Source organism: Tinamus guttatus, unplaced genomic scaffold (assembly GCF_059628265.1).
Source record: "Tinamus guttatus ecotype Peru unplaced genomic scaffold, ASM5962826v1 Tinamus_guttatus_pri_ptg000027l, whole genome shotgun sequence".
NCBI lineage: Eukaryota > Metazoa > Chordata > Aves > Tinamiformes > Tinamidae > Tinamus > Tinamus guttatus.
The window spans coordinates 2,296,757-2,368,845 of NW_028288561.1; the positions used below are offsets into that span (position 1 = coordinate 2,296,757).

A 72,089-nucleotide genomic window follows, 5' to 3' on the forward strand; every position below is an offset into this window, starting at 1 on the left:
TCTATCGTTATGGCTCCAGCTTGAATAGAGGTCTTGAATGATTACTGCTTTGTTTGCTTGGCTGTACTAATTTAATTTAATTTGATTGCTTATAAGCTTTGGTTTGCTGAATAACTGGGTGTTGGTGTTCATTATTTCTTATTACGAAAGAGTCTTAAAATGAAAACAAAAGAGTGAAGGACATGAGACTGTGGCATTAATTTATGAATGCTGCATGTGACTGACTTTGGGCATGAATGTTTACTGTATGAATATATTTACTATATATAGATATATATGTATGCAGGACTTTCATATAGTAAGTGGTTGTTAGGATATAAGCAGGGAGCAGCAAAAATCCAGATAAAACCACTTCTGGTAAACAGGGCATGGGGTTAAGAAACAACACATGAGCTATGAGCTGTGAAATACTCCTTCCAGACTCTGGCCAAAATTATACAGGTGTTTCAGTGTGACAGGGAGCAAACAGATCAAAAGGGCTGTAATCAGTTAAAAACTCCCTGTGTTCTAAGGTGATGGCCAGTTTATTAGGGATTTATTTATGAGGAGCTAATTGACACAGACACTGTCTTGTAGGGCTAAAGGATAATAGGTCTCAAGCATCCAGAACTATGTAAAACTTAGGAAAGAAAGAGAGAGCACTTACTTACATTAAATCTTTTTTCTTATGTTTTGTTATATCCTTATTTTTAATAGCAAGTTTTACTGCTCTATGAAACTGTCTAGTTACTGTATTGCTTACTGATTCCAGTTTCCACAAGAAAACCTTAGGAGATCAGAAAACCAGGCTGCCTGCACAGCCACAGCCTAGTCCTGGGAAAGTCTTAGAAGTTATTGTAGAGAAGTCAGGACTTGCTGTGTACGGCCAATCTCTAACCATCCTGGCTTATACAGGATACGCACAGACCTGGGCAAATCCACATCTTATGCTTTGCCATGTGTACACAAATGTCAAGGAAAAGAAGGTGATCAGGAGTAGTCAGCATGGATTCACCAAGGGGAAGTCGTGTTTGACCAACCTGATAGCCTTCTATGATGTTGATGACTGGCTGGATGGACGATGGGAGAGCCGTGGATGTTGTCTACCTTGACTTCAGCAAGGCTTTTGACACCGTCTCCCATAACATCCTCATGGGGAAGCTCAGGAAGTGTGGGTTAGATGAGTGAACAGTGAGGTGGATTGAGAACTGGCTGGATGGCAGAGCTCAGAGGGTTCTAATAAATGGGACCGAGTCTAGCTGGAGGCCTGTGGCTAGTGATACGCAAAGATCAGTACTGGACCCAGTGCTGTTCAACTTATTCATCAATGACTTGGATAAGGGCACAGAGTGCACCCTGAGCAAGTTTGCAGACAATACCAAACTGGGTAGAGTGGCCGACACTCCAAAGGGCTGTGCTGACATTCAGAGGGACCTGGACAGGTTGGAGAGCTGGGCAGAGAGGAACCTTGTGAGGTTCAACAAGGACAAATGCAAGGTCCTGCACCTGGGGAGGAATAACCCCAGACACCAGTACGGATTAGGGTTTGATCTGCTGGAAAGCAGCTCCATGGAGAGGGATTTGGGGTCCTGGTTGACAACAAGTTAACCATGAGTCAGGAATGTGCCCTCGTGGCCAAGAAGGCAAATGGGATCCTGGCCTCCATCAGGAGGAGCGCTGCCAGCAGGTCAAGGGAGGGGATCCCCCCGCTCTGCTCAGCTCTGGTGTGGCCGCACGTGGAGTTCTGGGTGCAGTTCTGGGCTCCCCAATACAAGAAGAACTTGGAGCTTCTAGAGAGGGTCCAGCATAGATGATTGAGGGACTGGAGCATCTATCGTATAAGGATATGCTAGAAGACTTATATGGGATATGAGGATATCCTAAAGACTTAGCAAGCTGGGCCTGTTTAGCCTAGAGAAGAGAAAACTGAGAGGAAATCTGATCAATATGTATAAGTACCTGAAGGGAGAATGTAGGAAGGATGGGGGCAAACTCTTCTCCGTGGTGGCCAGTGGCAGGACATGGGTACAAATTGAAACACAGGAAGTTCCACCTCCATGTGAGGAAGAACTGCTTTGCTGTGAGGGTGCCAGAGCCCTGGCACAGGCTGCCCAGAGGGGCAGTGGAGTCTCCTTCTCTGGAGACCTTCAAACCGGCCTGGATGCCACCCTGTGCCCCGTGCTCTGGGTGTTCCTGCTTGAGCAGGGGGGTTGCGCTAGATAATCTCTAGAAGTCCCTTCCAACCTCTACCATTCTGTGATTCTGTGACATGAACACACACAGAGATCCTAAATTATATCCAGGAAATTCATTTCATGTTGAAAGGCAAGAGAGATGCTCTTGTACCTCTCATTAGCGATAGCCTATCAAAAATCCATTAGCATGAAGACCTTTTTTATAAAAGTCCAAAAACACACTGGCACTGTGTTTACTCCCACTATTGTTGATGGCCAATATGAATAAGGTTCTTTAGACATTGCCTTTTTATTTAATTTTGTCAATTGGCAATAATTTTGCTGTTTCAATAACTGATCTTATTCACCTTCTAAGAACTCTTGTCATTTGAATTACATACACTGCACAGATATTGTTGCAATTAGCTATTACGAAATATCATGAGAGAAGTGTACAAAGGTTTGGAATCCAAAATTGTAACTGTATGTAATCATGTTGTAATTTCCTTAAGCACATACCAGTGAGTTCTGTTTATCTGAGCATGCTGCTTATTGATCTGTGTGTACAGATGCAGTAATTGCACATGTAAATTTGGAGCAATATGATGTGAGCATATAATCTAAATTCTATATCCCTGTGCCCAACATTTCTAATTGATTGGTTAATTACCATCCAGCCAGTCAGAGACACTAGGTTCATGGACTTGGATTGAATTAAAACCGTTTGAATTCAGGGCATACCTTTTCATTTAGAAAAAAATGTTACTGAGGGTACTTTTTCAAAGATGTTCAGTTTATAGATCATTTCCCTTCCACAGCCACCTATCTCCAAGGTAAAATTCAACTGGAAATGAGAGTTCTTTCTCATGGTATGCCTATCACCTCTTTTTAAAACAGGAGTTGACAATGTACCTGATTAAAATTGTTGAAATGCATTGAGCTTAAGTTGGACACGCTTTGAATTATTGTAATGACCAGTTCCCACAGCAGCTCACCCGTCTAGAGCAACTTTCTAGAACTTCTGCAGTTCTGCTTAGTACTTGGGCCATCTAAGATGATCAGCCTTTTGGATCTTAATATCAAGACAGTTCTGTGTGACTGTGGCTGCTAAGTGAGCAGAGACATGAAAGCAACAACTTCTACATGTCTGGGTATAAAATGACATATTATTTTCACCCCTGTGGTAGGTCTTCGAGGCATGACAGATGTCCCCAACCATGCCTGCCTTCAGGATGTACCCAAACTTGAGTGTTCATCAGTGCAGATATGGCCTTGTTTGCAGGTAGGTCTTGTGGGGCCACTGGAGCCCCCGCTGCCGCAGTGGGTCACGCCGTGCCCAAGAGTTCCACCTCCTTGGTGGGAATGTGGAGACTTGTGTACATGGGAGACTGTGTGGGAAGCACTGGCTTGAGTGAGTCAGGGCCTGAGCTTGAGGAAGTCCGCATGTTCGAATGTTGGTCCAAACTGTAAGGATCATTTTTTCCCTAGTATATTTAGCATATAAAAGCTATATCCAAATAGTGTGGCAAAATTTAAATAAGCCTAGGAAAATAATTATTAAAATAAATGAAAGGGATTTATAGATGGGGGAGAAAGAAAGGAAATGTCTTTTTTTTGTTTCCAGACGCTGTCTTGACACGGTACCAAACAGAGTGACTTGGGATCATCAGATATTTCTTCTTTTTTGGTTCTCCAGCAACTAGAATCTATTTTGATTTCTTGGTGTCCTTTCTACTTATGCTGTATTACTCATAACTGCAGCGCAGTGGTAGCTGCCAATACAAATTTAGTCTTTTCTGTTTATTCTGTGCTGTCCTGTCAAAGCAGATAAGTCTGCTTTGCATTAGAGCTCAAAAATTTAATTGTGGGAAAATGATGAGTCACTCCAGCTAAGGTAAACCAATGTCTGTGTCAGAGGACTTTCTTTTGATGTACAAAGCAATGAAATGACATTAGGGCCATGAGCCAAAATCACCAACTCTCACACAGAGGTGTCATTTACACTTCTTTGAGACAACAAGGCTTTTTAAACTAGAGGTAAGATTGATTTGGGGTCAAGCTGGAAAGAAGAGAACAAAACAAGCAAATGGGATCTTGCAAACTTTGTGAGCTTTCATGAGCAATTCAACCCATCTCCTTGGGAACAGCTGATGAAATTCACTCAGGAGACTGCTCAGGATACGTTTATTTTCCTCCTTTATCCTTCTGAGGGAGGGAGGTTGTCAAAGAAATAGGGCAAGTGCCCTTCTCTAGCCACAGGAATGCTACCAAGTCTAGAGGAGGGAACCACAGTTGTGAGGTTTGTGGGAATTGCATGGGAACCATCTTGAAAGGCTTTTTATCCTTGTCATTTCCCTGCCATACCCTTAAAATGCCGCCCTAATTCCCTTGGACCTCCTACATGATAGAGGTATCTGAGTGAAGGTGAGACCACTGGGGCAAAGCCTGTGCACAGGCCTCCTCTTCCCAGCCTCACCATCAAGCAGTCATTTTCTCAGCTCTGCCACATATAGCTGCTTAATTTTTATATAAAGTTTTCATAGGCATTTCATTTTGTTTTTCAAAAAGGACTCATGTATTAACCTCAGTCTCATGACAACTAAATGGGATTTACATGCAGAAAGTCATGTATATACATACAAATAAGAATCCCAGGATAAAAATTGGAGTATTTATAGAGTGTTTGAATTAGGTAAATAATGGCAAATCAAAAAGATATAGTTCCCATCATCTTTTCCTCTGTATTTTGTACTTAAATACTATCATGATTCCTCCCTGGGTTATCGGCTCCCTTTTTATGAAATTTATCTATAGATTGTTTAAATAATTCGAAAACTGTTGGTCATATAATGATTATATTTATTTTTACAGCATGTCAGTGTTCACATTTGTAAAGTGGAATGAAAATCCCAACCACTACCGGCCTTTTGGTGGTCTCCATAACTCAGAAACATTTGGGACCCTCTCTCTTCCATGGTTGAACGTCATGTTTGTCTTTTCTTCACGGACAGCTGGAACTGTGGCTGTTAATATGAAGTTGGTCCTGAATGCTGGTACCGAACATGAAGATCTCAAGCTGGTTTGTGTTGCTCTCTCTCCATTCCAGTGGGTAAAGCAGGTCTATTCAAGGACTAAGACTAAAGTAAGTAACTATATCAGTTGTGACTATGTTTACAGGAGCCCAGACTGATTGCCACATTTGGGTATTTTGACCATATATGGTAGAATGACCATATTTGGGGAAGTCTGTATTTGTGTGTCCCCTGCCCAATTGCCATATTTGGTCATTTTACCATATGTGGTTTTAAAAATGCCCATATATGTTCAAAATGCCCAAATATGGCAATGGTGTGGGATGCCCAAATATGAGTATTTTTGCCATATACGGTCAAAATAGCCAAATATGACAATAGAGCAAGGGTGTCCAAATGTGGGTATTTGACCATATATGTGCATTTTTGCCATATAAGTCATTTCAGCTGTTTGGCTTAACTTTTACTGTGTTTTAATTTTGCCCTGCTGTGACTGAAATGCACTGAAGTAATGTGGGAAGAAATTGAAGAAATTCAAGGCAGCAATTCCCGTGTGGAGTTTATGTACCAGATATTTCTCCCAACTAGTTTTAACTGCATACAAAATTGCATGAATGAATAGGCCAGCAATACAACAGGCACCCTAATGAGATATTTGAAATCTTGGAAATGTGAATCTGAGCTGACCTGCACCGTGTTAGCACTGGAGTAATGCCTCTGACTTTGACGGAGTCGTTCATAATTTACAGCTATGTAAGATCAAATATATAGCCCAGAGTACAGAAATGTTAACATGGAGAGTCTCTGTCAGAGGAGGATGCTTATTCTAATGGTACTTCCTGTCAGTCAACTCATAGACTAGATGTCACTTATGAGGACAGTGGGTCACCCTTGTTCCTCTCTTCTGAATATGATTAAAAATATAAAAACGAGAGTTAGAATGGAAACATGAACTATTAGGAAAATAAATAAGGGGATAGAAAAAAAAAAAGAAATTTGGAAGGAGAATGAAAGACAAGCTCTCTAAACAGCCCCAAACCAATTACCTCCGGTTTTGGAGAGGGCGAGGTGGTTGTCGCTGCAGCTTGAAATGCACCACGTTAATCAGCCACATTACAGTCATTCCCTATATCAGTCTCCCAAGGTTTAGGCAAGACTTCTTCAGCAAGTGCCAAGCTTCAGCAAGTGCCAAGCTGCTGCCAACCTGAAGGAATGAGAAATCCAGGATTCCTCAGCAAGCCAAAGCCGCTGCTGAGGGCAGTTTCCCTCCAGGAGTTACCTACGGCTAAATCAGACCGAGCAAGGAAGAACAGAATAATCATCTGATAAAGTCATATCAGACATGACTACATAAATGGAGGATTCAGCCCACCTCTTTCAATGACCAAGCTGGAAAAAAAAAGGGAATAAAAGAAGCAAAGTGCTGGACGGATTATTTCCCTTCTGTGATGGTCTTGTGATGTACCTGGCCCTTTACATTTCTTATACCAGAGGTTCAAATCAAGGCTAGTATCGTTTCTGTGCTGCTACTTGCATAAAAACAGAAGATAGTCTTTTCTTGAACACAAAAGAAGACTCAAGTGTAGAGCTCATAAGGCACAGGGCTTTTTGGTACCTAATTGCAGGCTGAGTGCATGCTGGAGCCTCCAGTCACATTGGCTTCAAGAGATGCAAATTCTCTTCTTTGAGATGGCCTTCTATGGCAAAAAGACCCCATATCTTCAGGTGGCTGCTAATATGCCAGGTTCCAGGTTTCCCAAAGGAGATGCCCCTGTGTAAGGGCTGCCTCTGCAGAGACGCGCTGACACTGCTGCGTTCGCTGCTGCGGCTGGTGAGCACCGATGTCATTAAGCACCACCAAAACACAGTCCTGTGCATCTCACGCTGAATTTTTTTCTCTTATTGAAGGGATTTGTAAGTTATAGGACACTTCAGGAAAGGTAAGCTGGAAATGACAGCCTGTTTTAAAGCCCAGTGAAACCTAAGTATGACAAATATAACAGAAGTGCTAATGCTGTTTGGCAATTTCCTGGAAGGTCTGTGGAGTGGAAATTCAGTTCATTAACTGATGCTGATACCTCCAGAAGTCATTTCAAATTGTTTTCCTGAAATAAGACTTGAACCCAGATGGCAGAGGTGAACCCACTTCACTAGCCTCCAACAAGAGATGTTATAGGTTCAGAAACAATATTTATATTCCCAAATCTCTCCCTCTCTTTCTCTCTCTCTTTTAAGCTTATTAAAATTAAAAGCATGACCTGCCACATCACATTACATCAAAACATGATGTAACTTCTTAATTTTAAAAAAAAGTTTTAATTTATGATGTTGCATTATGCCACAAAAAGCTTTTGTTTTCCCCAGAGTAACTATAAATTTTTTACAGCGACTGTTTATCCAGTATCTTTGGCAGACTGAAACAGTGAGCGTTGGCAAAAAGCAGATATTTAACAGCTACTGACGAACAGCTTATGAATCACCAGGCTTGAATCCTGGCACACGTCTCCCTGTAGGTACCTTACTGAAATCACCCATCTTCCCCTCACCTCCTTCTAACTGCAGTAACGTTGAGTAACTGACTGATTCTGAACCACTAAACTTGATCTACTTTATCCTTTCAAACCTTTATATTTTTGGAGGAAAGCACTCTTGCTATAAAAATGCCACTGAAATAACATTACAGGAGCACAGTATCCAATATGGTTTTCCCATTGATTCCGAATAACCCAGGAAAATACTTTTCATTATAACAACACTTGGCATTTATGTTTTTTTATTTCATGTTCAGATATAAAATGGCTTTGCGAAGTAGCTTTACCTATGCTGCTCGACAGATGGGGAAACTGAGGCATGAGCAGTAGGAGATGTCATCTTTAGAGCCATAGGTGCAGGTCTGCTGTGCTGGTTCATGTATGTTCTGGAGGAGGAATTCATAAAGTTTGGCTTGTTGTTTTACATGTTCTTACCACGCAAGCTGGACTATCCCGGGACATGAAAGGGCTGTATGTTCAAGGACCTGGATCTCTTATCATTTGCTTGCTTGTATGGTCTTTTCTTTTGGGCCTGGTCTGCTGGAAGCAGAGGAAGCTCAGTGAAACTTGAGAACAAGGACTAGTTGTCCGAACATGGGTTTTCAAGCCCTTGGATTCTAAAACACTTGCTTTATAGGGTGGACTGTGTATCATAAATCTATAGCACAGGAGTATGGTCATATTGGCTTAACTGTCTTACTAAGACTGGACTTATTTCTCACACAACTGATAAAAGTCATAATGCTGTCAGTCGCTGGTATACTAGCAGTACTCAACTTTTACTGCTTCCCAGTTCCATGATCCATAGTGCACATATGGAGTATAAAGCCTTCTTAAAATCATAGCCCCTTAACTAAAAGCTTTTTCTGAGAGACAGTGTGGTTTGAATTATACTGAGGACCACAAATAGCAATTGCTCTTGGGCCACTGCCTTTGAAATAGATCTATTTTAGGTGGATATTCCTCTTTTGAAGGGGTACTTCCACCCCTATTTATGAGCTGCACTGCTTGTACCAAATAACCTAGCAGAGGAGAGAAAACTCCATGACTACTTACAATGTAAATCCCATGCAATGATTTTCATCACATGTAATGTGTTGGGTGTAAGGGGGACAGCTCTTTTCTCTATTACACCATTGGCCTTTTGAGTGCCCTAGTGAAAGCCAAACCACAAGGTCATGACCCTCTTATTTCATGAAAATCCTGCAAGTATCTCTTTTATTTCAATGTTGAGTGAAAGAATGTTCTAATTTAAAATATATATATATATATAAATGGATCAGGAAATCCTTATATCGATTCTGGTATCAAGCACTTCTTACCTTAATGCTATTTCTCCAAGTGACAGATTGGTAAAGATAATCTGGATTGTTTTGGGATCAGATTTTCACTTTGGATCAGTATGTAGCTGTGCAAACGACTGCACCTGCAAAACTGTTAGGGCAGAGTCTGAAATGAGCTGTGGGCTGCGTAAAATCTGTTTGTCAAACTACACCTTAAGTAGAGTTACCACACTACAGCCCAAGAGAGGACACTTGACCAGGAGGAGCGTGAGAGAGGAGAGAAGAAGTCTCAGGTGAAAATGCTGGATGAGGCTGACTAGAAATTCTAGGCTGTCTTGCAAATGTGGAAGGAATTATCTTGAAGGAGTCTCCTGTTGATTTGACATAGGAGGTTTCAAGTTTTATGGCATCTTACATTATTGTTTAAATTTGCTTCAGGCAAGAAACATACTTTTTAAGGTCAGGAATACAGATTTGTTAGATGCCAAGACACCTGAAAAGCAAGAATACAGATTGTAGGATGAATATTTTACAGAGTAATTATTTAAATATATTCAAGTATGAACATCTTTAGATCCTAAATTTAGTATTCCTCAAAAATATAATCTTACAATAAAATCTAGCCCACTCATATACTGCTCATACAACTCCAGTTTTCTGTTTGAACTAGCGTTTTTAAAAGTTGTGTCTTGGTTGTTTATTTAAAGTGCCCCACTGATATTTTTGCCCCGGACTTTAATTTCTGGTATAACACTTGCACATGTGTTGATGATGATACACGTCGGAAGTTCTCAGAACATGGTAGTGTCCTGCTGCTGGGGTGGGAACCGCTCAGATGTGACGTGCAGCGCAAGTCCTTGTTTTCCATGCAGGTCTGTTGCCCAAGTCGTGGGTTAAGCGCTGACATGCAGCTGGTGGTGACAGTCCTGGCGCTGCAAGGTCTTTGCCAGGACTGCTCAGCTCAAGAGCAATCCATGCGTTGTGTTCCTGTGCTCGGTGACACTGAAATGTGGTGGCTCTGGCTTGAGAGAGAGGACAGTTATAGGTAGAGGATTCGGGTAGGTTAATGAGAGGCCTGGAGATGCTAGGAGGAAGTTTGTCTCAATATGCAGTAAAGGTGGGGAAAGACGGCATGGATCCCTGTCTTCATCTCTGCTTGTGTCTTAGAAATCAGTAAAGAATAAGGAAGGTGTAGCAGCTGTTAGTGCTAGCTCCTTAGCAAACTAAATTTGGGGAGCTTCGTTGCTATAACAGATAAGAGGTCCACTGACTCCCAAGATTTACTGGATTATAAATCAGATTTTCAGCTAGTTTCTCCAAGTGTGCATACCATGATGAACTCAAAATTTAAGGTTCAGCTATTTTGTCTATGCACTGTAAAAACTGTAGTTCAGAATTTTATGTCTGATTATACCTCTTCTGAGCTTTGCATCTATTTGTACCAAGATAGCTTTTTTCTTACTCTATTTTCTGTTCTACTATCGCAACAGAATTAAGTGTAACCAGGACAAGAACCAGATTTCTTTTATATGCATCATATACACATCTTTTTAGTGTGGTCATTTAGATATAAGAGTAGGTGCAGTAGAAACCTTTAGCCTGTCACACGACTGTTTTCTTGGCAAAGATTTATGCAGTGCTTTCCAGACCTTCCCATGTTTAAAATACAACACCATGAAATCCTAGGAATAGAGAGAGTGAAGAATGGAAGAGCCTGAGGAACCTGGCTGCAGATATTCCTATCTTTCAACCCACCCAGGTGAGCTTTGGTCCAGAAGCTTGCGGTGCATCAGGATGGTGCTAAGCCCACAAACGATTGTATGTGCAGCTAGTTTGGATATATTGACATGGAGCTACTACTGTATTAATATCATCAAAGGATTGAAAATATTCTACTACTTTTACCTCTTACCCTACTGGATGAGGGTGTTTGTACTGGGAATTAGGGAACTTGCTCCTCATTGAGAGTAAAGCCAGGAGAACCTGGCCCCAAAGTTTACTGTGTTCTGCCTTCCTTCTGGAGTCCCCAAAACCAGATCTGTGGGCAAGGCAAAGAGGAAAGCACTGTGAACTCAGAGCAACAGCAGTTTTGTAGAACTCATTAGGCATTGTTTTCCTAAATGATATATTACATTCATAAAAGGGTGTTAAGGGGAATTTATCCCATTTTCCCATTTTGCACCCACAAATTTTGAGATTCAATCAACTGCCTGCTGTGCGGGTGCAGGCAACAAGCTAATTCCTGCAATTTTCCTCACAAAATTAAAGGCTGTTAAAAAAAAAAAGAGAGAGTAAAGCACATCCCATTAAGTTTTCTTCAGCTTAGTTTGTCAGGGATTTGTCTGAAGCAGAGGATGGTCTTGATACACCAGCCTCTTAATAAAACAGCAAGCTGTTACCCAGCTCCAGATGCCCACCTGCCTCTTTAATAAGGAGATAAAATATGAATTTTTCACTCGCCCAGTCAGAAGGTACAGCCAGAGCCAGGTTCTGCACTGAACAAAGGTCCCAAAGATGATGAGCATGATGCAAGGGGAGCACCAAAGCCTTCATGCCCCTCAGAGCTGCCTCATGTCTTTCTCGCCAGTAAACCTAATTTGTGGGGAAAAAAAACAGGCTCCACAGCAAGCATTAGACTTGTAATCTTATATTTTCTATTGTTAAATGTAATGCTATAGCCACAAAATGATCACATCTGCTGTATTTAGACCTTGGTCTAGTTTCTGTATCACCAGCACTCTGGAAGCAGTGGAGAGAGAAAAAATTCTAATTCCATCCCTCCCAGCTTTTAATCAAAGTTTTCCATTTGGACCCTTGTCCTATTTTCTCATCTGTTCCTTTTCACCGTGCATCCAGTCTCCTCCACTAACCCCAACCATCTTCTGTAACGAGAAAGGTCCTTTCTCATTGCTTTCTCCAAGCACGCTGCTAGCCACATGCTATCTGTACCTTTACATCAAGATTAAAAGCAAACTAAGTAATTGAGAATACAAATGTGCAATGAAATATCAGCCTGGGTGATGCTATGAGAAGGAAGAGTGTACAGTGTGCTTTATGTGCTTTTAGCTGTTCTACCCTACATTGCAACATGTGCACCCACTCTTGTAACCTTTACTGCTGTGCAAAGATGATCTGTCATTTCTACAAAAATATATATATTTATATTGAGGCAGCTTTGAAATCTTACTGCCCTCTAGAGATACTCTACTAGAAACACTCAAACTGACAGAGTCAGCAAAAAAATCATTGTAATCCTAATCTTAATTCCACCACCTGTGAATAGTGTCAATGAGAAGATCCGTAGAAACAGAAATGCACTTAAAAGAACCTTTTTCTTTAGCCTCTCAATATCATTTAGATTTGTGGTCAGACTAACGCACACTTAGCCCATTCACTGTACTGAACAGTTTAACATAAAATGAGTTTCTGTTATGGAAGGGTTTAGGCAAAAAAAGAAACTGAAGCAATTTTTTTGTATCACAATTACAAGTGCAAGAGATGCCAGCATGAGAATGCTTAAATTATTTAAATTATATGTGTAACTATATGATATTACTCGGTTGTTCTCATACTTCTATATCATATTAAACATGCAGATGTGATGAAGCTACCTGTGACTGGGCACGTAAGGCTTGAACTTGCTGCAAGGCTGCGCAGACCTCGGGCTCATCCCCTGCAAAAGGCTGAATTTCTGCACATGTCACATTGGTAAAAGTCCACTTTTAGCAATATAACTGACTGGTTGATAACTGAGAGATTGCATTTATATTTTGACTGGCTGCATTTATAATTACTGCAATTCCAGCAATATTATTTGAAAGCTGTATTTGTGTAGTTCGGTAAAATCAAAGTCTCTGAAGATATGACAAAGGATATGTATTTTATGAAGTCATGAGGTATTATTTCATGTGGTTGGGCCAACACCAACAAAACAGCGATTGCAGTGCTAGCAGCGAACCATAGCACAGTGCAGCTAAGGATATATTCAGCAAACTGAGATCCCGTTTTTACACTGACAAAAAAAAGAGAGAAAAAACATAAAGTATGTGTCTGCATGTGTATATTTTTTTTCCAAAGGAGCTGAATCCCACTATTCTGCAGAACCATATTCATTTAATAGGCTGTCAGCGCAAGTTCCTGTACGTGGCCCTGCCTTTCCATGCCTAATGGGGTTTGCCCTGTGCCAGACAAAGCCTATTAAACATGGCAGGGAAGCAGGTGACAGTGGGGGACGGTGGCAGCGGCGGTGACTGCCCTCTAACGGCGCCGGTGCCGGGAGCCAGCGGGTCCGGGAGCCACCAGCCACCATCGCGGCAGCAGGGTCTGTATCCACAACAAAAAGTGCAAGTTTCACATTATACACTTGGTTTTCCAGAGCGGGATGACAGGATAGAGGTGGCAAATGCGATCTGAAAGCAGCACCGCTGGGACGAGGACGTGAGGGTGACGAAGCCACCAAACCGGAGGACTTGGGAACACAAACGCACTCAGCGTGTGAGTAGCGAGTGCGGTGCCTTGTGCCGGAGCTGTCAGCAGAAAGCTGTAAATAGTGAATCGTAGCAGTGTCTCTCGCTTCCATGGGGGAAATTCAGACAGTTTACAGCTTCCGACAGGGTTAAAACTCAAAACTCCGCTTGTTGAGTCAGAATTTTATAACTGTTTATGTATCTGATTTGTGTGTGTGCAAATATCATAACACACAGGTATATGATGAGTTATGCATTTAATTTGCAAGTCTACTGAATAATTGCAGAAGCAACTGTATATACAGAAGAAAATCAACCCCCTAAGCCTGAGAGTGCGATCCAAGTTAAAATCGTCAAAGGCACACAAAAAATAGTAATTATCATTATTGTTGTTTTGTTAGAATAGCACTAAAGGATTCAGCATGCCTCTCTGCAGTCAGACTCTCTTATAGTCTAAATAAATAAGGGTAGGAAAGGAAATTAAGGTTTCAGTAGTGAATTACTCTGCCCAGTCTCTAAGCAGCTCAGTAACAGTCTTTGTAATTGAATCCAGATCTTTTGAATCCCAGGCTCTTCCTTCCTTCACCAGACCATTTGTCCTTTCATGTTTTGTGTGTCTTGTAATATTTTGCTCACCATTCTGTTTCAAATCTCCACTTGAGTCAGAGTGCAGCAACAGCAGAAATTTAACTTGCATCTAGAAAAAAATATTCTGACTTTTCTGAAACCTGAAAAAGATTCTGCTCAATTTGAGCAGAAAAGTTGAACAAAGTTTCAGATAGCATTTTACTGTAGCCAAACAAATTTTACTCCGTACTTTTATTTATTGTTATTTTTACTAATTCTTTCTCCTCGTCTTTTCCAGCGAGCAATCCAGAGCTCTGCTTTGAGCTAACACACAATTTTACTAATATTTTTATTTATTTATCCTGAATGTTTACTCTAAAGGAAGGTTGGTTGTTCTCTGAATCCTGAACATCAATCCTTTTTATTATCAATGCTTAAAAATGGTGTCTGAAGATGCCACAGATGGGGAAATGTTTTTGCCAGTGCATTGATGATCTAAAGAAGATCTTCCTTATTGATACATAAATCAAATAAATACTAGTCCAGAAAGCAAAACCACCCTTTCCAAAGAGTTTCTTGATTTTATAAATCAAGCAGAAAAGCTCAGATTTAAGACAGGGTTCTCCAGGGCAGCACTCCCCTGCCCCTGTGTGTGTCTTAGTGGTGGTAGCCACGGGACTGGTCCAGCTCTCCCGTTATCCCCCTCTTAGTCTGCACATTGGGCAGGAACGGGCCTGGATTTCTGCTTGGCCTGACAAAAAAAATTAGAAACCAATGTTTGCCTCTTGCTACAGTGTGACCATCCAAATAACTATAGGGGCAGAGAAGGAGAAGACTTGACGTTTGCTATCCTGAAAGAATTCGCTTCAAACATCCCTGTTTTTAACTAATTCTACTCACTCTGTTCTGTTGATGGGGAACCTGAAGATAGAAGAATTTTAACAGCAACCAACATCATGGGGGCACTTGAGCTTGCATCTCTATTACTGGTGAAAGTTTTGACTACTTGTGGTTGAGAGGTTTTATTTTTCTTTTGACTAGAAAATCTACTTGAAACTCAAGAAATCTTCCTGCCAAACATTTATTCAGAGTTGATATATTTCCACACCTATTCATCTAAATAATCAGCAATTTTCAAGGATAACATGTTCAGGTAAAAATTTCCAGAAAGCTCTATTAATTGACCTAACGCTAACAACTTTCTAGTATTAGCCGCATACCTGGTTAACAGGGGAAAAAGCAGCTGGATAACTTACTGGCAAATCAGGTAACATTTCTGTGGCTTTTCTCACTGATGTTAAAACAGCAGCCTACTCTTCTGATGGTTTCCCATTTCAACAGAATTTTTGCTGAATCTCATCTTTGGCACATTTCAAAAAAGTGTTAGTATGTGTCAGATATGGACTGAATTGGGCACTTTGGGGTAGAATGCAGCAGTGGTTGGTTTTTTTTCATGCCCCCATCAGTTACATTATTTAAAACAACTTAAAACTTCAGGTCCTGCAGAAAAAATTAATGTGCTGATATAATCCAATCCTTTTTTTTTTTCCTATATCTTTGTCTCACCTCATTATTGTAATTCTGTCCTCTAGCTCTTTTTTCCTCTGGTTGAGCTTTCAGACACCTTCCTCATCAACATTAGACACAGCGGGGAAACGGGTGGCACCAAAGTGAGCACAAGGCTGCACTGCAATTGGAGGGGCTCCACAATCATCTTCCTGAGTGACGGCGCAACCCAGGCAGCAAATACAGCTCACTCACTCCGGGGAAAAAACATTTGATTTTGGATATAAATGTATTTATATTTATGTGCATATGTTTGTATGTGTCAAATATTAATTTCTTTTATTCTAATTTTCCTCTCATTTGCATCTGTCCTGGCGCCTCGTCATTGCTCACACAAGGGGTTTCTGCCCAGGCCTCCTGAGGATGACGAGAGCAGACGTGGGAGCTCGCACGGTCCTGGCCCAGGAGCCAGGGCTACGAGCCCACATCAGTGCTGCCAGAGCCCACGCATGGCCCAAACCACTTCCAATTATTAGTCCCTATAATTTGTAATCCTTGTAATCCCTTCCTTTTGATCTGCATGTGACATCCTTCATGTCCTTACCAGGGAACGACCACCTTGCCTCCCTCAGTGCTGTGCTGGAGGCCACCAGGTTAATTCATGGATATTCCTGGCCTGGATAAAGAAGAGGGTAGGAGGAAAAGCAGGTCATGCAATGGCAAAGGTTGAGAAGCTCTGCTTTAAATACTTTATGGGAAATTGTAAAACTTCTAAACAATTTAATAGATTGTCTTCCCCTTTCAGTGGCATCAGTAAAACTGAATTATCATCCTCACTTTTAACTGATGCCCAGACCCAATACTCATCCATCAGGGATCATTTAGTGATAAAGCAATCAATCCTGCCATGGTGCAGAGGGGACAAACTCTGCAAGATACCATCACCAAATATCCTTTCCACCCCAAAGCATTCTGTGAGTCTTTGTCAATGAAAGTGCATTTGTCTAATCTTATCTAGACCGTATATGTGGAATACAAAGGAAGAAAGTAAAATATGCATTTGATGTACATGTGCAGATGCCTGACATACAATCAGCTCAAGGAGGAAGACCACCTTTTTTCTGGGAATGGAGTGTAACTCTTGGCACCCAACAGCTACACCACTACAACAAGCACCAGTTTAATAGGAATGAAAGTAAACGTGAAGCTGTGTCCTTGAATAAAGCCATGACACAGGAATGATTTCAGAAGAAAATGAAGGAAGATGTTAAAATATTTTGTTTCTGTCAGGAAATAGAGATATGGAAATATCTATGTTTTTAAACATAGATAATATTTATACACGTACAGAGAAGATTACAGGTCTTTTACAGGATTACAGGTATTTTTAATAGATGGTTTGATTTTTTATTGAGGTGTATATAATATGTACAAGTATCATTTGGAGAATTCGTTAAAAAGTAAAGTAAAATATTGTCTGTTTCCACTACTAAAGGGGTAAATTTTCAACAGAAGCAATTAAACATTTGAATGAAATATGTAAAAATTTATTTTCTAATCGGAGAGAAATGTTTAATTTCCTCCCCAAAAATGTATTTTTTTTAATTCTATGTAATTTTTAATGCCATTTCTCATCCAGATGTGAGCATTACTAAGGCAGAATTCCTTGAGTGTTTAATGAATGATAACATGGATACTGGAATAAAAAAGAAACCTTTACCTATTGCTGAGTAGGAGTTAGGATTTTCATCAACAAACAGATTCAGGGTAAATTAAGGGGATCTGTATAGGAGACTTCTTCAAAGGCTTTGTAGTTGCTCAACTCCAATTAAAAGCCAATTGAATTGGACACTTAATTCCCATTTGTATCTATGAAAATCTCTCTTCTATAATGTACTGCATTACAATTCTAGGCTGAAAAGCAGGTGCATAGAAATGTATAAAGAATGCAAAATGCATGTACATATTTTGAGGAATAAAGGAAATAATAGATACTGTATTTCATGGTTAGTACTTACAAATGCTTGACAAAGAATATCACCACAGAAGAACACAAATAACTAGATAATGGCAAATTAAGATTTTAATATTTCTAGTTATGTACATGACCTATCCCCAAGTAGTTATAAGATTTTTAAGTCTAGAAAATGTGTTTTATATTGTGTGCCAAGGCACTTGGACTACCTAGCTCTAAGCAGCTCATGACAGATAGCCAGTGCAGCACAGACACGCTGGTGACACATAATGGCATTTTTTTTCAAGGGAATTAACAGGGGCAGGAACCGTAGTGGGGCTCAGAAGTGATGACAATAGAAAATTCTTCAGGGAAGACGGTCTGACTCTGCAAAAAAATTACTGACATATGTAGGACAGTGGAAAGAGCCCAAGAGCAAATACAAATCCTATCTGAAGATCATGCGGTGAAATGTATCAGAAGGAATTACAGGAGATGCAAATGTAAAGGTAAAATGTAACGTGGAACTGTATACCTCCCGCTGCAGAGGAAAAATGACATATCCTATCAGTCTAGTGTGAAAGAAGCCAAGACTGTCAAAATTACAGGAGACATGGGAAGGGTCAAAACCTGACATTCATTCTCAAATACTTCTAAATTTATAAATGAGTCAGGTTCAAGTGACAAGACGAAAACCCACCCCAGAAAATTAGATTTTGAGCTGGATTTGCATGTGGAAGGGCTTGATTTCCTGCTTCGGACAGGAACGTGCTTAAAAACCCCCAGCAGCAGCCGCTGCCTGGAAGTTCCTGGCATTTGAGGCTGAAATATTGTGAGAAATGTCCTCGTGGTTCCAATTTCTGCGACCAGTTTTAGCAGAGCGAGCAGATTGCAGCAACTCTAATGCGAACGCCAACCTTGTGAGTCAGTTAAAAGCAGCTGCTCACACCTGGACTTGTCTCCCCATCCTCTCCCGGTTGCTTCTTCAGTGGCTTTGAGTGGTTTTATTGAACCTGCAGATAAACTGCCTGTAGCAAACCCACCCAGGCTCTGCAAACAGAGCAGTAATTAGAAGGAAAATGAATTGCCCTCTCCAAGGGTGACCCCGTTGAGCACCATTTGGTCAGCAGCAGTTTGGGATGCGAGCAGCATGAACAAGAAGGGAGACCTGCTGAAAAATCACCCGCAAGCCTGAGGTCTGGGCTGAGCAGCGGTAGCGTTAGGCAATAAGCTATCAGCATGCTGTTGAATTATTTTATAGAGAACGCTAACCAGTGTTTCTCTGTAGAACAAATACATGCAGCATTTCTTAATTTTGCTGATCAGCTGCCAGCTGGGGCAGGTTTCTACCCAAACTTTGCGCCTGGATCTGTTTGTTGGCTAAGAAACTCCGGCCAGAACCTCTCGCTATTGTAGGCAACGCAGTGCTGGCTGGTGGGATCCAGCTCTGACACAGGGCCTACACCTCTACTCATCTTCCATGGCCTCAGGATAGACGTCTAAATTAGCACCGAGATGGGAGTTGAGCTCTTTTAATGAAAATCAGTCAAAAAGAAATGAAATCTACTTAAGTAACAAGTGACATTTAGACCATATTGAATCACACGTGAATTGCTTGGGCCTGAGCGTTCCCAGCCGGAGCGCTGAACACAAATGGACTGTCCAGGAAATCCATCTCTGCAGGTGCTCTTCAGACCGGCTCCTTTCTCACTTCAGCTTGTCCTTCTCTGGAATGTTTATCCTTCACCAGGCTTTTGGCTAGGGCAGGTTGCTTCATCTCAGTTCTAGGTGGTCCAGGATCCACAGGAAAAATGAGCAGGATTCCCTGTCTCTTGATCCAAGCGAAAACTTTAACCCTGTCCCGTTTCCTTTTTATGGTGTCAGGAAAGCTGGAGAAATAGAAGTGTGCTCGCTGGCATGTGACATAATGTACACATATTCTCTGCATAGATATTACAACTGTAAGCAAAAATGGTGAAAAACTCAAATAGCCTATGTGTGGCAAAGAAAGGTGAGATAAGGAAAACTATTTCTTTGGAAATTCAGCCAGCAACCAAAATACAGCTCTGTAGCTTGTGGAGCTCCGGACTTCCCTCCATTGTGCAGCCCTATGACCTCACTTTATCCCAAAAGACCTAGGAAGAAGGACCATGAAGAGAAGATTCCACGTGCATCATGACACTACATTTCCATAGGCGTTTGATTTCTAGTTAAGTAATAAGTAAGAGCCAGTTTGTTCAGTGTTTCATTGATCCCACCCCATGGTGATATCGCGGCTGAGCTCTCCTGAGAATCTGGCTCCGATGGGTGTGTGTTGAGTAGTCGGAAAATCTAGCTCATTCCGATCTGGCAGGCTGATTTTGAAATATCTGGAAATCCACTTGCAACATTTGTAATAACTATCCATTTGCATATACAAAAGCTGACTTTTGGCATGAATACAGTTTTCTCTTACTTTGCCTTTAAAAATCTGATCCAGATTGTCTAGACAAGTCAAAACTCTCATTTATGCTCAAAATTTTATGATTTATTATTTTGTTCTCCTTTCTGATTAATTTGGAAACGTCTCTCAATAAAGAACAAGTGATACTTTTTTAGGCTACTCATAATCCCACTGCTCTGACTGTACATATCATTAAAGTTTGCTCTAAAGCCCAAACTCATAAATCTCATCCTGCCTATTGGCATGCACTTTTAGACATCCACAGTTCATTGGAACAAACATTTATGCATTTGCTTTCCTACACTTTTTTTTTTCAATAGTAGCATTGTAAATGTTTAAGCAGGAGAGCACTGTAGAACTAAAAGAAATTTAAATGTGCCATGTATTTGCTAAGCTAAGATACCATGGCAAGACACTGAGACACCTTTAAAAGGGTCTGACTCCCTCTCTTTCTCTCTCTCTTTCTTACTCAAAATACAGCTTTTACAAATATGACATCTTAAAATTAAAATGTTTGTTCTGAAAGTAATAGCCAAGATCATGGAATATTTATGTGATCATTAATATTTGAATTTTGAATAATGCATACTTATATATTTTCACAAAAGAATGCAATGCGTGATTTATACCAAAGTCATATTATTTTCCCGGTAACGAGTACAGAAGCAGCTTTATTTGCATTACTCACTTGCAGGTATGTAATATCAGATTACACTGTTAATTCTCTTTGTTTCCTGGAAATATCGATGTCAGGTATTTTTCCATTGCATACATAGGCGGTCCATATTCACAACAGTCGATTTTAAGTGCAGAAAAAGTTCTGTGCACTTACCTGCTAATTTTGAAGCATTGCCTTTGCTTCTTTTGTAACTCATGCCATTTCATGTATTGCTAATTGCATCTGGTTCTTACCAAAAGTTTTGTCTCTAGGAAAGCTGAACCACATCCTACTACTTTATCAGTAATGGCATGCCTGTGTGCAAGGACACACAGCTGCATATCAAATAGCACTTCCATGCTCTGCCATTTGCCATCACTCTTCGGGATGCTGATGAATGTGCTGACAGACAAAGGCTAATTGGCAGACTGTACGGAGTCAGGTTTTGATGACACAGTAGAAATAATAGGAGACAGAGCAGGTAACAAAGAAAGTTTAGAGAGAATAATAATAGGAATATAGACAGAGAGCAGTTCATAGCAAGAGCGCCTGCAGTCTGAAATGCAGCAGGAGGGCACTGCTGAAGCCGAGAAGCACATAAAAAGAAAGAGGGAAAAGGAAGGGAGAGGTAACCTCATACTCAGCGCTGCTGCAGCAGAGACACTGAAAACATACTGGGATGCAAGGGTTTAGGCTACGTGAAATTAGATTTGGGATTTCCCTGCACTTTCAAAATGGAGTAGTTCACTGAAAGGTTTACTTAAGATTCATGCACCTAGTAAGCACACGTAAACCCATCCTCATAAGAGCCTGGACTTGCTAAATATTTTCTGTTTCAAAATGTGGCCTCCATATGCAGCAGTTTCACCTGACTTTCTCTTTGAGATTTGGGTAGAGATGCAGTCACTATGCACACAAACATTCCCTAAAACGATCAGTTGGACAATCACGGGGAGGTATCATTGCAGTACATGGTTATGAGCACAAATGTATCTGTGTTTTGTTGTAAGGTCACTTGCAGATGGGCAATTCTGATCATGGGCATGGAGTTAATTTGAATACAGCCATATTTTAAGCTAATTCACACTGAAACATCTTACTGTGGATTTATAAAGCAACCAGCTCTGAGAGAGCTGAAGGGACCTTAAGCACTACTGCAAAACCTGACACCTGAAGAGGGGCTTTTATGTGATACCACCTGAGAAAGACATTGCAAAGTAAAACAAATCCACTAAATTGTCCACAGGCAGTTCTTCTTTAATTGAAAGTGATTGGTAAAGGATTTCCTATAGTTAAGTCTGTAATTAAAAGAAGATTGACATCCTCTGGTGCATTCTTCCATTAGAAATCTCCTGTGTATATCCTGTAAAACTTGGATTTTGAGCTTTAGAAAGAGTTGGAAATATTAGGCTAACAGATTTTTTTTTTTAATCCAGTATTCATAATAAAATTGCACAAGTGGAGCTATGGAGTCTATTTCTAAATATCTTGTCTGGATATATGCTTATTAGTAGAAACATGGGAATATTATATGCTTGGTCAACTAATGATGTAACTGATTGAAGAAGAACATGTGCATTTAAATGATATCAGCCTGCAGCTGAAGCCTTTGCCTCTGTTTTTAAAGGGAGCCCGTGGGCTCAGCCTCCTGTTCTCAGCACGATCCCACTGAGCCGTGTAGAGTGTGGCCAAAGTGTCTGCGTTGCCAGCTGTGAGCTTCTGCCAGGGATTTAGACATCTCCATGATCTAAGCTGCCCTTGTGAATAATTACAGGTGAATATGCACTCATAATTATTATTTTTCTTGCAAAAATGTTGGCATTTGATCTTTTCCTTTTTTTTTTTTTATTGTAAAGTGCAAACATGAAAAATATGCTATTGCACTGTGTGCAGAGTAAGGCTCAAAAGAAATATCAGGCCCAAGTAAATGACCTAATTATTGTGTCTCCATTCAGTGTCCCAGGTCAGTGTGCAGATATATGCAAAAAGGCAATAGCAGCTCTGGGAAATAATCTTCTTGGTTATAAAACAGCCATATACATATTCTCCTCTGTGTAAATGTGTGCCACTCACCAAAATATAATCACACAGTATTGCTGATTAGGTACTGAAATGGATGGGGAATATATGAATGTTTAAGAAGGATTTTTAGACATACTTGTCCCTTTTAAAAACCTGACCCTAAAAGCATGCAGAACACCTTTATGTCAGACATTGCTCACAATAACTTATTGCAGTGGTAGCTTCTGGGTAAGCCTAATAAATACGATTCTAACGTTTACTTTTTATTTAGCTAGTTCTGAGCATTCCTAATTGTAGGATCATTGTTCAGAAGTGAGCACTTACTCCTGCACTGAGGTAACTAAGAAGTCATGTCTTTTTCCTCTTCTCTTGGCATGTGAATTGGTTTTCTAAAAATTCACTGTAGTAATCATAAAATGCTGCTGCAAAGAATTACTTGATAAAACCTATTGAGATTTCAGCCTACCTCGTCCCTTTGTTTCATAACTAGAAGGAGTATAATGAATGCAAAAACTCAGTGAATAGAGCTCAGCAGGGCCTACTTTTTTCTCATAACTCCTGTGATTATAATAATTTGATTTTATAGGTGTCTATCCTAAGACCCCAGCTAGGGAGCAATCTTTACTGAGTCATGAACTTTCACATCATTAAATCTCTCTACATTTATTTTAAACATATCAAAAGTGTCAAATAACTTTAGATGTACTAAATTTTATTTGCATTGGGTAAAATGAAGTTTAGCCACTTGGGAAAATAAATGAAATAGTTTCTCTAGCACTCAGGAAAGTAGTGAGGCTCTGGAGCCAGTGCACTCCAGCCACATAGCAGTGCAGCACATCTCCTATATAGGCCAGGACACATGTTTACAAGGACAGGAACCTGAGTAATTTCCTACCGGTCTGAAGGGAATATTAAACTCTTCTGTCAGTTGGTAGTTTATTATTTATGTCCCTTTTTTTATTATTGTTGTTGTTGTTGATTTCAAAAAATATTTCTTTGTTGGTGCAACGCTGACTCCTGATAGAAAGTGATGAAATGCCCAATATGTTAAAAAACCTTATCACTAAATCAGAAGCAGAACTATAAATTTTGCCTTTTGAAACTGAACTGACTGTTGAGGATCATTTTGCTCCTGAAATATTACAGCAGTGATCAATTTGCTGTAAAATTAAGCAGTTTAGCTCTGCAATCTATAGATGGAAAACATGTTGTTCTTGAGCAAAGTTTATGCCCTGCCCAAGGGATAAATTAAATTTTATGGGTGAGACATGCATTATTATATGCTTATCTGTTTAACATATCATTCTTTTCCACATCAGTATTATAAATATTTTTAATCATACATTTGATCTCTTGTGCATAGAGTGATATGGTAATTCCCCCTGCCCCCCTCAAAAAATATGACCAAGCACAGTTAATTCATCACAGAATGGGGGAGAATATTCTAATCTTTCTAAGAAATATGCAGAAGATTGAGGCAGAGGCAGTTAAAATTGGGGCTACTTTGCTATCATTTAGGGAAATAAAATTTTTGTGAAGGAAGAGGTGGAGCTATGTTACCCATTTTTATTATAGTTGTTGTTATTTAATATTTATACTGTAAGTCTCTGATCAAAAGTGGGGGCTGCAGTCTAGGACAATTCACTTATGAAAGTTAGTGAAAGCAGTCAAATATATGTATTTAATAAACTTGTTACTGGTTTTATAAATTTCTGATTTTCTTTAAATTTTATAAACTAGAAGCTAAGCCCTCACACTGACCTCAACCCAGCCTTCAAACACTGGGCAATTTCTCTTGGAGGTTTCTACAGAAATAGATCTTCCAAAGGGAAGAAAAAGAAGCCTGAGAAGCTGTGAACTATTTTACCCATCATGTATGGGAAATGGCATAGCATTTTGGTTTTGTTAAAGGAGATTAAAGGGGGTAACTCAAATACAAGTTAAATTATCTGGCCATTTTGAATTGGTAAACAGCAGAGGCATCATAATTTAGATACCTGCCGAACTGGTGATTTGGTGCACTAAGGTGCTAACCTTAGTATATGACGTAGTGTCATATACTAGGTTGCAAGCACACTCCTTCCATGTGCAGTTTTGTGTTAAGATACCAGCAAATTGTACTGATCTAATGTCAAACTGTATGATTTACTCCTTTACTGGGAAATCCAGAGCATGGGGCTTGGTAACGTTATCCTCATGCCTGACAGCCCTTTTCTGCTCTTCCTGCTGTCCTCCTCCCCTTCAGTCATACAGATCCCCAGGCTTCTAGTTTTTGGTTACATGGGTATCACTGATCTATTATTTCCAGTCATCTCAATTCATACTCGTCTCTTATTTGATTTTCTATAGCGTATGCTTACATCATTTTTTCTTATCCGATTTTTTTTTTTTTAAATAAAAAGTCCTCTAAGGCAATATCTATTTGACTATGGAGAAGGCCCTGGCTGATGCACTGTAGGGGTTCACAGTTTTGCCTTGTCAGGAAGACAAACATGGGAGCAGTAACTTGCCTTACTCACTGAGCTGCTGTGAGGATTAATCAGCTAATGTTTTACAGCCACTGGAAGCTGCAAAGAGCTATGGAAATACTAAATATTATTATTATTATTTTATTATATCGTTGCACTTTGTATTCAAAGGTGAGATATTTGGAGGAGACGATGCAAATGTCTCTTCCCTCGTTTTCAATCACCATGAGAAAGTTCTGCAATTCAAACATACATCTCAAGAGCGTGTTGCTGAAATGTAATTACTGAAGGTGTATAAATGGGCTGCCTTCTCGGGCCTTTTGGTAAGCTTTAATCCTATTTTTATAAAATCTCCTCTAAAATATAGCTCTCTGGGGCAGGCACTGTCTGTGTGATCTGTGCTCATACGGCGCAGTGGGATCTTGATCTGTGACTCAGTCTCCTAGATACCAGCACACAAAAATAAAACAAAAATATATAAAAATGTTACTCATGGCAGAAGTTGTACCAGGCAAAAGTCCTATACGTAATAAAGACAAAGTAAATACTGCATTCCAAGAAATCCTAGGTAGTCTCTGTGACAGACATAGAATTGATAGGTAATTATATTGTGAGGACTGATTTGTAGCTAATTTATAAGTACAGACTTTGACCTGATCACTCAGAAGTCATGGTATATTTAAAGAGTTTCTAGTAAAATCACAAAGATTAAATGGAAATGGAAACTATCTGAAGAATAAACATATATAACGAAGTAGTACTCTCCAGATAAGCACTCTAGTGGCAAATCCTTGGATAATTACGAGTGAATAACATTCTTTCAAGATGAGGTGATACAACGGGTTTGTACATTTAAGATCCTGAGAACAGAACAAGGAAAAGTTAAACAGCAAGAGAGTCTTCTGGCATGGAAGGAGGTTCTTCAACTTGTCTAAAGAAACATCTCCATTTGGAAGATGATTACGTGTCAGGTAAGATGAACACATGTATATATGTGAAGATTGTTCAATTCTTTTTAAGGCATATGTTCTCTAAAATACCTTCTAACTGAATAAATATGACAGTGTTGAATCCATGGTTACTAACTTTATAGCCTTAAATAAATTGACACTGATTAGACATGCCAGATCTACGGAGGTTTGTTAAATCCCTGGTAATGCCACTCAAGTTCCAGGTTGAGGATGGGAGGATGGTGTGAGGAGATGGCAACTTGAGGCTGCAGATTTGAGAGAGTGGCACCCAATAGAGCCTAGAGATACAAGGTAACATGAGAAGAGGTTTATATCCTACCTTACAAAACATCCATTATAAGCTTACAACAAAAAGCATGTAACTTTTCATTTGTAAAGGCTTTCCTAAATGAACTATTCCATCTCCTGAGGTATGTGTGTTATGTACAGTGGGCAAGCAAAAATTATTGTAACAGGATTTTAACGGACTTGCTAACAAGGTCCCATGCATTGAGTTCAATGCCAGTATCTTCCCCAGATGGGAGAGTGAGATGTGTTCATGTTCTTTTGTGTATCTTGGAGAAGAATGGTACAAAGGAGGTGGTTCCAGGAATCCAATATCTCACACAACTCAACTACTCTTGATTATTATTTGCTTCTTACAACCTGAAAAGAAACCTACTACCAGATTTGTCTGTCTCAACCCTGCTCAAGCTGAATACTTTCATACATATGTATGTATAGCTTAAGTTTTTATGAGCATAATTTGGGCTTTTCAAAATAGTGACACAATAACAAAGCAAAATTGAGACATGCATGTAATTTGAATACTGATTTGGTTTTATCTCTTCCCAGTGCTGGCACTTTTGATGCTGCTCTTTTCCATTCCATCTTCTTTCTGTTCCGATTTCCCAATGAATGGCATTAACTGAATGCAGATGCAGCTTCCACCAACAAAATATCAAATCTGAAAAAATTATCTGAACTCTCAAGTGTCTCGGACAGTTTCCCATTTGGTGCTACCTCTGAGTTTTCCATGGGCTGCTTCAAACTGTATTTCTGATCCTGCATTCAAAAAGAAAAGAGCATTGTCGGGTGGCTATCGTTACGTTTCTTGGCATTTTCAGTATCTTAGGCCCTGATTTTTGTACGCAGCATTTCATGGAGGTTTTTGCAAAGGATGCACTCTGCTTATATTTCAGGATAAACACCCTCATCAGCTGTTTGCATCAATTTGCAGGCTCAGCACAGGACTTTTCCTCAGGCAGGATTCCTAGCGCTACCCTGGAGTATTCACTCAACTGGTCATTTACTGCTTCCTAATATTCATAAGGTTCACAATATTCAGTATCCTGGGTTACATTGCAAGTTTGGAGTCATTAGAGTCCTCTGTGGTACTGAATTAGGTATAATGAAGTTCTGCTGTGTCTTCTCACCCTTCGTGGAGGTGTATGAGGAACATGCAAAATCCCAGACCTGCCGCATGCAGCTGCAGTCGGATTTGAGCAGTCTAGCATTGAGGAGAATCCAGTCCTAAAAATTATTCATGGAAAGTGCTCAGGGAATAATTTCAAAAAGAAAATTAAAAAGTGCTCAGGGACAACCCACAAACAGAAAAAAGGGCTTAAATTCACCTAATAAATTGTTTGCAAATTGAATAATGCTTGGAAAGTACAGGACATGTTTAGAAGGGTTTGCTTCAGTGTGTCAACTGATGACAGAAATGAAGGCACCTCAGAAACTTTGCATTTTCTAAGTATCATTTTGGAATGTTACCACAGCAGAATTTCCATCTGGAATCAGGGTGGTAGTCCAAATTTCTTGTGCCTACCATCAACCAGTACTTGATGCTAGAAAGCTGCGAGGAAGACCTTGTACTTTGTTTATTTTGTAACTCTCCAATTGAAGCTCCTTGCATTGAGCAGAAATGGAATAAATGTTTCTTCACAACAGTATTCCCAACCCATCAGATGTTACTACGTGTTTAATTTGCGCACTTACATAAAGTTAAGCAGATGTACATACCACTGGCAAGGTTACGTGTGTCTGTCACTTACTGATTGCATTATTATCTGAAGAATCATTATGTCCTGGGCAGGCAGACTTTTAACTTATTCATGTATAAATACATCTACTTATCTAATACTTTGTGATAGCTGTTAAATACTTGGCTTCATCTTGTGGCAACAAGTTAAATTCAGCGTGAGCAATAAGTTAAAATAAACTTTGGATAAAAAATTTTTAAACATATGTGAAAGTGGGCGAATGTATGTTCAAATGCAATTGAAAGCCCAGCACTTTATTATGAGAAGTGGGTAACTAAAGAAGCATACGAGACTTTGTAAACAGAGATTTTAAACCAAATTTAATAATAGACTTTTTAAACTCTGAAATCACTGCCAGAGCATATATATGTTAAAGGGCCTATAAATATATTTTAAAACAATCTATTTTCTTTTCACTTAGCTGCCAAGATCTCCATTAGGAGGTTTGTATTTCCTTCCAACATTAAGAATATCTCTAACATCTGTTGTAATGAATGGTGAGAAGTGTCAGTTCTGCTTCTGAACCAAGCAATGTTGTATTTGAAGGAGGAAAAATGTGAAATAATGACTGTAGCTTTTGAGAACAGTCTGTTGTGTCACCAAAGGTGCACAAGGTCTCTTCCCAGGCTTGATCTTCTGAGTTTGATTTTGGCGCCCGTAAACACAGCAAAACGTGGTCATTAGAAGAAGTATTGCCCAGAGATGCAGAACCCAAATGCCAAGTGCTACGTGGCATACTGGTTTCTGTGCTTCCTTTCCCCAGCAGAAGATGTAAGCAATAGTACTGGCTCATGTCATGAGAGGCTGTGAGGAGCAGGTGAGGATAGTAATGATTGCAAAGCACTCCAACATTATAGTTAAACAAGAGAAATAACAGTAACGTCTGCAGGAGTCTTGCTGGAGCAACAGTACAAAATGCTATAGATCCTGCTATAATCTGATGGGCAATACTTTGTCACTATAAATATCTTTATAATGAGAATCCCCATTTTGAATCTCTCACCAAGAACCATAGTAGGATTTGCAGAAGTTACAAAGCCAAAACAAATCATTAAAAAAACACTTCCGTGTGGAGTGACCTCACTCCTCATTTTCAGAAGAAAATGTAAACAACCCATGCTAGATTTGGTCCTTGCTAGGTTTGTTTTAATCTGTATATACAATGTTTTACATTCACAGAGATGAAGTCGATAGACATTCCTGGTGTCCCTAAAACTGTACAGAAATTTTAACATGACTCTTTTCAAAAATATTTCACATCTCCAAACTTTTGTTTGGAAAATATCCTGCAATTATGAAAAGATGGAAATGTATTTTAATTAATCTGGTTAGGATGTCATGCTGCTTCTGTGAGTAACAATGAAGATAGGCTTTAGTGTCATTCAAATTTTTAAAGTAACAAAAAGAAGAAAACAATTCTTTGACAGTGCTCTGAAAAATCCTTGGGTGCACTTTAGTCTCAGAATTACATTATCAGGCTGTACCAATAAATAATTTCAAAGGACATGCAGATGGATAGTTTTAAATCCCAATGTGTATCATCTATGAATGTGTAAATACATATTTTACAAAAACATGGGTATTTAAAGGGCTATATTTGCAGTTCTAAAGTTTTTCAAACTGTGATTCAGCCAGTTCTGTGTCAAAAACAGGGACTGAAAACCACAATGGTTAAAAAGAAATTAAGTAGACCGGTAGCTACTATACTTTAAATCCACAGAAAGCAGAAAAAACTCAAATGTTAAACTTTCTGTTCAAGCCTTAATCAGTGTTATGTTTTGCTTAACTTTTCCTTTCTCAGCACATATATATGTTACATATAAGATATGCATGGTTTTATATTTATTATCCATGTATAAGCTCACCCCAAATTGTTAATTCATCCTTAATTTTTTTTGGGTTAAACTTACACACTTAATGTTATTTTAACATAAGGCTTTTTTGTAATGTAATGATATTTAATTTGCATTAGCACAAGTGACATACAATAGATCATGCTATTATCATGATTGATATCAGATGAACTGGCATAAATTCAACATTATAAATTGAGCCTATAAATGAAACTATTATTTTACAGGAATTACTGTAGTAGAAAGGCTAAGGACCCTCCAGTCAACCTTAGTCAAACCCACTCTTTAGAGTTTTATATTTTATGCCTGCAATAAATGCTTTTGTGAAAGCCCATAACCTGCAAAAAAGTCATTGGAAGTCTATTAATTATAATAATACTATCCAAAAAGCTGTGAGGGCTTATTTTTGTGACATCACTCTTTGATTTCTTACTGCCTTAAATTATCCCTTTGTTGGCTGGGTGAGGGTAACAGTCATACTTTTGTCATTAAATGTAAGGAGTTTTAAAGCCTGATCCACCTTAGCTCTAATTGATATTGCTTTCATTTGGCAGATAGTGACCTGATTTATAATTTAAATATGCATCATTATATGCACCTCTTCTGTATAATGAAAAAGCAAAGTTACTCTCATCTTTTCCTGCAATGTTAACATCAAGGAAAAGTATCTTTCTTTTCTCCCTTTTATACTCAGAGCCTAATTGAAAACTGTTCATTGAATTTCAACATGATAGAAAAGTCTTTTTATCTCTCAATTTGTCCATTAGCTATTATAATTGAAGTATCTGCTACACAGCTGAATTGATATTGTTCTTGTTTAAATTCTGGATTTCTCTAAATCTTCTATGAGGCATCAACTAAAAAAATATGGGTTAGGAGACATTAGCTAACGATATTGCCTAAATGGGACATTAGACTAGCACTCCACATGTGTAAAGCTACAGAAAGTAGGAAGTCATCTAATTTTACTGGAGAACGTGTTGCATAATAATCTTAACAGCATGACCATAAGGTTTGCTAATTGCCACATCTGTTTAACAGCTGTCAGATGTTTGCCATATGCTGCCATCAATATTACAACAGAGTACATTACAGGGAGTTTTATTGTGTTTGACTGTTATTTATTTGCCACAGACATTACTACAGCCAGTGACGTCTATTTATGTTAGATCACTAATTATATTTTAAAAGCTGCATGCAAAATCCAGGTTTTTGAGCTTTCTTAGACCCCATTTCTGATGATGTAACTAATAACTTTTTTCCCTACAGATCTCTGAACTGATTTATAAATTTCTACCTCTCCTTATGGTAAATAATTCTTCTGCAAAATAACTTATTTATGTTATTTTTGAAGCATATTTGGGTTTCCAAACCCAAGTTATGTTTTAATGGTGATGTTTGTAAGAACTGATAAATAAATTACTTATTTAAAGAACCCACTTAATCCCCTATTTTTCACTAGCACAGAGGTCAGGAATGAAAGATAATTCAGTTTTTACAGCCTGCAAAGTGGGATACTTTTATTCTGGTCCAAACTTGCCATTGACTCACTGTATGACCTTGATTCATCATGGAATTGTGATTTGCCGGTCTGTAGGCAAAACACTTACTGTACGGCTGTAACATCAGAACTCACTCATTAAAGTCTGTAAAAGGTGATACAGTCTTATTAACATTAATGTATATAAATATAGCTGATCTTCACTGATCTTTTTTTTTTTCCTCAGATTTTTTTAAATGACTTGCTTTCAACTGGTCTGTATGTTACTTTTTCGTTAAATGCAACTACTACAGCAATGAAATAGGAAACAGAGATTGACAAAGTGCAGACTAGGCAAAATATGCATGATGTGATTTAATATGAGTTGATAGGTGTCACTGATCTCTATTATAAATAGACTGTGTGAATTCCATATGATGTATTATTTATCCATTGTAGATGCCTTTTTGTTTCATTAATAACTTGGAAATCAGACGTATACATTTCCAATGATGAGTTTTTGGCAATACAAGGCATTGTGATATTTGTCTGCAATTGCTCAATTATTTTGATGATTTCCTTCCTCTTTCCATATAAATGATTAATGCTTGAGATGTTTGTTCAAGTTTCTCCTGATTTTTGCTCATTTGTCCAGCTGAATTCTTTTTTGTTCTCTAATGAAAGAAGATTATTGCAGTGTAAGGACTTCCACTTTGACCTGAATTACAGCTCCTTTGAAGTGTTGCACTGCAATATGCAACACAGGTTCTCCTGCTTAGGTTTGTGTTAGGCTATGAGATCTGATAACTCTAGCAAATCTCACCCTAACAATGAATTTACAGTTTAAATCTGCTTCAAAGCAGAAATACTCTTATGCCGCTTTGCTACCTATGGTTAGAAATGTTTTTCTGGTGAATCTATACTTGAGAAAGCTAAGAAAATACACATTGCTGCTCTTTGGAAAAGAATAAATGAAAACAAGCGTAATTAGTGTATATACCATGAAAAGGCCTTCCTCCTAATTTTGGTACCTTTTGTGGCTGTCTCACCCTAAGAGAAAGGCACTGGGCCCTGAAGCAACTCAGAGAAAGGTTGTAATTGCTGTTACAATAGTTATCCTGAGATTTTCCTACTATATATATATATACACACACATATATATTTAAAATGCTCAACTCAACATTTTCAAATGTTAGATTCTGAATTCCCTGGAAAGCCACATGATCTCTATGTGCTTAATCCCTCTGAAAATCTGACTACTTGTACAGAGGCCCTTATTTTCAGAAAGGGTGTTGAGATGGGTGGAATGGTGGGTTCTAATCTTGCCCTCAAAACGTGTAGGTCTCTTTACGTAAGAAAGCATTTGTTTACTGGATGTATTTAGACAGGAAAGAAGACTGGGTTTTTCCAGTATTCTGAAGAGGACGGTAAGAAGCAGTTTGTGCCTCCCATATCCTCTTTCTGGAGATGCACAAGCAGAGATATCCTTGAAGACTCTAAAGGGCAACGAGTTTACAACACGCGACAGAGCTGGGGTGTCTCCCCTGCCAAGCCAGGGAGCCCTAGAGGGATGAGGCTCTTAGGGGACCCCAAACGGCACCAGGGAGTCCATGGGCTGGGACAACACATGCCCAGAGGTAGGCGCTCAGGTCCCATGAGAAATCAACCTGCTACACAAGAACTCCTCCATCTTCAACCCAGAATTTGTCTGCATTTTGCATTTGATCTCCTTATTTTCTTCTTATGTGCCTTTTTAATGCTGTTTGTAGCCATTTCAATTATGTGATTTCCTTATCTGTACACCATTGAGAATACCGTACAAGACTTTATAAACAGCTACTGGGTTTATCTGCCCGTCATTTGGTTTTCATTATGCCAGATAACAATCTTTCTCATATCTTATAAGAAGATATAATGTGATTGTTTCTAAGCAGGGCGGGGGAAAAAAAAGTCTAGTCTGCATTATCCTTAGCCTCGTAGTATTTGTAATGTCAGTAGTGTCAGCACAATATCCAGCATTTTTCCTTGCTGTGGTCCAGGAAGAATTATCTCTAGTTTTTTGTGTTTGCTGCTATCTGTTCTTTTTCTCCACTTTAGATACAGGGAGTTTCTTATCTGCAGTGTGGGTATGTGCCCACAGATTTGCCTATATTCAGCCTGATCGTTCCTAACTGTTTTGTGGAGCTCGTGCGCTGAAGGGAGGGATGAGAGGCAATTGTCAACAGTTCCCTGTATTAAATATGGATAGATATTACTCATGTAATTTGACAGTTCTTGACTTTCAGCTGTATAATGACAGCGAAACCGTAGGAATTTCAGCAGCCGAACTTCTGTCTTACTTCAAGATAAGCTTATCAACTGTAGCCTGAATCCATTCAACTCATAAGCAGATCAAAACTCACGTCATGTCGAACTGCTGTACTGACTCCTGCTTCCTACTACTGCTTTACATGTCCATATGGTCGTAGTTGTTTGCCATCTTACGGCTGCTTTTCAAGGTTTTTAGGAGACAGACTGTCTCTTGTATTTGTTCAGCACCTTGTACAGTGAAGCTCTGATCCTGCTTGATGCCCGAAATGCTTGTGTCACACAGGTAATATGTAATGAAGTGATAATAAGTGGTGGTCACCCTTTGTATTTTGTTCTACTTTCATCAGTTATGCACTTCATCTACAAAGAAGAGTGTCTTAACAAGAAAAACCCCCTGATTTATCTGGTGCTTTTCATCCTGAAGGCTGGGAAGGCTCTCGGCGGGGCGTGCAGGGATCCCCATAGGTTTCGTTCGCCGTCCCCGCGCTCCGGGCACCACAACGGGACGTGGCAGCTGCAGACTGAGCAGTGTCCTGAGGTTAAGGATCGCTCCGGAGCGCTCGTGGGCCCGCACGTGCTTCCACATCACAGCACCGGTCCCAAACTGGCGGGATCGGCGGCGGGGAGAACAGCAGATCTGGAGGATTTGGGCCGGTTGCATGTCCAATTTTAAAACACAAAATGTGAAAGAAAATGCGAAACTTCTCTTTTGTGCTCCCTGCTTTCATTTTTTCTCTGCTAGCTCTGGATTTTTGATCTGATGTGCTGTAAATCCCTCCAGGCAAGGTTTGTCTTTCTGTTTCTGCCTGTACAATGAAGAGCATAAGAATGTATAAAAATGCACTAATGTTGCTGCTGGCTCAGGCCATAATCTGGTATCCTGTCCTCATATAGACCTAGTCCACTTGTCATTTTGCCCAGTGTCCTACCTCCTGGTGGCAACCATGGGCTTTTAAAGTGGATTTTTTTTTTTTTTTTTTACTGGCTGATTGTGCAAAATGGACTGGGAAGAAAATGTAGTTTTAAGCTATGCTTTCATCAATCTTAAGAGATGAGGTTAAGGGTATTTTTAATTCTGTCTTTGCTGAATATTTGAATTGAATTGAAAAATATTTGAATTGAAATATTTGGTTCAGGTGTTTTGCGTTTTTGTCAGAAAAGTCACTTTCCATCAAAAGCAGAATTTCAGAGAGATTTTCACTTGCCAGATTGAAGAGCACATTCATGCAGGATGCAAACGGAAGGGCAGAGTCCTTCCATGGACCTCCACACTTCTGCTACTTCTCAACAGGTCTGTCAGCAGCAGCACCAGGCGCAGCAATGTCAATTTTAATTAAAACCTTTCCTTTACCTACTGCACTGAACAGCTGCAACGCAAACTGTGAAAAAGGCACCATAACAGGTACAAGTTCAGGTTTTGTTTAACATAAAGAAGAGACGTTCTTAATGCAAATAATGGTGTGTCCAGTAAGTTCTAGGGATTTTTGGTTGCTTCTCAATGAAATGTTTCACACTAAATTGGACTGTCTGAATTTCAAAGAATGTCATCTAGAAAAATATGAAAGAGAATCTTCTCAAAAAGTAAAGGAAAACTGCAAACTATTTTATGTTTTAACGTGTGTGCGCCCGGGTTATATTCTCTGCATGAATGACTGCTATATATCTATAAATAAGTAGCCCATAGAAGTTACCGATCTAGTTCAGTGACAATTATAAATTTGAGCATGGGGAGGAGGCTTTCACAATAAAACCAAACTTTCCATAGGGTGGGCAACAGCTGTTTTGACTCTCAGTCAAGCATTGCAGATACCTAAGATGAGGGGTTTTAGGTAACAGAAGATTGTAGGTATCTGGTTCTTTTGGAATTTCAAGGTGACTGGAAGCCTTGGTCATGCAAGATCTCAAACATAGGGTCACTGTCCCTCTGTCCCCACACCTCAGGATTGCCCTGCTCATCGCCCTGCTGACTTCATTGCTGCTCCCATTCAGCTGCTGCTTCTCCCTAGGGTGTTCAACCTCAAGTGGTCAATATAGTCTCCAACTCTTCTTATCAGTGGAGTCAGAAGGATGATTTTGGGTAGAAGACGAAGAGGCCAAGAGTAGAATAAGCCTTAGGCTGACGCACTGTGCAGGATAAGTCTTACTTCATGACACTTTGAATATATAACAAATGAAGTGGATGAGCAAATGTGATCGGTGGTCAAGGGAATAAGTTATCTCCTTCTCCAGATATGACCTGTGGCTGGAAGTGCTAACCACAAACTAAGGATGGACCTTAACCTCCTTGAGGACCTGACATCATGTTATTCCTGCAGGAAACCATGAGCTGGATCATCTGATAACCCTCGTCCTCTAATGCTGAGTGCTGGCAGGGAGAGGGTAGGTAAAATGCACTTCAAGACAGCTGTATCCACAGGAAATTACCATGGACCAGCCCAGGTGGCTTTGGGGATGTCCCTGGGCCCACAGCTGGACTCTCCATGTGATTCCTGACCCTTCCACCCAGAGGGAACCAAGTGCCCGAGGTCCATTTATGCAGTGCAGTCACTGAAGTATCGACTGGTGGACGTGTCCTGCAAGGAGACGGGGACAAGGACCCGGGCAGGGCCACCTCCTCTTCCACGTGTTTGCCCACAGTCCTGCTCCCTCTGCTATCTCCCTCTCCTCTCCCCCTCGTCCTCCCCCGACATGCAAAATACAAATTAAAATACTCATTTCCAAGGAGGTGGAGGCTATTCAATTAGACAATGATACCCAAGTTATTTTAAAGTGCAAAATTGCTAAATCTTGCATGCAGTGTATTTTTATTCCTTTGTTTTTCAGGGATTTTTTTCTTATTGAACATTCACAGAAATAGCTTGCAAGATGTGCATCTCATTTTCATGAGAATCTGATGAAAAACCCAGGGAACAGCTGCTATATTACCTGAAGTTACCTTTATATCATAAGATATAGTCAGGAGACGCAAAGGACCTTTGGAATTTAAACTTGCTAGGTGTTCTGCTTAATATAGCTGAGCAAGAATTTGTGCTAGCATTGAAGTTTTCAGAGATAGGCTGTGCTATTTAAAATGGAATTTCACACTAATGAGCCTAAAATAAAATAATGTGTGGAAGGAGATTTCAAAGTACACTCAATTCTATCAGTGGTTCAATATAAACAGAAAAAAAAATTACAAATACAACCAAATACCACCCTCTACTGGACAATAACACACATGCAAACGCTTTTGCATAAATACGCATTTTGCAGGAAGTCGAAAGAGCTACACTGGTCCTCAAGGAGCAAGGGAGAGGTAAGGGGAAAGAAGGGAAGATGCTACAGATAATGTTTCAAATTTCATTTTCCAAGTAAACAGATAAAATATATACTTATTTTTCTATATGTTTTATATTTGATCATGAAAACTGGATGGAAACACAGATTCTATTTGCTTCAAAAGTAGATTTCAGCTAAGAAAGGGTCGTTTGCATCATAAAGTAGTTTTATCATTCCTGTAAGATCTTCCAGATTACTTAATCAACAGATGTGGGTTAATATTTTATGTATCCAATAGACATTTCGTTTTTATCTATTTCTGAAAGATCATCTTTTTCCAATATATAAGTTCAGGAAATAATTTGTGGAGCAACATTTTAGTCCACAGTTGTTAATGAGCACAATGTTGCTTGTACCTGATACTCTGCTTTCTTCAGGAAGATTTTCTGCTTATGTTTTGGCTTCTCAACTGAATAAACTTAACTCTTAAGTTCAGATTTCTAACACAAATTTAAAATACGCGTTCCGTGACTATGCTACAACACTGAAATTCTTTGAAGCCTGGTAATAGATTAATGAAGTTGTTACAGGATTCCTAGAATGCAAACCACATGTGACCATGGGGAATATGGCCTTGATCAAAAAAGTAGTAATTGGAAAATGAAACTGAGCATTAGATGAAGTTCTCATAATATTTGTCTAGCTGTGATTTTTGAATAGCGGAAGTATTTTAAAGGAACTTAAGATGTCACCCATTGCGCTTGTTATCCTTTTAATGATGCTTTCAGGGCCTAAAAAAAATAAAGTACCAAAATCTTCCTGTGCCATTACATGAATGGTAACCCACACAAAACGCTGAAGCCGTCCTTCAGAAGGATTACTTGTATGTGTGCAGTGAGTAGCATAGAGTGCAAGAATATTAAAAGTTGCTATTTTTCCGTTTTTCTTTTTTTTTAATCAGATCCAAATGATAATTTGGAGACATGCAGATAGAATTTTCTATCTCTGGAATGTCCTGTAATGGTTTTGTAAAATAGCTATAGAGTGTATGCATGTGTGTGTGTGTGTGTGTGTATATATACACATATACATACGTGTAAGTATATATGTGCATATATACAACTAAATATACAATTAAAATGTATTATTAGCAGAGTTCTTTGCAAGCTTTTTTGACAAAGAACATTGACTCATATTTTTTCTGTGCAATGGCTAATTAAACTTTACAAAGTATTTCATACGTATTGTTTATCATCCTGACTCATACTGATATCATCAATATCTACAATAGCCTAGAAAGAAATTCAACCCTCGCTCACATGAATTATGCCACTAAACTCATAATCCAAGTTTTGTTGTAAAAAAAATCTGCAGTTGTCAGAAGCTACAGCTCCAGTGCCCAGGATGTGGTATTTAATAAATGATGTACAATTATACAATACAAAAGGAATTTTCTTTTCATTTTTATCTATCATCAGCTCATCTAACTGAAGAAATCTTTTAATTAAAAAGGCAGAAAGGTTTGATGTTTAACAGCTAAGATATAAGTGGAAGTCCTTCTTACTGTCATCTGACAGTAAAACATTCTTCTTTTTTGGCCCTTTGCATGAGCTGCGATTGTGTAAAGAGGAACCCAATAAAGATGCCTTGCACAAGCAATGCCTATTGCTTGTCCTGAAATGCTGCAGTCTTTTCTATATGCACAGACTTTATGAAAGACGGTGAGATTTATAGAGGAAACCTAAAAGAAGAAGATTATTTTTGGTAAGCTTTGGAGTGTATGAATTAATAAATTCTAGTTGTCCTGACTCTTAGGAATTCCATTCTGTCTGAATTTCAGTTTTGTTTTCTACATTCCCTCCCCAGTAGAGTTGAGCCTGGGAATAGCATCACTCAATGGCTCGTTACTTTGATAAAGTGGTATAAGTGACTATAGCTACAATGGGTACCTCTAGCACAGAAGCATTTATAGGTCTCAGGGGAATTCTGAAAAACACCAGAAAGTCTTTAGGTACTGAATCACAGGCAAGTATTTTGAATCTTTAATTTTTTTTATATATCCTTTTCTATGTGAATGTCAGAAATAAAATATGGAATATGCTTTTCCCACTTGGTTTCTATTACTTGTAAAGCATTCAAAAGCTTCTAGAATAAAATTACCTCTATGCCCTGCTAGGGAACAAGCAAAACTCCACCAAGTATCAAGGGAGTCCCTCTGCTGTTGTTGTTTCCCATTTTCAACCCAAATATATAATAAAAATGACTAAATATTAGACTGGGGCTCTACAATTTTAGATCCACCATTTATTTGTTATCATGCTCATCCCAGTGGAATTTTATTGCACTTTTTATTTATACAAAGTGTGCTGAAATAAATTCCCCAAATTAATTAGTTTATTTTCAGATGTGACATATCCATGATCAAAAAAGTGAAAGCTTTTAAAAGTTTGTTCAGATTATGACAACAAATAATTTGCATTTAGGAGAAAAAAAAAAAAAAGGCAGAGAGGAGGGGAGTGAAACCAAAAAGACAAGAAGGAGGAGGAAGGGAAAGAGAAGGAAGAGCTTGTAAAAAGTGGTAGCAGAGCTGGGAAGTTGCACAGACTGAGGCCACCAGGCAGCAGTAGCCAAGAGGTGATGCTGAGAAGCCCCTGCAGAGAATCATAAATTCCTCAAGAGCCTGAATTCACCCCCAAAAAAACAGAGCCAACTTTTGTCACCACGACCGCGTGTTTCTCCTTGTGCTTCCCACTGAAGCATGACCCCGGAGCCGACCCCCAAAGCCCCCCGCGTTTCCCTGTGTGGAGAGGTCTGCTTTCTGCCAGGAAATAATTAGACATCTCAATATAAAAACGCATTTCTATTGTGTTACAGCATTCATTTGAGGTTTAATCACAGCTGTCAATGTGTTGAGTGATTAGTATTTTCATATTGAGTTATTTTACAGTCTGTAGAACAGTAAGAAATATCTTAAGGTTTAGATTATTTAGATTTTATTTATTCTAGGGGAAAGCAATGACAATGAAAATATTGTATAAATAGCGAAATATATTAAATGCTGAAACACCTACATTGAATTATAAATTGAAATGACATAATTTTAAAACATTTGAAAATCATCATCATAATTATCTTATCAACATAGAGACAGATTACCTATTATTTTAAGATAATTAATTCGAATTAACTAGTGCTCAATGCATTTATGTTGCTGTGTGTCATTATCCATCAATACAATTATGAATTGCTAAAAAAAATCTTTAAGTTATTTTAATGGCCTGTTTGTTATTTTCCTAAATCCACCCTTCATTTGTCTCCATCTCTACTTGAAATTTTTAATTACAATTTATGGGGTTTTTTTGTCTGTGCCTTAGGCCACATTCCAGTCTCATTTGTGATGTTTTTACACCAGGGCCCTCACGGGAGATAAGCTCTCCCTCTTCAGTGACCACAAGCCTGTAACCATACCCTTTTCTTGCCGTATGCTTGGCTTTCTACTTATTAGTAATTTTTCTTTCATTTATATATACTGCTGGTGTCCTCTCTTGTAGGCATACCCCTGTTTTCTACCATTCTTTTCCTCTTTTAAACCTTGAATACTGTGTTCAGTTTTGGGCCCCTCGCTACGGGTGCTGGAGCGTGTCCAACGCTCTCCACAGCTACCTGAAAGGAGGCCATGCTGAGGTGGGGATCAGCCTCTTCTCCAGGATAACTAAAACTAGGACCAGGGGAAGTGGCCTCAAGTTGCAGGGGTTTAGGTTGGGTATTAAGAAAAAATTCTACACAGAAAGAGTGGTAAAGCATTGGACCGGGCTGCCTGGGGAAGCGGTGGAGTCCCGTGTAGAGGAGGCACTTGGGGACATGCTGTAGCAGGTACTTAGGGCCATGGTTTAGTTGACATCAAGGGCTACGGTTGGACTCAATGATCTTGACGATCTTTTCCAACCATAATAATTCTATGATTCTATCCTCCCCCATTCAGTGCAACTGAAACAATAAATGGCATGAAATTTGAGGGAGGAGGAGGCTTTTCCTATTTTACGGTGCGCTCTGCTTAGCTCAGTTCATTGCCCTCTTTCCATTGCTGCTAGGTTGGTATCAGCTCCTTGGCATCTCGGAGCTGCAAGGTGACCCCAGATGACGGGAGGGTGGAAGGAACCTATGTGTGAAGATAAAAGTCTACACAGATCCCATCACACATAAGTGTCTGTCTCGAGGACAGCATCTAGGCCACGGCTGTCCAACACGGTGCCCGGAAATGCCTGTCCAAGAGTCTCTGATGAAACTTGACTTTTTTATGCCTCTGATTTTTTTTCCCCCTTTTTCTCCCATGATTGACATTTGTCTTTTCTGGGCCTTGTTTGCTTGCACTGCACTTGCAGGGAGCCTGAAGCGGTGCAGCATTTTCATTTCAGTCAGGTTAAGGGTGATGAAGATTACACATACATACTGATTTATGCCTTAAAGGCTGCATATAGTGTCAAGTGTGATCTCAGCAGATCTCTGCTCGATGACTCAAGTTCTCAGGACAGTGTTACACTCCCAGACATCAATCCTCATCCAGGAAAATGAAAACTATGTCTCTGTCTAGAATATCGTTCAATAAAGTCCTGATCTGTGTTATTTGTTATTAATAAGATAATAAAGACATGTTTAACATTTGTGCCAAAGCCAGAACTGAGTCATTTTCGGCTAAGTACTGCTGAAACATAAAGCAATGAACAGTGTCAGCCTCCAAGAGCTTTCGGTTTAAATGTGCGGTTGATATGTGGTATTACTGTTAGGCATATTCTTGTGTGCTTCTGGGAACACTTCAGTGCAGATGTCTTATGCAATGACATGATATAACTGCAAACCCAATGGTTTTTAAACATTGCATTTGGACATGCCGTATGCCTGGAGTTCTTCACAAATAGCAGTGCACCCCAAGGTGGATACCATCCCAAGAATGTAAGGTGGTTTCTCTATTTTAAAAAAAAAAATCTGCATCAGGATGAAGCCAGTGTCTATTTCCCAACACAGATGCACATTATCAGACTCTGTATGTTCCTATGAAAAGTGTTCACTTGGACCCTCCTGCTCAACCTCAGTGGAAAAAGTCAGACAATTCCCTGTCGAGCTGTATTTGTAGTATTCTGGGAAATACCAGGGATGGGCAGAAAAATGTGAGTGCATTCCAAGACTGAGCACTTCTCTTCCAAGTGCTTTCAGCCCTTGCCAGCATAAGGAAGCCGTTCAGTTTGCTCCTGACCAAGTGCTTTTTAGAAGACAGCTGGAAGAAATGATGGAAGGGATGGAGGGAATTTCTCTTTTAGGTGCCAGCTGCAGTGGTACCGTTAACTCAAAATCTTCTCCCCTATGTTAATACTTCTCTTTAATAGCACCCAAGTGAACCATTTAATAAATGTTTCTAAAAGAGATGGTAATACACCAAACTCTTCATATCCTAATCAGAAGCAAAACCACAGACCAGACCTTGTATCCATTAAATATTGTTACCTCGACACCTAGTCAAGAACAGTGAGCACAACAGGGAGGACAGTTGCAATGTAGTTATGGTGCTCTATTTGTCTTGGCAGCGGAAGGGGTCACGTAGCCTGCCTAGCTGTCATTATAGGCCCTTGGATAAGTGAAAAATCACTTTAGCATAACAGCACAATGCCCGCTGCTTTCTAAGCACGTCAAGTAGGCTTGTGTTCTAAATAAAAAGGCATTACGCTGAGTGAAAAATAGACTAAAATAAGTTAGGGTAAGCTCCAAAGTACAGCTTGGAGTGCAAGTTTAATAGGTGAAAGACAAGCAGGCAGCCACTCTTCGTGTCAGCTTTGGAAATGGGTCACAGTGTTCTGGAAAGAGTAAAGTAAGTCGAAAGTCAGCTTTCAAATCTATAGTCCTGTCTGTACTGTGGAAAAAAAAATAGATTCAGGTTGATTAATCTCATTCTTAGCTGCAATTTCTTCTGGATATATTCCCAAAACAGTCTCAGCAGTGCTGACCATATTCCTATTTCTGTGTATACTTTACAGGTACTGGCTACATATTTATGCTACCATAGTATCACCTACATTTCCAACAAATCATAGAATAATCATAGAATCAATTAAGTGGGATTTGGTTATGTGCGTGCGTTTCTTTTGGGGTTTCTGAATGAACTTTGAAAATCATATTGATACTCATGGTTCAATACACACTTCTTGGAGTTTTTCTGTTTCTTTCTTCTTTGGTATTTTCATCTATTAATCAACTTTTGTATCTAAAACTTGGATTAAAATCTACCTGCAGCCTCAAGGAAAGATAAATATGATCTTTGCAGCTAGTGCCAGGGCTGACATGCAGCCAAAGAAAGTTTGCTGTTTTTAAAGGCCAGACCAAGCAATGTCACCTTTTGTGCCTTATCTTGCCCCCCAAAATAGTCCCATGTCTCTGTTACATTGGTTTGCCAAAATGGGTCAACACAAATGTCGAGCAGATGCCACTTTCTGAGGAAAATAAACCTTCAGCTGTGCCACAAATTCTGAGCCTGGCTCTGCTCAAGCCTCACCCTACAAAAGAGGAGTCATCTTATGAAAAAGTTTTCCCCAACCATTAAATAGGAGGCATGCTGCCTCCCCATGAGGAACTTTTAGGTCTACATCCCAAAACACACTCCGTAGAGTGGTTTTCCAGTAACTTCAGTGGGTATCAATGTCTTCCTGGCCCAGACACCCTGTCTGTGACATGGTTTCTGTCAGTGAAATGAGTATTTGAATCTTGAGGTGTGACTGAAAGCGACTGTCAGAAAAGCGGCCCAGGGGAGCAGGGCTGGTAAAAGGTGCTGCAGCGGCAGTGCCTGGCCCATCACGGGGTGCCACCAGCCAGGTGGAAAGCTTTTAACTTGAGGAAGGAAAGCTCTAAGAGAAGACAAGGGCCCCGCGGCCGCAGGGCCAGGGGCTGCCCAGGGCACTGCAGACTGAGCGCGGGCTGGAACAGCGGGGCAGGCACCAGGCGACAGCCCCGGAGCTCGTGGGGCCGCCTCGGCAGCGAGCGGAGGCGCCTGAAGCGCGGCGGGTGCCCCGGGGCCGTGTGGCGGCGGCGGGAGCGCGCCGGGGCCGGCCGCGCGGCGAGGCGAGGCCGCCGCCACTGAGCATGCTCGGCGCCTCCACATCCGTCCCCGCTCGGGCGCCGGCGGGAGCTTCCCCGCCGCCGAGAAGCCCCGAGCAGGCGGCGCGGGGGCTGCCGCCGCCGCCGCCATGAACGCGGGCGGCGGGGCGGCCGCGCCGCCCTTCCCCGGCCCCGTGCAGTGTGAGTGCGCGGCGCGGGCCGTGCGCGGGCCATGCGCGCTCCGGGGCCCGCGCGGCGGAAGCCGAGCGGAGCCGGGGCCTGCGCGAGGCCCCGAAACCTGAGTAGCACCAGAAGCGGGCGGGAGCGGGGCCCGGGAACCTGCGTGCGGGGGGAGCCCGGGAACCTGCGCGGGCCGCGGCCCGGCGGGCGCTGCGGGGCGGCTGGGGGTGCTCCCCGCGGTGACAATAAGCGTCGTTGTTATATATTATTGCCCAACTAACATGTCGTTCGTGTGGCCGCCGCAGTCCCGGGCGGCACCACGGTGCTGGTGGAGCTCACGCCGGACATCCACATCTGCGGCATCTGCAAGCAGCAGTTCAACAACCTCGATGCCTTCGTGGGCCACAAGCAGAGCGGCTGCCAGCTCGCGGGCACCGCGGCCGGGGCCGCCGGCACCGTCCAGTTCGTGTCCGAGGAGACGGTGCCCGCCACGCAGGCGCCGGCCGCCACCATCGCCTCGGAGACGCAGACCATCACAGGTACGGCGCGTTGGGTGCCATGAGCGCGCCAGGGCTCAGCCTGGCCCCGCGCTCACGTCGTCCCCACCGCCGCGAGCAGAAAACAACGTTTTCTGCATTAGTCAGCGCATAGGTGCATGCAAAGAGATAAAGAAGCCATGTGCAAGCCCCTTGGTGTGACAGCCATTGCTTGGTTTGCTAATGGAGCCATGAGCTCACTTGGGCTTGCTTCGATCTAGTGTGTTGTCTAACCGACTTGCAAAGACTAATTAAAGTTGTCAATACTTATGCAAAGTAATCAAATTACTATGTGTTTTATTTTTGCTAGGAGTGCTCTTGATGAGAAACAGGCTTGGAATTGCTGTCAGGCGCTGGTCCAGGCCTTTTTATGTGAGAATACTGCGTGCACTAGCGTTGCTTCCACGACTAATTGGCAGGAAAAAATATAACTCAAAATTTCTGCCTATGCAAAGGCTCAAATGGTCTTGCAAACATTTAAGTGTAGCTAGAATTTTATTCTATGCATGAAACTTTTGCTCTTTTATATATAATGTATTTTGTTTTGGTCTGGGACCTTACTAAAACTCCATTTTTTTAAGTTGGATGGACAGGATATGGAAGAGCATCTGATCGAGTAGTGAAGCAAGCTGAATTCAGGGCCTAGTTCCAGGATTTTTTGTATTATTATCCCTCGGGTCAGTGTGGGCTTGGGGTGAGTCACTTTTCTGCTTATTTACTCATTTTCAAGATGAGGGCAGTTGCACCATTCTGTCCTTTGTGGGGTACAGCATGGTTTTTAAAAAACAGTAGCCTACAAAGTTTTCCTGTTGTTTTTGTGTGTAACAATTAAAAATGGTGTAGTTAAAAGGAGCTAAACCTTTAAACCATCTTTTTGATTTTTGAATGTTTTCCTTATAAACAGTTTGGTTTTTTTTTCTCCTCCTCTGGACTCTAGTACAGCCAGTGCTGAAAAACAGGAGTGATTTTATTAATGTAAGACCTGGGCAGGCATCAGAAGCAGCTGATCCGTTAGTCGTGCAGCCAGATAGGATGTAAAGAGGGAGCCAAGTTAGGGTCGTTCAAAGCTCAGCGTGGCTCATGGGGTCTTGACAAACATTCTCATCTGGTAGCAAGATAGCCAGGGGGAGAACAGCTCTCTCCCTGCCCCCCTTATGACTAGGAAGCCAGGAATAGGAATGTTTCTGGAAACATGTTATAGAGAAGTAATTAATGAAATTGGAAAATAGCTAAGTTTTACTTCCTGGAGAAGTGCAAGCTGTCAAACTGAGCTGTTTGTGTGTGTTTAGTTTCTGCCCCAGAGTTTGTTTTTGAGCATGGCTACCAGACGTACGTGCCTAGCGAGAGCAGCGAGCCCCCCGCCGCGGCCGTCGTCTCCACGCCACCAAAGGCACGCTCAAGAAAATCCACCTCCTCCTTGACACAGAAGAAACTGAACTGCTGCTATCCAGGTAAGGTGACGACTGTGTCTTCATTTTTAAAATCCACAGGTTTGGTATGCCTACAGTGTAGAGTAAGGCTGTCTGTTTAATGCACTTAAGATGTACAGAATCTGGAAAGCAACCTCAACCAAGAGTGTGATCTGCTAGTGCTGAGGTCAGTAGCACTTTTGCTGTTGTCCTCACCAGTTCTTGGACAAGTTCTTGGTCCTCTTCTGTGATATATTCTGGTGATGCTCTGGCCTCTGCCCTAAGAGGAGAACTAAGGGCAGAACTTTGCTAACCTTTTGGTAACTGCTATCATTGTATGAGAAAAATATTGTGTGTGCATTTTGCTTGGCACGCTTTGTTAAGCTAGAATATTTTTCAGGATGTTTTGAACTGAAATATTTTCAGAGATTAATGTGTAAAAGAACCATACAGTATACAGAAAACCTCTGAAGGGACAGCCACATAGATGAGTAGTCCTGTTAATTGGAGCAGAAGTTTCAGTGCTTCTTTTTATGGCCTCCGTTTGAGAGACCCCTTTCAAACGTGCAGCGCTCAGCGCTGCACTTGTAGAGTACAGAAATCACAGACAGGATTCCTGAAGGCTGAGCCATTAGCTGCGTTCCCAATAGCACTAACCTGAGATTATATGTGGAGTTAATGAGTTCCACCTGTGTCCCCCATGTACCATAAAGAGCATCTCAAGTCCTAGGCAAGATTCCAGAGAATTGTTTTAAAGCTCACTCAAAGAATTACAGAAAAAGGTAATGTGGAGAGTGAATTCTCCCCTAGGGAAGCACTAGAAAGCTAAGGTTCATAAGTAATCCAGTTACTATTTTAAGGAGATGGGAGGAGACAAGATGGGGACTTCATTTTCTAGAAACGCTGAATTTTAAAGAAAATGTATACATGAAGAAAGGAAAAGACCAGAATAGCATAGTACATTTTTATGATTATAACCTTGTTAGTTTTTCCTTGGGTTTAGTATTGTCTTTTTCTTTTCCTTTCCCTTCCCTGCTCTGCCCCATTCTCAGGTTGCCAGTTCAAGACTTCCTATGGTATGAAGGATATGGAACGTCATCTGCGAACACATACAGGTTAATGTAGTTGCTGTATTTTTATTTTATTTTTTTCATCCTTTTCTGCTTTTTGCTAAAAAGTATTGTCCTACATTACATTACAATTACACTGAATTATATGTCATAGATAAATTAGAGAAAATACACACATCTATCTGTACATTTTGGTGTTGTAGTTCTCAGTGTTTCAGAATTGCCCGTTTTGGTAAGCCAGGTTTCTGGCCCATACTGTTCACAGGTGGGAAACTAAAAAGGTGAACATTGCTTAAAATCACAACTAAGTTTCTGAGATGTCAGCCATGTGCTTATCTGCATGTGTCCATATGGTAGTGCATAATGCCTCCTTAATAATTTGCCAGTTTGCCCTTAATTTATTACAGAGATTTCAAAAGTTCTCCCCTTACAAATTTGAAATGGCTCTTTGGAGAAATTTCCAAAGGTCTTCTAAATTGTTTGTTGTATTTGCATATCCACCCTTTTAGAGCTCTTAAGAGAGCTTAGCTAGCTAGCAGACTGGCATCTCAAATCCTGCATCCAGTTCACGCCTTTTATAAAAGCTTTTTGAATAACTAGCACAATTGCTGTTTTAGCATTCTGTGTACTGGGTGCTATTTTTTTTTCTGCGAACGTTTTTATGATTCAAAAATCTTGACGTGTTGCTGCTCTCCCGTTCATCTCAGGAGACAAGCCCCATAAATGTGAGGTTTGTAACAAGTGCTTCAGCCGTAAAGACAAGCTGAAGATGCACATGCGTTCGCACACCGGCGTGAAGCCCTACAAGTGCAAGCACTGCGACTACGCGGCCGCCGACAGCAGCAGCCTCAACAAGCACCAGCGCATCCACTCCAACGAGCGGCCCTTCAAGTGCCAGATCTGCCCTTACGCGAGCCGCAACTCCAGCCAGCTCACCGTGCACCTCCGATCCCACACAGGTACGGCTGCAGCAGCATTCCAATCTCTAAACATCTGAAAATCACTGGCAAGGATTTTAGAACCTCTACAGATGGCCACATGCCACGAAGTGCTTATTTGATCTTGCAGAAGCTGCATACCTAGATGTTTTTGTACATCTCATGGGCACAGAATTCATTAGGGCAACATAGCTCTGCAAAAAATATGTAGAAGAATATGTACAATGAGAAGACGTATCTGACTCTTGCTAGTTGTTATGCTTTGCTTTTTTTTTTCTTCTTTTTTTTGATACTGTCTACGAGACATTCTTAAATCAACAGAACTTGAGGTATGTCTTGTTGTTAGCATTTGAGCCCCTCTCTGTGTCTTTCAAATCTGGTCCACAGTATTGGAAACACTGAAATTATTTTATAATTGACTGGTTAAATCTGCTCAGAATTCACCTGCATTATTTGATTTCTCTTGCTCCAGAAATTAATAAGCAATTCAAGTGTAGTGGGTTTTGTTTTGGTTTTAGTATCATTAAATAGTGCAGCAGTCAGATTTTTAGATAGCTTCTTTTGGCAGATGAGTCTGTTGTATCATTCAATTAGGCTAAAAGTCTTTAGTTTTGTTGTCTCTTCTACATAATTTCTGTAAAAAGACCTTTTCATGGTCATTCATTTGCTGGGGTGAAGTGCAATGATTTAGAATTTAATCATTTCATTCTTATTATATTACAAAGCTGCTAAGCACACAACCAATTTTAAGAGAAAATCAAGATGAGTAACTGCAATGCATTCCTTTATTGGAATGAAACTAGTTCTTTTCTAGAAGGTGAATGTAATTTACATAGCTCAGTATCACATCATTTACATACCCTTACTTGTTGAATTAAGATCAGTTTTCTGTTGAGAAGAATTACTGGGTAAGAATTCTGAGATCAGACCTCCCCTCCTCTTCCATTTTTTTAAGTTTCGTTGTCAGTGACAGACCACCCTTTAAATAACAAAACAAACACTTTCCTTTATTCAGTAAAATTACTAATTTTATCTTTCATGTATTACAATATCCTGAATATGTAAATTAAGCCATTGAAATATGAACTATGCTTTCATCAGCAAAGTAGATAAAAATTCAGTAGCCGAGTATGCAGCTGAGACTGTAAAATAAACCAGATGAGCAAACACTGTATCTTCATTAATAAAGTCTGTTTCATATACATAATACACCATGTATCTCAATTATTAAACAGATACATGGATTAGCACAGTAGGCCACAACTTGATTTGAAAAATATGCAGCTAAATCTATGGCATCTGCAGCTAGATAAGAAAATTATGCAAAATTATACAGCTATCACAGGCTCTATAAAATATTAACTTATAAAATAAATTAGCCATTTGCAGTTTGATTATTAAAGAAAAAAAACTGCTGAACTAAGTACAGTCGCTTTTCTCTTCCCAATACCTTTAAATCCCATCTTAGCACCCAATGTCACAGTTGTATTTTTTTTCAAAATATTATGTAAACACATTACAATATGGTCATTTAGAGAACTGCCTATTTAGTTTAAAAAGAAAAAAAAATGAATGGTGTTATTCAGGAGGTTTGCTTTGGCTTTTCTGAAGACTTCACAAAGGTGTCACTGGGCTTCACCCTGGAATTTGTTCAAGGCCTGTAGACTAAACAAATCTACAGCTTAATTTGATCATACATGTTGTGACACAAGCCTGCAAATTTAAAAAAAAAAAAAAAAAGAAAAGAAAAACAGTGACTTAGAACCAGATAGTTCAAGTGGTTACTCGTGTAGGCTGTTTGATGCAAGTAGTTTGCTAATGATCTTACAGAAAACTATGTTCATTTTTCACACTTCAGCAGTTAAGAATTTGACCTACGTTTCAACTTTGTTGCTAGGTTTTGGATCAGGAATGTTCTTATAAAAAATATACACCTATGAATATTTTATATTCCTGTTTGCATTAATGCAAACTGATTAGAGTTTCTAAAAGTGGTCTGTTGAAGATTATTAGATATGATGCATGATGCAAATATCTCTTTCTCAGGTGCTGTAATGCCAGAAGAAACAAAAGCTTAATGTTACTTCTGTCTGTAAGCGTATTTCCCTTGAGTCACATATTTACCTACTTGTTTCCTTATCATCCTATTTCTCTTTTCCAGTTCCCGTTGTGTATCTGTGATTCCTGTTTTGTTTTATAATGGTAATAGTGCTGCGCTTCTACAATGACCCGCATAGAATCTTGTCCAAATACCCAATGTTTTGGACAAAAGGTTTCACTCCCTGCCTTGTGCCAGCAAAAGTCTTTGAGCTGTTGCACATGAGCCAGGGCAAGGATTTAACCAGGCCCCAAAGTAATCCGTTTTTCTTTTCAGCTAATTTAACTTTCCATGTGAACATATCTTGGTATAAGAGAGGCAGTAAGGAATATATGAGACAGTGGGGAGGCTGGTACTAGTTAAACATTTGTTTCTGCAGTAGCCTAACATTTAGCCTGGACATAAACTTTATCTGCAAGCCACACAGTAAATCATGTAAGTGTGTATTTATGTTGATTTCCCAGACTTCATAAAAATCTAGCAGATGTTCAACTTCTATAATGTTTATTTGAATTGATTTTAAAGGCTGACTAGACATACTGTTGTCAAAGCAATATAAATGGAGAAACTTCTGTCACTTCTTTTGAAGCACTTGGAATAGGTCTACAAACAAAAGGAATGGCAAATGGAGACTATCTGAGATGCTAATATGAAGGCACAACAGGCATGGGTAGGCAAAGGCATGTGCTCTTGGAAAGACTGCACACAAGTGTTCAAACCAGGTGGCATATACCATCCCCTTGCAGAGTTCCCTACATCTTGAGAAGATACTGGGAGCTTACAAGTATCTAAAACAAGTCAGCTGAGTGCTGTAGCATTTGATCCCTCCAAGAGAGAGAGATGTTGGTTTCTCTTCTGTAATATGAAATCTGTTTTCTGTTGACAGGAGATGCTCCTTTCCAGTGTCAGATGTGTCCTGCTAAGTTTAAAATCAACTCAGACCTGAAGAGGCACATGCGTGTGCATTCTGGTGAGAAGCCATACAAATGTGAGTTCTGTGAGGTCCGGTGCGCCATGAAAGGAAACTTGAAATCACACATTCGCATTAAGCACAGCATGGAAAATACTCTGAAGTGCCCAGAATGTGAGTTTCAGTGTGGAAACAAAACGAGCCTTCGGCACCACATAAGGACTCATCAGCCTGAGCAGCCAGTGAAGTGCTCAGAGTGCAACTACTCTTGCTCCAACAAGGCAGCTTTGAAGGTACATGAGAGAATCCATTGCAAGGATCGTCCTTTCAAATGTGAATTCTGCAGCTTCGATACCAAGCAGAGGAGCAACCTGACAACTCACGTGAGGAAAGCTCACGGAGACAAAGTCAAAACCAAGAAGCAAACTGTGGAGAAGAAAGAAGGAGACAGACCAAAACAGGGTGGCTCCAGGCAAGTTGCTAAGTTGGATGCCAAGAAAGCATTTAAGTGTGACCTGTGTGAGGCTTCCTTTGTCCGAGAGGATTCCCTTAGGAGTCATAAGAAGCAGCACAGTATGTACAACGGGACGAAAAATAATGAACTAGCTGTTCTGCAGCTTCAGATGGATCCCAGTCGACAGAGTAGTGCCCCAATTACCGTCAGTCACATTCAGGTCCCACTTCAGGCTGCTCAGGTTTCTCCATACAGTGAGGGAAGGGTCAAGATCATTGTGGGTCACCAGGTCCCTCAGGCCAGCAGCATCGTTCAGGCCGCGTCGGTGAACGTCGTGCCCCCCGCCTTAGTGAGCCAGAACCAGGAGGAGCTGTCGGCCGCCAGCCGCCTGCAGCTGCTGGGCCAGGTGAGTTTGCTGGCGCCTCCTCCTGCCATGGCCCCGAGCGAGGCAGGGGCCGTGGCGCAGCCCGCGGTTCTCCTCAGCGCTCACGACCAAAGCGATGCGAGTGCTTTGCACCAAACCCTCCTTCCTGCCGCTCCTGGCAGCGCTCACGAGGCGTCGGCAAACCAAGCCTTCATCACCAGCTCTGCCATCAGCTGCTCCGACTTAGAAGGCCTCAATGCTTTAATCCAAGAAGGAGCCACAGAGGTGACCGTGGTTAGTGACGGAGGGCAGAGCATCACTGTGTCTACGGCAGCTCCCCCTCCTCCTATCTTTTCCTCATCCTCTCACACAGAAGCCCCCAAGCAGACCTATTCCATTATCCAGAGTGGAGCCCACACAGCGTTGCTGTGTCCAGCAGACTCCATACCAGATTAACCACAGAGGACCATTGCTAAACAACATTCAGTCTCTGCAGTAATGCTGAAGTCAGTAGAACTGCATAGGACATAAGTGAATGCAGCATTTGTCCTATAAAGCCAAATACCTTCCACATACACGTTTTGCCTGTCTATACATGGAAACATACAGCTTGTATGTGGGAAAAGAGGGTGTGTATATTTACCTGCCTCTATTAAAATCAGAGGCTGTGTTCTTTGCAAAATCTGAGTATCAAAAGCTGAGTATCCACTTAAAATTTCACCCAGTGGTAAACTTTCCAAAATGTGATACTTGATAAATTAAGAAAATATCACCTTACGACAAATAATCATCACAGCAGAAATCTTTTTTTTTTTTTCCATACACATGCAAAAAAATAATAGTCCAAGCCACTCTGAAGTTTATTTTTAAGTAATGCTAGTAATGTTTTGATGATTTGCTGTGGATGCATAAGCTGGACCTGGCTGATAGTGAACTTTTTAGAAACACCTAGTAGCCAGGTCTAATGCAGCCAAAATAAAGATTATGGGACCTATTCTGTAGTGTCAGTAGAAGTTGGTAGCACCTGACAATTAATGTGGAAGTACAGAAGCAGATCAGGTAATCATTTTATTTTATTTTAGAAGACAAAATTTGTCCCTCCATCACTAACAACTACTTGCATTTGTTAGCAAAAACAAATTGCAAATCATGTATATGGCGCCGTGATCTGTCAATCACCTTTGTTTTAGAGAACAGAATGGCTACAAATATATTTTTTAAAAATACAGTACTTTTTTAGTGTGTTTGTTATTTTGGTGTTGTCTTCATACTTCCTTGTGGTTGCATGGGTGGAGGAAGTGCGTTGTGCTTTTGCCTCTGGTCTTTTCCAAATTAGAAGGGGAAAAAGACAAGCTTGAACTTGTTCAAAAAAAAAAAAAAAGAAAAATAGTAGATTCTTTTTCAAGGATCAAAACTAGCATAATTTCAGATTAGATCCCAGTAAGACAGTAGCTCACTATTAAATGACGTACATTTGTATAAAAGGGTAATATGTGAATTTAGGGATGTATCTTGAACTATACAATATTATAGTTCTGGCAGCTGAGCATTTGTGTAATGGTAACTAGTATCTTTACTAAGAGATTACCTAGTTAAAGAACAGGCTCCTAAATTGGGAGAGTGGTAGCTCTATGTTGCAGCAGCCTGGATCTGCTGAAGTGAGAGCTCATTGCAGAGCCAGGCAGCATCGCAAGGACACGTGAAGGCTGAAGAGAGGCCGTTATCAAAACCAAACGGGGGATTTTAGTCAGGTTAATTTCAGTTTTTGCTGGTGGGAGGCAGTGGATGTTTGCTTTCTGTTCTAGGAACACGTTTGCAACCTTCTGAAGTTCATGTCATTAGGGTTCCTTTCTGAACAGGCCCTCGTGTTTGCATCTCGGTGTGTGCGGTCTGCATGCTGCATGAGTTGGGTTGTCCCCCACCATGTGTTCCCTCGGTACAGCACAATTCCTACTTGTGGGGTAAAGCTTCGTTCTCTACAAAGACAGAAAAGTGCAATCCAGCTCACGAGTGCAGTCATACAAGTTGTCAAGTTGTTCCTGAGAACGCTGGTCAAAAGAAAGTTTGTTTAAACTTGAATTCTCCAGTGTCACTCTCTTCATAGGAAAATGGTGTTTTGGGAAGCCTGAGTCTCTTCTGCCTCCCTAATCCTTGATTCTAAATTAAGGCTCTTTCAAAACATAAACACCCTTCCAAATAATCCTCTTAATTTCGAATTCTTATCTTTGATTTAAGCTGCTTGGTAGTGTATGTTTCTGGTTGTGGATATCAGAAAAGATGGTACTTCAATTAGAAGGAGAAACCTCATGAATGGTTAGTTAAAAAAACATTACTAAGGTGTTATTTCCAAGCCTTGTGCTGTATTGAACTGTGAAGTAAAAATCTGAAGTTTCTGGCAGCTGTATTTCAGGGATTGTTATCCCTTACGCTTGTTCTTGGACTACTTTGGTGATACAGGTTACCACCTGCTAACTTACCTTTTCTCTATGGATAGCTGATTTATGGAGCTGACAAGGTCCAGTCCCAAGGCACTGAGCACACCTATTTTTCCAGAAATCAGAATTGCAGAGCAGCAGGGCTTTACTGCGGACGCATTCGGTGAGAACCATGGATGGAAAGCCTAGGAGAAGCCACGTGCTGCGCTGCGGCTCAGGTCCCAGCTGAGCCTGGTGGCTCCTCTCAGCGCCGTCCAAGCTGCTTGGAAAGCACCAGCGAGAAGAAGGGATCCCAGGCAAGTGCTTGATCTTCCTGTATGGCATCAGCCCTATGTGACCACCGCGTGGACCACACCAACCTTTCTGTGTTGGCGCTGGATCTAGGTGCGTGTTATGGTAGCAGTTCTCTTTGCCCAAATGTGTGTGTGTGTGCGTGCTCCGAACTGTCCAGCGGAGAGCAGCACAGCCCCAAGGCACTGCAAACACCAGCAAAGGGGGACACTTGCAGCCATGTGGCAGTGACAGGTTTGTGCTGCTCGTTTTTGCTGTGGCCGGGGAGGAGAAGCGGCAGAGCTCGCGGATCCTCCATAGATGGTGCTGCAGATCCAGGCAAACCTCGGCGCAACCCTTTCTGCTTGCTCATACACCTTTCCTGTTAAAAAGGTTGCACAGTTTCCTGCTTTTGACTCTTTCCCAAGTACAAGTGGTAAAAAATATTTCAAAAAGCACTATTGTAGGAAGTTCTGGAAGGTCCAACTGCAAGCAGTCTGTTACGTTCCCATGAAACAGACTTACAGCCGCAGATTAACCTCACGATTTAATATAAGTATTGATAATTTTCTAATCCTAACAACTATTTTTAAGCTGTGCATAGCGTGCAGCTGCAGGGTTTGGTGGGCTCTAAGACTGATACAAAATGAGAGGTTTTTCCCAAAGCCGAAGGTCTGAATTGCAATTATCTGTGTTTGCCCTTGGCCAATAGACGCTCACCCGGGGGATGCACCAGCACGTCCAGGAATCTCACGTTCAATCTAATGTCACTCTTAACGTTACACAGCTCCGTTATCTGCATTTCAGTTTTACAAAAAGAGCTGTTTACCTTCTAAAATAGGAAACCAGTAGATTTGTCATATTGTAAAGACTAACCTTCATTCTGGTCCCCTGGTGTAGCTCTAAGATAAACAGGAAAGATAACAAAATGGTGTGAATGAATAGACAAAGCTCAGTGCTGCTTCTTCAACATTGTTTAGCTGATTGCATTATGTTTAAATAAACAATCCCCAGAGACTTCTTTCCTCCACCCTTCAAAAAAAAAAAATAGCTGATAACCAAGCCTGAAATGGGGGCAATTTTTTTTCTATTCCAATATTCTTCCTGTATTTTTATGTTCAAAAGCAGCAGTCTCAGTGTTTTGGAGCTAGCAGAAGCAGATTGTTTTAATCTCTGATATTCATTTAATACATTCTTCATGTTATCAACAGAACCATCCCTTGAGAGGATGTGGTAATTCCTAACAGTGTCTGGTGCAGTTCACTTGCTTTCACTCGCGTGGCCTCCTCAAGTCCTACCCCGGCCACAGAGATCTGTAGCAATTTGCCTCTTTCCTGAAGAAAATAAGATTTGGATGGATTTTGTTCCACTTGCCCCCGGGATCTCCAAGCCCGCTGTGGTTAAGTTTGGAGACCTACTTCTCCAGGCAACCCAGGCAGTCCAACCCCGCTGTCTGTATTCCCAAACTTTTGGGGATATTTTTGTTACTACAGACAAGGCTTTTTAAAAACAGCTCCAAGTCCTGCATGGGCCAAGGCTCGTTGTCTGCAGGGCCTGCTGAAACGTGCTTTTCCCTCTGCTTTTGTGAGGTAGAAGTATGCAGCAGAACAAGTGCAAAGTCCAGAGGAACATTTGCCTCCACCACCTTTGGATGTGGTGCAGGGGGACGGTGACGGCGTGAGCTCGTGCACGGCGTTCGCTGATGGAGCCAGAAACCAGCAGTGCTCTGAGCTAGGGCCTCCCTCAGCCTCCTTGGGAGCTTTAACGGGGGTTTGATAAACGCTTTAACTGTGATTTGCATCAAAACAACAGATTCCTGCTCAAAACCAGCATTAATTTTTCTGGGGTGCGGAGGGGACATTCCTGGACAGATGTGCCAGGGAGCTCTCCTGCAGGATTGCAGTCCTCGTGGGAGATGAGACCCAAAAACAAGCAGATTTGCCTTAAAGCTAGCTCTTTTGGGATCTGGGGGGGGGAAACCAAAGTTGTATTGAAATCACATGATGTCTTATGTTCAAAAATTATAGTATTTTCCAATCATTTTGGCAGTGCTACTTGTGCTATTATGATACGACTGTACTGGAAAGTACCTTGATTTGAGGGGATTACAGTTATTCTTTAAGAATATTGGAAAGCGTGCAAATTTGTTTTTCTCTAGGTTGCAAACAACTGAGGAGATTTATTTATGTTTTCATCCAAAATATAGTCTGTCAGCCTTTCTGCGATGTGCTGTTCCAGGATCTGTAAAAATATTTGCTATGTGCTCAATGGAAAGGTTTCTACCCTATAATTTCAGATGTATTTACTAGATATTCTAATGGCCTTTTACATTTCTAGTCGGAAAATCTTTAACCTTTTTATTTAAATTTTAAGAAGAGAAACCAATATTGTTAAGAGAAACTAATGTTCCCTGTCACTTACCCAGTGACCTTTCATAAGGTGATAAAGGTTTCTATAGTGACCTGAGGAAATAATGTCTCGAATATCATCATGAACTAAAAGTCTATAGTAGGAAAAGCTTTCTTTTCTCTTTCAGGTATCCAGTTCTGCCTTTGCCTTTATTCTAATCGCTAGACATGGAGAAGGACTCATAAAACATACAGTATTTGGTTACATGGCTATCTTTCATCTTTTAGAGACTTACCCAGGCACAATGTTGGAGGGAAGGAAAAAAGTACACGAGAAATGAAAGACTTTTTTTTCTCTTTTGCTATGCATTATTGGAGTAACAAATAATATGTATGTACGGGGCCATGTCGTCTGCTGTAACAATGCCATTTATTTGTTGACCTGTGATATCAGATACTTTATTCCATGACTTTCAGGAGTTTGTCCTTTGCTGATAGGACACAAGGATTGTGTCCGAGCGCAGACTCTGCTTTGGCACAAGTGTGCTGAGAAATGCTCAGTTCCTGGGTTCAGACCTCATGTAGACTTGCTTTTAATGTCTGCATATGGACACTGTCCTGGTTAGCGACAAAAGTAGGTAAATTTTATAGGGCAAAGTATGTTATTTGAGAAAAGTGTGTTTTTGCCTTTTTAAGGTTGTAGGGATGTATTTATGCTTTCTCAATGAAACACTGTGTGGTGCTGCAAACATCTTCCAGCTTCCCGGGACCTGATGTGGCAGATGCCTAAAATGAAGGGCAGAAAAAAAGTGCTAACTTTTTCATCTGGCTTTCCATTAATGTGCGTCAAAATGATGGAGAGCCGTTAAAATCTTGGAGCTATTTGTATAAGCAGCATTAGGAGCAGGGAGAGAAAAAAAAGCCTATCCCTACCTAACTGGCCTATTCTGTGCAACTCTGTTACACATAATTTTCTAACATAATTTTCTGACGTGATTTTCTAACCTATTTTTTGATCACAGCTCACCAAAACTAGGAGACACTGATGGACGGGAAGCAGAGCAAGGCCGATGAGGCAGGTCATCTGTGTCCCACAAACTGGTCAGTGCTTAGGGTTTATTTTGTTTTTAAGGAAAACAGACCCCCCTTTTTTTCTTAATACAGCGTCATACTGCTGAATTCAGCTTATTATTAATGACCAAATTTAAAATTGTAACAAAAATGTATATTTTCACAAGATTAATGCTGCTGAATCACCACTGGCAGAAGGTGACGTGCACCTCAGAAGTACGCTGTGTAGAGGAGAATAACTTGGATACCTCAGTGATGAGCAAGATGCAAATACCTAGATAGATACCGTAGATAGTCACATCTCATGATGGCCTAAAGGAACCTCTGAAAGAACAGGAATGCATAGCACTAAGCTGCATTATGCATAACAGGAGTAATTAATAGATTAAAGTTCCTTGTGAAACTTGCCTTTTAATGGTAATAAAGGAAAGGGACTGTGAATGGTGACATATATTGTTGTTTAAGTACATTTACTTACCAGGGAGTTATGAAAAAGTTACCAATCTGTGCTTCTTTAAAAATTCAGAATTTACCCACGTGAATCAATTTGCTTAAACAATATTAACTTTTGCTTTTATTGTAAAATCATGTGGATCAGCCATTGATATTACTCTAATTGCATAGGGATGCTTGTAATCTTTTTTTTTTATTTTATCTTTTTTTTTTTTCTTTTTTTAAAAGCCTGCCAGCAAAATTGCTTTTTGGTGATGACTCTGCTTGAAAAGTGCTCTGCAGGGGCCCATTCCCAATTGATTATCTTTCACAGCTAATAGCTTCAAAGGCTGTTTGGTGGACAGTCCAGTTTTACATTTAAATGTAAATCTTGATAGCCTTGACAGACTGATGATCAGAAAAAAAGAGAGGAAAAAAACAATAAAATAAATGTACAGCTGGTATAACTTTCGCCAGCTCCTCCGGGGCAATTGTAATAAAATTAAAATGGTTACAGTTTGACAAAGCTCTTTATAGTGGACGGTGAGTGAAAACTTGCCTCAAAAGATTTAGCATTAATAAGTTGCTAAATAGCGTGTCAGCCTTAAAAGTTCAGTACAGTGTCAATGACTCCCATTTGTTCTTCCTTTGGGTTGGGGACTAAAGTTCAAAGCAGGGAGGCAGCAGGATAAGCAGGTCTCTTGCTGAAGTAGAGGGGCGCTTTGGCCAACCAAGGTCACATCTGCAGCAGAGCATCGTCACAGCCCAGGTGGCATCACTGGGAAAAGCCGTGGCCGCGTTCCCCATTTCCCATAAGCTGGAAGAGGCATCGCCGCTCCCGCTGGAGCCACATTCCTGCCTTGCAGTCACAGCTGAGTTGTCACATGCTGCAAAGGGATTTTTCCTTGAGCAGTTGGCCAGCGTGACCTCCCTCCTGCAGGTACCGGTGCCCACGGTGCCTGTGCCCAGGGCACAGCTTGCTCGTGTCCTCTGCTTCTCGCTTCTGCATCTCATTGCTAAGGCAGGGAAAGGTAAACCCCAGGTTTTCACAGATATCCCTTTTTCTTCTTAGGAGTCTCACCAAAACTGAGTTGGCCGTATGTAGGCCATAACATATTCCCATGCCATATATACCACGTTGAGGAGAGGGAGATGCACCCATAAAGGATGGAGCCGTTTGTCACTGCAAGTGCCCCAGTGGCACAAGCCTGGGGAAGGGCTTTTCGCAGCATAAAACTGCTGAAATAAATTGCAGTCCAGAAGTAACTCAAGGTTGTTACCTCAGTAGCAACTTTTGAAGTTGAAGTGCTCCAAAACTCCTTACACAATAATATTTAAGGGACTTTGTTAATTGTTTGGTTGTGAGGCAGAGATGGAACCGCTTGCAAGCTTACAAATGCAATAGCTGCTGTGGCCCCATTAGCCCTCCTTGCCCTGTTGCTTACACCAAATGCTCCGGAGCCATCAGCGAGTCGTGCAGTCTCCTTGACTCCCTCTGACCCTGAAATACAGCACGGAGGATCTGCAGTCTGGAGCTGCAACCCCAGACTGAGCCTGTCCACTGCTGTCCCCACAAGCGCTGCCAGTCCCTGTGTCGACCTCTCAAAGCAAATGGGTGAAAAGGAAAAGCAGTTCCTCCTCTCCAAAATATCTCAAGAACTGTGAGTATTGCCTTAACAAAAAAAAAAAAAAAAAAACTGTTACCATAGAAACTGAACTGCAAACAGTATGTGCTTGTTTTCTCTTCTGTCATCTTCCAGTGTCCAAAGGCTCGTGAATACCAGTTCACCATTTCCCATCATTTGCCAGACTTTCAATATAAGAAAAAAGCAAAACGCTTGGCACAGACATCGAGACCTCATGGAGGAAAAGACTGTCTCTTTCAGCTAAAGGTGGAAAGGTAAAGACATAAGGATAACTGTTGATAAAGAGCTCATAGAAAAGAAGTTTGTCCTGAGTGAAAGCCACAGCAAGACCCTGGCGTGATCTGCCCTCTATTTCCTCTTCTTTTTTTCCACACTCGTTTCTGATAGCGACATTAGGTCTATGGACTCTTGACAGTTTGTCCTGTTGCACCCAGAGTAACCCTGGGTTGAGCATGGCTCATTCATCTGCAACAGTGAAACCAACATCCTGCTAGGACCAGAATTTTACAGATGTCTCCTGCCCCTTTGCAAAGATGCTTAGCCATGCTTGACACCAGTATCAAGGAAGGAGAAGCACTTTCTGGTCTTCTGGCATTTTTAATAATGCTAATGAAAAAATAATGTGTGTTATTTTCAGAATAGGCCTTCTTATTTTGCCTAAAATAGTACATTAGGTGATTGAAAAGGTCCAAAGAAAATGAGGAAAAATATATATTTTTTTGAGTCCGATCCCTACAGATAATGCAGAAATACATGTGTCTTAGCATATCCCATGTCATGGGAACAGTCACCTGGCAGCACACTCAGGAGTGGAGGCTCCTGCCCGTGGAGTTTGGTGGAAATGCCTCCAAGCAGGAGCCGGAGCTCAGAGTGGGAGCAGCCAGGTGGCCGTTTGCACAGCGCTGAGCACCGGCCAGTGCAGAGCGCCCACAGGGGAGAATTGAAATTGGAATTAATCCTCTTTTCTTCCCAGTGTAGATAAGTCTGCAATAATAAATCCAACTATCAATCCAGTTTGTATGAAAAGACATGATCTGAAAAATCCTTGTGCAGAAAAACAAAGTTCTCTATATTCATTTTTAAATATAAAATTCTATAGGAATCTTTCCATTGACTTCAGAGGCCTTTACGTTAGATGCCCCCCAGTTAAAATATGATTGATGATATGACTGGTACAAAAGCTGGCAGTAACTTTATACAAAAGAAACAAAAAATAAGCTTGTTTTACTTGTCCTTTTACCTGTTTGACATGCCAGTTTCCTATTCTAGGATAGATTTTCAAGTATTTGTTTCACAATTCCCTGACACATGCATGCATAATTGGGCTATTTGCATGTGTAAATTGCTATTATTTGCCATGCAGGTAATTCCATCCCTACACATTCCATTGTATGTGTTCGATTTTTGCATTTGTTAAGCAGAAATATTTGGTTCTGGGAAGAAAATGGTACCCCCCACGCAATTCTTCTGTTTACTGTGATAACTAACAGCAAGCATTAAAAACCTAACAAAGATAAGCGAAGACATTCAGCGTTAAAGCAGTACTAATTCATACTGGTAACAGAAAATCGAGTTCATCCAAAGGTTCTCCAGTCTGCACCTATTCATGTCATAAACATGATAAGTTCTTCAAAGAATAGAAGACTGTCATTGTTTAAGTACAAACATAAAAATTCCACCATAAACTTAAGAATTTTCCTTTCTTTCACTCTACATTGTCTTTTATTAGGGAAAAACAATTCCAAAGCATCTCTGGAGGGGACTTCCTGAAAACTTAAACCCTGTTCCTTTTAATGTTAATGATGTTCTGTTTAAACAGTGTGCATATCTTTCTGTAGTCTTTTTTGGTAAAAATTAGGGTGTTCGGTAATGGAAAATTTTATGTGACCCCTGTCCTGCTTATTTATTTGTTGAGCCAGCTTGTGTAAAGAAAGAAGGTATCACTATGGTAATTGCGAATAGTTTGGCAATAAGGGGATAGTTAGCATGGCTGATGAGTTATGCCATCAATACCAAACTGATTTCTAAGATAAATGCAACCCTGAGGCATAACAAAGCACAAGTTATGGCCAACTGTCTGTGCATGTGATCATCTTAGAGTGATAATGCAGCTTAGAATTGCTTTTATCACTAGCCCTGTAAAGCATGCATTGTATTTTTTTTTCTGAAAAGAAAAAGATTAAATTAAAAAGACAGTGCAGGGTTATCAGCTAAATTTTTAAGCTAGCTCTGGTATTAACCCAATCACTGAACAAGTTAGTCAGCTGACATTACATGAGTCTAAGAAAAATTGAAGTATAAATGATTCATTAGCAAAACAAATAATTTGGGTTACAGAAACAGAATTTGAAGCTCCTCAGTGAACACATCATCTTCTGTGTACAAACAGTTGAAAATGTTATCAATGCAAAGCAGCCTCTGTGCGGCATTTAAAAGCAAGTTGCCTTTATTCCAGCTTCTACTCCATTGAAATCTGCTATAAATACCTACTTTATAACACTGACCCAATATATAAATTGCTTAGTTCAAAAGAAAAGCTTTTTTGGGGGAATGAGGGGAATGGAGTAAGCGCAGTGTGTTGTAAAAGCTAAGTGGTTTTATTGACACTTTAAAATACCCTTTTATGCTGAACTCTATCAGCTCTGATTATATATAACAACAGTAGTTATGTATTAAAAATGTGTGTCAATAGTTATACTAACACTGATTTGTCATTTGTGTGCCAGAGGTCCTAGCAGCCTTGACTGACAAATCTAGCCACCGCTTTATGTTAAAGGGATCAAATGTGGGGAAAAGCAGTTTACTTGGTAAATTAATGAGGTATCATCTCAACTTAAATAAAAAACTTGTATATATACCAACCACAAAAGTGCTGACATATTCATTCACACATCTCTATCAAAGTGCAGAAATCTTGACTGTCCTATCGAGTCACCACCCCATCTGGTATGGGCAGTTTATCAACAAAACAGTGAATAAAACCTCCATTAAAGATTAGGTAACAAGTTTATTCATATGTAGACAGGATGTCTGCCATGAACTCTTAAAAGAGCATGCATATGACATGCAGTAAAGGCATGTGTTACCAAGAGATATTAAGCCATATATTTTTTCGCAGATCAGCGACTCAAAATTGGTGAGAAGTTTCAGGTTTACCTGCACTTTAGGCAGTACGTAGACATTCAGGCAGCTTGTCTCTCCTAAACTTCTCAAATAATATCACAATTACTTGAAAAGGTCAGAAAAACTTTTAAAGGTATGTTTTTAAAACAGTGCTGTATATAAAATAGTGAATAAAGTGTCATTGCACTTGACACAAATGAAGCTGTCCTCAGACTGGGAGTGTTGAGTCACTTTTTCTGGACTGCCTTGCTCTGCTTCCAGGTGAATTCCCTGGCTGTGAAATGAAATACCACAGTTCACTCTTGAAATTCTCCACCTTAGCTATACGGTATAGAAATTATGATAAATGGAGTAAGCAATTTAGTATCAGAATTCCTGAGAGTTCGGTTTTGGTAAGATGTGACATTGTGCCCTCTCTTTGCAGCCACAGCTGGTCTAGGAGGAGTCAGATTGTTGACTTCGTATTGAGAACTGTCTCGCTGGATAGTGAGGTCTTCGGTTTTGGTTTTTCGGGTTTTCTCCAGCTGTTTTCTTCTCAGCTGAAGACCAAGCAGCTAAATCCCTGCATGATCAGCCAGCTGTTTTCACCGTTAGTGAGCGTGCTATGAACAACGTGCCACAGCTGGAGAACATGAAGCTTCTTGTCCACATAAAGACCAACCACCATCACCTTGGGAATCATTTATTTTGAATTGCATTGTCAAGTCCAGCTTCTCTTAATTGCCCAAAGCCTGGGCCCTGTGCCACAGGGACTCCAGGAGGGAATGCCAAATATTGCTAGTGACTGGTATCAATGAGGCCCCATAAGGATGGGAAGTTGGCAGAATTAGAGCTTTAGGATGACAAACATGGCTTTGTTCCTTTATTTGGAAGAAATAATAATTGCAGAGCATTTTTGTTTTAAAATACTGTGATGTATTTTAAAATACTGCAATGTGAATTGAGGAGGATGGTCACGAAGGGTGACCATCACCTAATGAGACTAATCACACCATCTGTATCAGCGGAGGGAAACAGTTTTCTTTGGAGGTGACTCACAGCAGCACTGGTTATCAGTTTTATAAGGAGAAAGTTTGCTAAACGAAGTGTATTATTATTATTATTATTATTATTATTATTATTATTATTATTTCAAAAGAAGCTGAATACAGAGCAATTTCTGTTAGTAGCCTTAAGATGTCACTCACTGACTTGGCCTTGGCTTTTTCTGCCTTTTTGCAGCAGAGCTGAGGCTGGAGAAACGGAAATGGACTGTTGTTTTTAACACATATCCCCCTGCTACAGTGGCTGACAGACAAGGTGCTGATGTCAATTGACTAGTGTTACAGGCATTAATTAAGTCAACTAAAAGTCCTTTTAGTTTCTATTTCCTCTGCAGGGACTAGCCTACATAAATGGGAGGTGGAGGAGAGCTCTGGAGCGATGAGCAGTTCCAGGAGGAAGTTGGGCTTTGGGAGCCAGCAGAAACATCTGTGAATTTGTTCATGTCTTAATGAGTTGCGTGAAGAAATGCTCATGTGAGGACCTCATCTCCCCATTTGCTTTATCACAGAGGCTATGTTAAACATGTCCATGTTTTTCACTTCTCTTTTGACTCATTTTTTTGTTCTATCAGCATTCCAGGGTCTCCCTGTGCAGTATGCTGAGCTCCTGGTGGTGCCATCATGTTCCTTGCTCACTCCAAGCGAGTTTGCTTATTTTTCCCCTTTGACTAAATTAGTCTGTTCTGAAAATGGCTCTTCTTCGGTTGTGATGAGTAAATTTCTGTAGTGAGGTATTTGCATTGGAACAGTGCATGGGTGGAGCTCCAAGCTCCTAGAAATCACTACAAGCCAGTGGCAAGTGGTGGTGAAATCGAAGAATGCAAGTCCCTGTCAGAAATGTTAAACTAAAATTTGCAATGGCTAAAACCGTACTGAAACCGCGGACGTGTGATAACTAGGGCCAGGCCTTTGATCACTGAGCCCTTCACTCACTCACCTTGGGTTTTCTCAGAGCTGCTCTAGGCTTTACTGAAGTCAGAGAAACCATCATCACTTCCAGTGATCTTTAAATGAGATCTCTAGCATCCTCCGTGCAGCTGGGATGAGTGCCAGATTTTTGTCTTTTCTGTTAAGTATATTCAGGCACTGCAAAGGAATGGAAATCACAAGGAACTTCTCTCTACTAAGAAGGAACTAGGATGTGCAGCATGGTGCTGGAGCAGCCCAGTGATAGATAAAAGTTAAACTGGGAAAAATATTCTGACTGGATTTCAGCTCCTTTGTCTATATTTACAGTTTTTAAATAGATAACAGTTTCTTTTTTAAAAAAATATGACTCTTTTGTTTTAATATTTTGTCAGATACTGCAGTTAGATTAAACCTGCCTTTACTGCTAGATTATTATTGCCCATTCAGACAGTATAATATACTACCAATAACTCCATATCTATATTTTATTCCTATAATTAAAATACATACAGCTTCCTCAGCTCAAAGCATAGCTTACTGAAGTACAAATCTGTGATAAAATCTGTCAATTCTGCTGTTTTTTTCCCCACTCCTACTAATTGTTCTATTCTGTCTCACAAAAGCATTATCCCAATACCATTTCCATGTAATTTTGTAGATGTTTAATTCACTGGGATCTGGTCCACCTGCCTTCTTTACCAAAAGAATTATTTTAAATGTACAAGTCACCTAGTACCTTCTATCAGAAACATCTGTTGTTCCTACACAGCATATCCACAGTAGCAAGTAATGCAGCCCTGAGCTGTAAACTAGCAGTTAGGTTGATGTGACAAGTCGAGTGTCAATAAGGCCATCGTCTTATATCTCCTTTTGCCTCTCCTCTGTTAGGATTCATAGCACACTTGTCTTTGCACGCATATGCATAAAAAGATGGTATCCCATTTCCTAGAATTATATTTAACAGGGGAAAAGAAAAAATAGTGGCCAAGGGGAGAGGACTGGATACCTTTTACTCATTAATTAAGAGAATCAATGTGTATAATGAGTTGCTGTTGGGACACGCAATGAAGTTTTGGAAAGCTAATATTAAATGTTTAGATCTTTAAGAGAAAAAATGTATTCACATTTCATAATGGTTATTAAGAAGGAAAGAAAGAAGGAAAGAAAAGTAGTTAGAAATGGTAAATACAGGGCAATGTGAAATGCACAGTAAGAGTCCTGGCCATAGCCGTATTACACATCTCTGATTCAAGGTTTACTACTCTACCCTGCTTGCATGAACCTTTTCGTGACCTCAAGCAAGTTACTCCCATCTCACTATTCTTCCATTTCCTCTTTCTGTAAAATGATATTAATAGCACTTCAGCTGCAGAGCAGGTTTATTGTACAAGGCTTAATGAATGTTTGTCCCTCTCTGATTGAGATTCTTTCCTGCTGGAGGCAAGAATTTTAAGCAGGTTGATTAAATATAAAAGGTTTCTAACTCCTAAGCTATTATTAAAAGCAGAAGGAATTGTTTCTTAGGAAATTTTTAATTTGATGTCCATTAGAATTGTCTTCTGCTTTCGTTTTTTAGTAACTTTATTTTTATTTCACAGGGGAATTCTACTCGGCAATGCTCTAACTTTTAAAATAATCCAAGACAATTAAGTAGTAGATTTACTTTCACTGCCCTGAGGAGTAGCAAATAACAGCCATTCTGCAGCCAGAAAAATTGTCACTGTGCTAATAATACATGGCAGTTTGGGGATTGCAAAATAAAATAAAATAAAATAAAATATTTGGCCAGACCAACCCCCCTTCCCAGGGGCCTAAAACTGTGATATTGGCCCAAAGCTGCGACCCAAAGTCTCAGACATGCGTTGAGCACGTGGAGGGAGGCAAAGGATGTGGTTGGATCCTTCTTTTCCAGAATATTTTATTGGTAAGAGCCATAACTGAGAAAAGAGTTCATGTACTTTGCCACCCTCTGTCCCAACCTCCCGTTGGACTAGATGCTACTTTTCAGCACAACCTGAACAAAGCAGGTTCTAGCCTCTTTCCTAGTGACAAAAGGACAGATACTGATCTCCGGCCTTGCTCTTAGGACAGTTTCTGTGGTTTATATTAAACCATCTTTAGATAAAACCCAGAAACAGTCCTAGAAACAGGGCAGAGCTCAAGACCTGGTGTTTTCAGGTGGCAATTCTCGCTCGTCAGCCATACCTCCTGGTGCTGAACCATTATTCTTGGAGAAAGAAAATCAGCAATCATTAGGTGAAGTGAGAGTATTTTTAATCCTTGCAGATAGAAGAGAGCAGTGTGTGGCTCACAAAAATATAAAGCATATATTAACATGTAGTTAGTTTGATGCACATTAATCTTGTGGGGTAGGTGGATAGGTGCCCAAAAGCCAGGGTCACTCACTGGCCCATCCAGACACCCTGGCAGCGTGCTCAGAAATTGCTTGTGTTAACACAAATAAAGGTACTTGCGTACCCAAGAAATTTATTACTGGAGCTGAACACCCAGCTTTAACTCTTTTTCAAAAAGTTTGCCATAGGCTCACACTTTATAGCTATTTTGTATGCCTCTATAAAAAATAAGCTAATCTTTATCACAGTAATAAAAGAATAACTGCACTGTTGTGCTCCTATATCATGGAAGGAGAAAATTGTAATCACTCCTTAAACTTTTAGGAAAACTTTAGGAAGTTCCTTGAAATCTATGTATGGGCCTTTCTGGAATCAGTTCCCTTTGACCATGAGATGAAACAGCCTGAGTTTTCAAACATAAATTTATATATATGTTTTCACACTGGTACATAATGCTCCTAATGAAAGACTGCTAGAAAATCTGAGAGTTTTTATAGGGAAGCTGTGCAGCCAGATCTGCTGCACTGCAGTTCGTGTAAGCACCAAATAACATCTGACTGCATCTACGGCTATGATCCAGGCACTGGCAAGGTGTTGGTCCTCACTGGTTTCAAATATTTATTGCAAAAAATGAACTAAGTGCTTCATTAAGCAGGTGTATGAACTGAAGTTAGCAGTTATATAAATTTAATCTCTGTTCTGTAGATATGTTGAAAAGCTTGGCAGGAATGTAGGCAGCAGCCAAGGCAAGTGTTACAGAACACAATTGTGGCTAAGGGATTATATAGCTACTGCTGGTGGCCAGGGACAAAAGATGCATATTTTAAGCGTTAGTGGAATAGAAACCATGGTGTTTCCATTATTATACAAACAGGGCTTAAAGTCCTTGTCTTTCCTCCTCATGTGTTAAAAGCAATTAGAGTGCTTAATAAAATTCAGGGACAAGTTTTGTTTTGCTCAGAAAACGGAATGGATGGAGCCTCTTCAGAAAGCTGTGTGCGCGTAATTTTTCCCAATATCTGCAACTTTACAGCTAAGAAAACTAATTCACATGTGTTTCTTATGCTCGAAACTGAAATGGTTGGATAGCAGAAGCTTTATGAACTCGGCAAAAGGAAGAAAATAGAGGGGAAAGTACAAAAAAGCTTTTGCTTTGCGAATAACAGCTGTAATAGGCAACATACACATGACCAGAAAATCTTCCTTTTTTTTTTTTCCACTTAATTATGATTCAGTGACCTCACATATACTCCTAAATCTAATCTGGTTCTCTTGCTCATGATATCAGCTGCAGAATAAATAGGTCAATGTTGGGAGTCAGTGTGATGACATGGGAGCAGTGCTTAACCTGGTGGGATTTATGGATGTCGGCAGCCTTCATCCCCCTGGACGCTGCTGTAACGTGAGGAGCAGTGATGCACATGGAAACTCACACAAAAGGAAGGAAGATCATTTTCTGTTTTCCCTCCTCAGGTGTCCTGAGACACAAAAATGATAGAAATTGCTGAGATCATAATTTATCGTCACACTTAAAAAGTGAACCGACATGTGTAACAATCCTTGCACTTAGAGCTGTGCAAAATGACGACTGCCAGAAAAGGCAACCGGCGCCAGCTGTGCCTTGGCTTGGAGTCCAGGTAACAAATTAGACTCAGTTCAGGGAGAAGATTTTAAAGGTGTGCTTATGTTGCTGTATCAGGAATAACATTGTTTTCTTTTCTTTTTCGCAAAATATCTGGTAGGTAAACACTTGAGTGTCAGCATAATTCCTCTGACTTTTGAGAGTCGTTCATTGATGAAATCCTCAGGTTACTCATATCCTGTAAATCTAGAAGTAATTACAACATTAGCATGAAATCTTCCAGGTGAAATTGGAAGTTACACGGAGCTTTTGCTACAAAAGAATAATAATTATAATTTCTTGAACCTTGTTCAGAATCTCATATTAAGTTTTGGATGTATATAAAAAAAAAAAGAGTCATATAGACCTCACTTGTCATTCAATTCCCTTAAAATCAATTGAGAGACTTTTTCTGGTAACTCAAGTCATATTTGTGCCTTTTTTATCTCTATTACATGTTGGAATGCTTAGGCAATGCAACCAAAACCTTTTCTCATGTAAAAGTATGCTTAAGAAGCAATGTTCTCTCTTTTTTTCCAGTAGCTGGTTTCTTCTAGCACTGATGCACAATTGCACATGCAGAAATTTACATAAATTGAGGCTGCAGTGAAAAATAAAGTTTCTGATGTTCTTTCACTCTCACAGAAAATAGTAATTTTCCAGGCTGTCTGCAGAATTATCCAAATTCATTAAAGGCATTTTTTTTCAGGCATATCTCTTAAGAAAGTCCTTAATTTCTAGTTTTCTGTGTTAACAATACCTATATATGTTTCAGCTGCTGATCTCGGTCTAACTATTAGGTTCCCAATCACTTTGCTTCCATCAGAGGAAGCAATCAGAAAAAGCTGTCATTGCCCCTCAAGGTTTCTCCTTGGCTAATTGGAGTTTTTGGCTCTTTATCCTGATGATTAAAAGAACAGCTGAGTGGAAGTCAGAACACATTTACAGCGCTGACACACCCCACTCTGCTGTTTTCTTTGCACTGATTAATTTAGCAAATGAAACTCCCCTAAACTCACATAATATTTTGCGTATACAAAACCACCTTGCTATATAGTTATAAGTAAGCCCTAGGTAAACTATCGTGTAGATAATTGCATCAGCATGACAAAAGCTTTTAAGATCCTCCTTTTTGTTGAAAAGTATTTTCCCGTAAAGTAACATTTTGTGTTGGAGCATATAGATTGCATGAAATGAAACAGCCCTTTGGAAGAAGCTGCCCTTTTTTTAGTGTATGAGAAAAACAACTGTTACGGTTTACACTCCTCAATCAAGGTAAGCATGTTTGTCTAAAGTATTACTACAGCTTGGCTTGCAAACACTTCCAGATTGCTTACTGGTTTTCTATATATAGGCTTCTCTGTGGAATTGCCTTTATCAAAACTTTTGGGAAAATCTTTAACAGAATCTGAGAAACTTGCCTAATTTATGCAGTTATCTGTTCTCCTTGTATTGATTCCCTCCACGATATATGTTTATTCTCCATGTCTGTGATAACCTAGAATTAAAACTGTGAAGCATTTCTATTTTATGCCTTTAATTGTTGGTAGACGAGAGCATGTGTGCGTATGTAAAAGCTGTAATATAAAACCTAGTATAAAACTGTCCCAAATTTACAAGACAGAAATTTCTAAACGGCCAAAGACTTATCCTACTGGAATTTTTAGAAACTACTTTTAAAACATTAACTATTCTTCCACTTTTTGTGATGAAATAATTCTGAGTGAACCAGTGAGAAGAGAGAGGAGTGTTGGGGACGTGGTCCCCACATCAAAACTGTCCTGGCGAGAGCAACCATTGATGATTTAAATCTTCACTACTTTATCTCTTTGTTTGCTGCTTGGAATGCTATTGATACCTTCTTTGTCTTTGTAATTGTTTTAATTAGCCACCCAGCATGGGCCCCTGACAGTGCTTGTGATAGAGTATTATGGACAACCCAGCAGGACAGTGAGTCTGTTAACATGAAACACAGACATTATGGCAAGCTTAATTTATTTCATTTGTGTCATTTTTTTCCTGTCCTTTTTGTGTGGGGGTGTGAGTGCACTATTAATTGATAGAATGAAAATAACTTTCCAAGCACCTTGGCCTTTTAAAAAGGGAAAGAAGCACGAAAGCGCCATCACAAATATTTCTCAGAGATTCTACAATTAAAATGGATATTACTACAAATCCTTTCCAGAGGAGAACAAAACATTGGCCATATTGATTAGCCTTTTAATACATCATGTCTTCAGCAATTAGACTGGTATTTATGTTGGTTACTGTACTCCCGATTCTACAAATTTCTTCTTAATTACTATTTTTTGGCTCGGTAACGTTATTTGTTCTTGTTGACCACATTGTTCATTTGTAAATGGAAATCTGGATGTTCAATTATGATGCAGATCTGCAACTCATTAGCAGGAAGCTTTGGTGCTGTCACCATTGGAAGACAATTTTGTCCTTTCACCATGTGGGACCGTGTGACTGTATATTCGGGAGAAATGGTTTTTAAGAGAGAAACAATTCAACATCAAAATGTCAAGTCTTTTCACAGTATAGACTTTTAAAATAGTTTTGTGCTTTGGATAGAAGAATGTGAATGCAGAGAGGGGGAGAGGTACTTCATAAAAACAGAAGTTTCCTTCGAATCAGGATTGTTCAAATTAGCCCAAGGTCAGTCCCTGGCAATTATTACCTCACTTCAGCTGGTTCCGGACATTAATAAAAGCATCTGCTTTATTAACCAGGAATCTAGGAAATCTGGGGGGAGAGGAGGGAGCTTTTCCTTACCACATGCTGAATTTCTAGCTTGTTAGCCTATTTGTTTCATT

General features: G+C 40.2%; 1 protein-coding gene and 1 long non-coding RNA gene across 2 annotated transcripts; both read left to right on the forward strand.

The window, feature by feature from the left end:
• Window positions 1–21,934: 21,934 nt before the first annotated feature.
• On the forward strand, window positions 21,935–27,009 carry LOC148596169 (uncharacterized). The gene is made up of 3 exons (XR_015913592.1): window positions 21,935–22,367; window positions 24,356–24,489; window positions 26,889–27,009. It is a non-coding gene; the product is annotated as an uncharacterized LOC148596169 (long non-coding RNA).
• A 17,127-nt stretch (window positions 27,010–44,136) lies between these two features.
• Window positions 44,137–52,708, forward strand: ZFP64 (ZFP64 zinc finger protein). Its single transcript, XM_088528437.1, has 6 exons — window positions 44,137–44,260; window positions 44,545–44,778; window positions 46,065–46,226; window positions 47,237–47,299; window positions 47,962–48,213; window positions 51,177–52,708. Exons 1-6 carry the CDS (start codon window positions 44,209–44,211, stop codon window positions 52,472–52,474), a joined length of 2,061 nt encoding a protein of 686 aa, XP_088384563.1. The 5' UTR covers window positions 44,137–44,208; the 3' UTR covers window positions 52,475–52,708.
• The last annotated feature ends 19,381 nt before the right edge of the window (window positions 52,709–72,089 follow it).

Coding starts and splice junctions, on each gene's coding strand:
- ZFP64 (XM_088528437.1), top strand. CDS start 44,209: ATGAACGCGGGCGGCGGGGCGGCCGCGCCGCCCTTCCCCGGCCCCGTG. Junction 46,227..47,236: donor ACTGAACTGCTGCTATCCAG/GTAAGGTGACGA, acceptor CCCCATTCTCAG/GTTGCCAGTTCAAGACTTCC. Junction 47,300..47,961: donor TCATCTGCGAACACATACAG/GTTAATGTAGTT, acceptor CGTTCATCTCAG/GAGACAAGCCCCATAAATGT.